This window comes from Lactuca virosa, chromosome 8 (assembly GCF_052849685.1).
Source record: "Lactuca virosa cultivar CGN04683 chromosome 8, Lactuca_virosa_CGN04683_v6, whole genome shotgun sequence".
In the NCBI taxonomy this organism is placed as follows: domain Eukaryota; kingdom Viridiplantae; phylum Streptophyta; class Magnoliopsida; order Asterales; family Asteraceae; genus Lactuca; species Lactuca virosa.
In genome coordinates, this window is record NC_136433.1 from 4,747,271 (window position 1) to 4,819,359 (window position 72,089).

The window sequence follows — 72,089 nt, forward strand, 5'->3', positions numbered from 1 at the left end:
AGGTGTAACATCCCATTTTTCCAGTAGTTTCAAATTCATCCCTCGGATTTTAATTAGGTCATTTTGGCCCTTGATTTAGAAGGAAGTGGCAAAAGGAGGCCCTAGTGGCAAAATGGTAAGTTTGGAAACTTAAGTAGTACGTCGGGCGTACATGTGGTACGCTAAGCGTACTAGGGCACGCCCTAGTACGCTGGGTGTATGCATGTGTATGCTGGGCATACGTGTGCCAGGATGAAACCCTAACTTTTAGGGTTTATAGAGTATTTAAGCACCTTATGGACCATTCCCTCCCATCTCTTTCAGCCTCCACACCTCCCCCAGCCGCCTTGAGAGAACCCTAGCCTCCTAGTGATCCTTCTTGAGCTTATAAGTGTGTTTTTGGTGCTTTCAAGAAGGAGCTTTTGCATCAAGGAGCCAAGGAGGGGAGATTGGCTTGTAGATCTTGGTTCATCATCTGTTTTGGGAGCTCCAGAAGGTAAAAAGCTTGGAACTTAATACTTGTATGAGATAGATCTAGTCATTTTAGCTTTATGGAAGCATTCTTCTCCCAAAAGTCCCAAAATGGTTCATGTTATGATTTGGACGAAATGAGTTGTCCTTTCAGACCTTAGAAGAGGTCCTAAGTGATAAAAATGGTGTCCCAATAGCTAGATTTGTCTCATGCATGAAGTAGGAAGGTCTTAATGGGTTAAGACCATGTGTTAAGAACTTTATGGACATCCAAAGTGATAAAGTTCGAGAATTTATAGTCCTATGGCACATTTGATCGATGGATCTGGAGTTTGGGCTTGAATGCTTAAGCTATTAAGCACTTATTAGGGTTTTGGTGAAACCCCGCGTACGCCAGCATAAATCCGGTACGCCCAGCGTACTGGGTCAACCACCCCGATGGTGGTCAACATCTGGACGAGTATGCCCCGCGTACCAGAGGAGTACGCCCCGCATACGTCCTCTGTTGGGCCTTTGGCAATTGGGCTTCGGGTTTTGGGTTGTTTTTGGACTAGTTGGATTTGGGCCTTTGCTGGACCTTATGAATATTATGTTTTGGGTCAAGTTTTGATAATGGATCTTGGAATTTGGCCCAATTAGGGAGTTGGGCCCAATTTGGTAAATTGGGCCAATAATGGGCTTTGCATAAGGACTTTCAAGGTTATGAACTTGGCATTAGGCCTTGTCCCAATAAAGAGAATGGACATGATGGATTGTGTGGATCCTTAGTCAAGATTGTTATGTTGTGTAATGACTTGGTATTTATTATGTGATAGTTCGGGATTTCCGGTGAGATAGCGATTCGGGAGTTTGATTCTTCAGTTCAGATCGACATTGCGAGGTGAGTTATCCTCACTGTACTCAAGGGTCTAAGGCACCAAGGCCGACCCTTTGTTTTGTTATTGGGATCATTACTGTTGTGATATGTTAGCTCGGTATCCTGGTACATAGGATGGTTATATGCTAGTATGATATGTTAGCTCGGTATCCTGGTAGATAGGATGGTTATATGCTGGTATGATCTGTTAGATCGGTATCCTGGTAGATACGATGGTTATATGCTAGTATGATCTGTTAGATCGGTACCCTGGTAGATCGGATGTGGTTATGCTTAGTGACCTATAGTTGGTATGACTGTCTGCATGCTAGTTGTTATGCCAGTTAGGTAGATCTGTAGGACTACCTGTAGTCATGGTTCTAAAAAACGCGCCATGGCGCGCCTCAAGGCGTGCCATGGCGCGAGGCGTGGTTTAGCCGTTACGAAAACGTCCAAGGCGGGTTTGTTAAGCGTGGCGCCCAAATAATGTGGCAAGGCGCGCCTTATCGCGATATGGCGCGAGTTTTTTTCAAGGCGCGAATATTTTTTGGTTTTTTTTTTGATTTTTTTTATCGGGCCTAAAATACTTGAGTTTTTGTTAACTTTTTATATTAAATACTAATATAACTCTTCTAAAAACTTGATATACTTGATAAAAATCAATAATTATATGATTTATCTCTTTTAATATATATAAAATAGTCACGACCTTGAAAAACTCCATGGCTCGCCAAGGCTTGTCATGGCTTAACTTTTACCTGGCCGCCAAGCCACGCCTCACGTTATTTAGAACCTTGCCTGTAGTATGATGTGGTTATCTGTATGCGCATTAGTTGTGTTGTATATCGACATATTATGTGGGATGGGTTGAGGTGAAACTGCTCCGTGCGGTAACCAACAAACACGGGAGCATTCCAGATAAGAGCTAAGGGAGACTCGTACTGTGGGCTCGATGGCAATCCAGATGTGAGATGTGGGCCCGGAAGGCAATCCAGACTCACACTGTGGGCCCAGGGGTAATCCAGTCTGTAAAGATGTAGACCTGGTACATGTTGATTATTTGTATATGTGTTACGATATGTTGGCATTCCAACTCGATGGTTGAGGGCCTGGGGTATTCCATCCCGATGGATGATTGGACCCATAGTATGCTGTTTGTTATTGTATGTTTACTTTTGTGTGTATGGGTATTTTGGGGTAACTCACTAAGCTTTCGGGCTTACAGTTTCAATTTATTGTTTCAAATTCAGCGGATGACCGCGGGAAGGCGAAGGCGTGACCGTACACTTCCTCGATTGATGAATACGATTTCTGGGAACTCTGATGTTTAAACTATTTTGAAAACAAATTGTAATAACTGAGTGGTTTTAAATGATTTAAAAAGTTTTAAATTTGCTCGAATTTTATGGGTGTTACACGGTTCCTGGGCCGGGTCCGGTTCGGGCCGGTTCCAGCCGGGTCAGTTCCTTTGCTCATCCATATTCAAGGATGCTTAAAAATGGATTAGGGTTAGCTATTGTCAAAGATGGAGGTGGAGGCTGAAGAATGAAGAGACATTAATGGGTTAAGGATGTTTAAATAGGATCCAAACCCTAAAAACTAGGGTTTGAGTCTATGCCACGTACGCCCAACATATGTGATCGAGTTCCGAATTTCATTTAAATGCCACATGGGACCAACTTTGCAAATAATTCTCTTGATAAGGGGTCAAAATGTTAATACTTGGGATTTGAGGTGTTACACTTGTAGTGACACTATGTACTAAACCAAATGACTAGCATATATCACCAAAATATAGGTGAAAGTCATTTCATTGTTGCAAGGAACATTATTAAATACTTATGAAGAACTAAATATTTGTTATTAGTTTATAGAGATTTTGATAAGAAGCTAAGCTAATAGTGTTACATCGATGTGAACTTCCCAACATATCAACGTGATTCTTGATCCAGTTAGGATATGTATTCATCATGAATGTAAGAGTGGTGGATTGGTATAGATCTAAGCATAACATGGTTGCATAGTCTCACTAGAGTCCTGCATTAGAGATAACTCAAGAAGCATTCTGGATCAAGAAGTTTATTGCTAAACTAAGGGAGTGACTAAGAGGGTTGTCACAATCTATGGAAACTTCAATATGTTCTTGGTGTTGTCGACATAAATTATGTCATTATTCTTAAAGTTTATACAAATAATAACCCGACAAATATATTTATGTCACACCCCGACCGACGGCGGAAACGTTGGGTTGCGATGTGACAATTAGATCACAGTAAACCACAAATATTGAATATTTAACATACTTAAATCAATATATTATAGACTTTTAAGTTTGGAAACGAAATTATGTAACGCCTGCAGATCCGGACTAGTCAATTTAGAGACGATGAACATCAAAAATGAGTTTTTGATTGAAGATTATTTAGAAGGATTAATCTTAACCAAGTTGTAGTATATGTTACAAGGGTTCTGTACATATAAAGAATGTCGAAATCCGAGTTATAACGAAGAAGTTATGGCCCGTCGAAGTTTTACGGCAAAACCGGCACGGTACTAGGAGACGTAAATAGTGAATTTACGGTAGAAGACTTTTTAGCCTTAGTGATCTAAATGATTTTTAGTATACGTTAAACCGAGAACATACAAAAAAAAGAACGCCCAAATCTGACTTTGTATGAGGAAGTTATGAATTTTATAAGATTTGGCATAGCAGTGCACGACCCGAAACTCGAATTTTAGTTCGAGCGGTTTTTGACCTACGCGACCTAAATGAGAGTTGAAGATCTCATTAATAGGAACTCAACGGTAAAAAGACAGATGAAAACGGAGTCCGTATGTAGAAGTTATGAATTTTACGCGGACATTTAACAGTATAATCTTCTCCTACTATTAAATTTAAGATCGGTCGAAAATTAGCCGACAGAGTCTAAATGAAAGTTTTAGATCTTGTTTTTACATACGCGTGGATATAAATAATGTCGAGAGTAGAGCTCGTATGTTAAAGATATGGACGAAACTTGGTCCCTACTCTTCGAGCGCGATAAATTTGATACAGTTTTGTAAATCTGAGATAGAATGAGAATTAGCTGACGACGTCTAAATGAAAGTGGTAGTACTCGTAAATACAAATGCGTGGATATAAAGAACGTCAAAAATGGAGTTCGTATGAACGAGTTACAAATTATAATAGCATATTTACGTATTAAAATAAAGTATAAATCATATATACGTACACATATATATACAAATGTATATATCATTAGAAAGGTATCGACGATGCGGTTATTATAAGACTAGTGTTGAGTACTTTCGACATTAGTTTAGTACAAATATTTTTAAATCTATTTAAAATAATATTATGAAGGGATGTTTAGTCGTTTATATAACTATAAGGTCATTAAGTAATTATGGATGGTAGTTTTTGTAAATTCAATTACTATAAATAAGAGGCTTGGGCTCTCATATTTCTTGCGTCATTCTCTTGATTCAAGAGTCTTTCTCTTCTTATCCCCTGAGCATTTCGGTCCCTCGTGATTCGACTTCTCTTTCTGTAGTTTTAGTATAGTAAGGTGAGCGCTGAAGCGCTGCACGAATCTTTCTTAGAAAGATTCAGCGACGAAGTTCTGCCCCTATAGAGCCCGACTCCTAGCTAAAACCCCTTATAAGTAAGTTATGCTTACCTATTTTAATATAGCTTATATTTAAAATTAGTATTGTTATTATGAACTTATAATAAATATTTGAGCTATTATTATGACTTATATAAGTGTCGTTATAATATCTTTTTAACTACTCGCGGTACGGGGAATCTGGTTTAAAGGGCCGCATAGGGTTGTTGGATTTCAGAAGTGCTATATGCCAAAATGGTCCTGCCCTCCGGTGTTTTATGTCTGGCCCCTGTCTGTACATAGTGGTTGGAAAATATTGTTTAAACGCTTATATAATAATAACAACAATAATAATAATAATAATAATAATAATAATAATAATAATAATAATAATAAGACTAATAATTAGTCACGGTAAATATTAGACTAAAATCTAGTGGTAATAATACTAGGTTTCGTCGAAGGAAATTATTTTAAAGTAAACGAAGCGCTGTCCAAGTACCGAGTCACCACATTATCAAGTGAGTGCATAGTTACTTTCATCTTACACATAGATATGAAGTATTTTATATAAACTACGTGCTATGTGTGCATATTACCTGTATACTTGCTATCTATGCTGGATGAACGATTTTATACAAGTTTTATATGATTTAAACTGTATATGTATTTATATCTACATAATCTGTTGGGTAAAACATGGGTAGATGAAATATGAGTTGGACGATAAGTTGGGAGGTAATATAGACCATGAGGTAAGGGTGAGAGGTGGGCGATGTGAGAAGCCTTTTTCCAAATGCTGACCCCATCATCTAGCAGAGTATGGATGACAACCACGGACTATTCTAGACAGTCCGGTGGAACACTAGCAGACTCGCAACCTGTAGGTGTTGTTAACGATGTGTTCACCGGTGTACTCTAAAAACCCATTGACCTATATTGCGAGTGGACTCTCGAAAATGATACTGTCAATAAACGAGATAACCCTGGCAGATGCGCCTAAAGAACTATACCGGCAGATGCGCCCCATAAAGAATGTCATAATTCTGGCAGATGCGCCTAAGTGATAATATTAGCAGTTGTGCTTGACAGATGTGTCATTAGCAACGATGGATTTCGTGCCTATTCCTTAGGATAATCCTTAGGAATGAATGAACGAGAAATAGCTGATTCTTAGGGTAGATCCTTAATAGTAAATAAGATAATGGGGATGGGTAATTGGGTTGATTGATTGTTTGATGATTAAACATAATAATTATATTATTGTGGGTTGAAAACCCTATGTACTCACCAGGTTTCCCAACCTGACCCACTCAGTTTATTTATAGCACAAGTGTTGATATGAAGTCACATTACACTGAGAGATTAAGGAGATATAAATCACTAGTGATAATGAATGTAAGTTCTGTTTATGCTTATGTTTTTGTATTGACGATGACATCCCAAATGTTTTAAAATGAATAAAAATATTTTTCTTCGGAAATGCCTTGATAACGCATTTATCATGTTTTACTGGGAACAAATTCCGCAACATTTTTATTAAAAGAGGTACTCTGATTTTTATAAAGCATAAACAAAATCGGTCTTTTCTGGCCGTGAAAATGGGGATGTCACAGTTGGTATCAGAGCATTAGTTTAAGCGAACTAGGAATAAGGATTTATTTCTAGACTTAAACTTAGAATGCTAAGCGATGATCGTGATGAGTGTGTCTAATATATTTTAGGAAGTACACCTAAATAGACACGGTCACTAGCTCATTTAGGGAAAATGTCTAAATTGCTTTTATGTGCTAAATGATTTGTGATGCTTTATGATGCTATCGTTTGATCGGATCTATGGTCTGTTGCCGACCGGATCTGGAAACTTTGTGTGTTCATATTTCTAAACGTTTAATTATGATATTAGAACTGACATGTAATTTTTCAAAGTAATAAGGAGGAATACGCGTCTAAAACTTCCTCTATCTTTATTCTCGTCTCGATACACCGAACGCCTGCCTTGGTGTATAGAATGTCATGATAAGGACTCATAGCAGACTGAGCAAATGGAGAAAATGAGAAGGCTTACGATAGTGAATGATACCTATCGGAAGATATCGTAAGAGTGATATTTTTGCCTTTAGAATGCATCTAATAAATAATATGTCTAGTACGGGAGAAGTACACTTTCGATTAGCAGAAAGAAAGATTTTTGGTATAATCCATGAAGTTATCCCATCGTATGACATTTCCACCACCAACCGAGTTGAAGCAGAATTAATGATTGAAGATACGCGTGGAAGAGGTCCTAGTAGAGTCTAGGGAAAATTCTATGATTGTTTGGACACATTTGTATGTGTTAAAATTGATTTTGTGATAATGACTTGGAGAACTGCGAGACAATACTTGGGACGAGTATGAGTAGGTATGAATGGTAGTAGAGGCCTATACTACCGGAAGCACATGACTCACGCTTGGATCGGGGAAAGTCACAAGGTTACCAAGGAGCTAGTAATTGATTTCGTTTTATTCAAGTATGTCGTTACCATCGGTTCGGTAATGACTAAGAAGATGGTTGTTATTTCGACCCTAGTGGTCATATCAAATTGAGTCCGACTACGCTGAGTATGTTATGTGGTTCAGAGAATCAAGTTCGATGTAGCATCTGACTTAAGACGGAAGATTGAAATAAAAAGCGATCAATAGAGGTATCGCGAAAAGTTGCTTGTAGCTAGAAATGCTACCTTTTAAGATGAGATTAGAACATGAACGAAAGTATAGTCTGTTCTGGAAGACTCTAAGAGACCTGAGTCTAAGCGCTGCAACATACGATGATAGGTCATTAGAATATGACACATCGTTCCATTGTAGTAAAAAAAACTTATCTTAAGTTCGTATCCAGTGAGGATCGAGATTGGGACTTGAAGGTCATAATTTGGAGTCTAACGTGAGATAGGGAGCAAATGCAAGATCGAGCACCGCCTGCAGTCGAGAAGTCCAAGATTTAGATACTCATTCGAAGGAACATGGAAGTTACGATTATTACCTAGGATAAAGAGATAACGTACGGATTCATTATACAGCCCTGTTTTGTTATTGATTCCGGGACGTAATCATCCTAAGGGGGAGATAATTGTAACGTCCGCAGATCCGGGCTAGTCAATTTAGAGACGATGAGCATCAAAAATCAGTTTTTGATAAAGATTATTTAGAAGGATTAATATTAACCAAGTTGTAGTATATATTACAAGGGTTCCGTACATATAAAGAATGCCGAAATCCGAGTTATAACGAAGAAGTTATGGCCCGTCGCAGTTTTACGGCAAAACCGGCACGGCACCAGGAGACGTAAATAGTGAATTTACGGTAGAAGACTTTTTAGCCTTAGTGATCTAAATGAAATTTTTAGTATGCGTTAAACCGAGAACATACAAAAAAAGAACGCTCAAATCTGACTTCGTATGAGGAAGTTATGAGTTTTATAAGATTTGGCATAGCAGTGCACGGCCCGAAACTCGAATTTTAGTTCAAGCGGTTTTTGGCCTACGCGACCTAAATGGGAGCTGAAGATCTCATTAATAGTAACTCAACGGTAAAAAGAAAGATGGAAACGGAGTCCGTATGTAGAAGTTATGAATTTTACGCAGACATTTAACAATATAATTTCCTCCTACTGTTAAATCTAAGATCGGTCGAGAATTAGCCGACAGAGTCTAAATGAAAGTTTTAGATCTTGTTTTTACCTATGTGTGGATATAAAGAATGTCGAGAGTATAGCTCGTATGTTAAAGATATGGACGAAACTTGGTCCCTACTCTTCGAGCGCGATAAATTTGATACAGTTTTGTAAATCTGAGATAGAATGAGAATTAGCTGACGACGTCTAAATGAAAGTTGTAGTACTCGTAAATACCAATGCGTGGATATAAAGAACGTCAAAAATGGAGTTCGTATGAACGAGTTACAAATTATAATAGCATATTTACGTATTAAAATAAAGTATAAATCATATATACGTACACACACACACACACACACACACATATATATATATATATATATATATATATATATATATATATATATATATATATATATATATATATATATATCATCAGAAATGTATCGACGATGCGGTTATTATAAGACTAGTATTGAGTACTTTCGACATTAGTTTAGTACAAATATCGTTAAATCTATTTAAAATAATATTATGAATGGGTGTTTAGTCGTTTATATAACTATAAGGTCATTAAGTAATTATGGATGGTAGTTTTTGTAAATTCAATTACTATAAATAAGAGGCTTGGGCTCTCATATTTCTTGCACCATTCTCTTGATTCAAGAGTCTTTCTCTTCTTATCCCCCGAGCATTTCGGTCCCTCGTGATTCGACTTCTCTTTCTGTAGTTTTAGTATAGTAAGGTGAGCGCTGAAGCGCTGCACGAATCTTTCTTAGAAAGATTCAGCGACGAAGTTCTGCCCCTGTAAAGCCCGACTCCTAGCTAAAACCCCCTTGTAAGTAAGTTATGCTTACCTATTTTAATATAACTTATATTTAAAATTAGTATTGTTATTATGAACTTATAATAAATATTTGAGCTATTATTATGACTTATATAAGTGTCGTTATAATATCTTTTTAACTACTCGCGGTACGGGGAATCTGGTTTAAAGGGCCGCATAGGGTTGTTGGATTTCAGAAGTGCTATATGCCAAAATGGTCCTGCCCTCCGGTGTTTTATGTCTGGCCCCTGTTTGTACATAGTGGTTGGAAAGTATTGTTTAAACGCTTATATAATAATAATAATAATAATAATAATAATAATAATAATAATAATAATAATAATAAGACTAATAATTAGTCACGGTAAATATTAGACTAAAATCTAGTGGTAATAATACTAGGTTTCGTCGAAGGAAATTATTTTAAAGTAAACGAAGCGCTGTCCAAGTACCGAGTCACCACATTATCAAGTGAGTGCATAGTTACTTTTATCTTACACATAGATATGAAATATTTTATATAAACTACGTGTTGTTATGTGTGCATATTACCTGTATATTTGCTATCTATGCTGGATGAACGATTTTATACATTTATATGATTTAAACTGTATATGTATTTATATCTACATAATATGTTGGGTAAAACATGGGTAGATGAAATATGAGTTTGACGATAAGTTGAGAGGTAATATAGACCATGAGGTAAGGGTGAGAGGTAGACGATGTGAGAAGCCTTTTTCCAAATGTTGGCCCCGTCATCTAGCAGAGTATGGATGACAACCACAGACTATTCTAGATAGTCCAGTGGAACACTAGCAGGCTCGCAACCTGTAGGTGTTGTTAACGATGTGTTCACCGGTGTACTTTAAAAACCCATTGACCTGTATTGCGAGTGGACTCTCGAAAATGATACTGTCAATAAACGAGATAACCCTGGCAGATGCACCTAAAGGACTATACCGGCAGATGCGCCCCATAAAGAATGTCACAATTCTGGCAGATGTGCCTAAGTGATAATATTAGCAGTTGTGCTTGACAGATGTGTCATTAGCAACGATGGATTTCGTGCCTATTCCTTAGGATAATCCTTAGGAATGAATGAACGAGAAATAGCTGATTCTTAGGGTAGATCCTTAATAGTAAATAAGATAATGGGGATGGGTAATTGGGTTGATTGATTGTTTGATGATTAAACATAATAATTATATTATTGTGGGTTGAAAACCCTATGTACTCACCAGGTTTCCCAACCTGACCCACTCAGTTTATTTATATCACAGGTGTTGATATGAAGTCACATTACACTGAAAGATTAAGGAGATATAAATCACTAGTGATAATGAATGTAAGTTCTGTTTATGCTTATGTTTCTGTATTGATGATGACATCCCAAATGTTTTAAAATGAATAAAAATACTTTTCTTCGGAAATGTCTTGATAACGTATTTATCATGTTTTACTGGGAATAAATTTCGCAACATTTTTATTAAAAGAGGTATTCTGATTTTTATAAAGCATAAACAAACTCGGTCTTTTCTGACCGTGAAAATGTGGATGTCACAAATTACATCATCATAATTCAAACACACAATGATTATATAAAACATGTCAAGTTTATCACAAAAGAGAGGAAATATAATTTCCTTAGAACTGATGTCCTACCACCGACTTCTTAGTTACATGAGAATACATATTTTTAAAAGTACGTCAACAAAAATTGTTGGTGAGTTCTATAGGTTTTTATTCTGTGAGTTTTATAAAAAGAAATTTTTATAAAACGTAAAATACTTGTACGGAAAAGTTTGTGCAAGAACATAACCAAAAATGTTACCGATATGATTTATGAGATACTCATACTTGTAATCCGCTACAAGTATTCATGTTAATTTACTTTTAATGAATAAGTAAACATCAACATATGTTCGTGAAGTGGAATATCAAAAGTTTATTTTATATAAATAAACACTAACAACCGTTTAATATTCTACATGTGAATCTTTATACTACATACAACCTTATCTTATTTTGTATTAGTATTTTTGTATGCGGCATTTTGTGAAACAATAACCGAGCTATATGACTAGAACCCGCCTTAGTGAAGCACAGTGAAAATAAGTTTGCTGCTTGTTGTCCTAACGATGTTTCATCGACATCGTGATAAAAAGCAAGAGAAAAACAAGAAGTTTTCGTCCGTTTTGTCTCGTCAAACGATGGTTGTAGCTAGCAACCACAAACAGGGATGTCAACACGTTTAGATCTAAACACACATTCTTCACCCACAAAGGATTAACGGTTATTAAAATATTGTTTTATTTTATCATCGTGGATTCCACGGGATATTAACCTAGTTAGATAAGATATATGTTACGTTCGGAAAAAAAAAAAAGATAAGATATATGTTAAAACTAATGATGACATCATTAAATATAATCAATGCCATATAGAAATATTTTGCCACATATGATATATTTTAATATTTATTTGTTTTGATAAGAAAACATAAATACACCCGTATTTTTTTTTGTACGAGTAAAAGTAACATATTTTAGCTAGAATATCACCATTATACTTTCATCGAGTCCATTGCCATAAAGGTGCTTAGGTTCATGGGGTTCACGTATTTGGAACCGTTGAATATTTCTTGCACAATGAGACGGCTTGCCCTTTCGGATGGGTGGTAACCGTCCCAGTACACATATGCGTTCCTGTTGGGACACAAGTTGGAAAACGCGGTGCACAAACCCAGCCCATTATACGGTCCTTGTCCACAACATGCTTTGTTGACCACCTCAAATCCTGCACATCAATACAAATCTTTATGTTGTTATATATTTTGGATGTTCGCTTACATAGTTTCATAGTCACTAGTATTTTGTACAATAATTGAATCACATTTAACCTCGTGGTTGGTGGTATCCAGTTAATACATTAAATGTAAGCGGTCCATAGGCCTCTTGTCTGGTTAAATATATGCTTATATAATAATGTTTTATTATTTTTTTTTCTTTTTCTGCAACAATTTGCATTTAAGATAAAATATATGTATATGTTTTATCCTATGACCAAAATATGTTGGATATTTAGGATCGTGTATTTAAACTTTTCTTAATTTGTAACTTCCACCCTATTAATATATCGCACTCTCAACAAAAAAAAAAAAAAAAAAAATTAGGATAGTTCAAAAAATCACTCTCCAATTCAAGAATCACTCTCTCCAATCCAAAAAACAAGATTTAGGATAGTTCAAAAAATCACTCTCCAATTCAAGAATCACTCTCTCCAATCCAAAAAACAAGATTTAGGATAGTTCAAAAAATCTTGCAATTTGCACAAAACAAGATTTATGACTGATCCAAAAAATCACAATCTCCATTCTCCAATTCAAGCAAACTAGAAAATACAGGATGGTTCTATGTTTTTGAGACAGAATTCACAGAAAAATTTTAGGGAAAAATATCATCTTTGAGTGAGAAACCGAAAACCTATAAATATAGGTTTGCTACCGTTGGTTTTAGTGGGAAAAGTGATGCATCAGTTGGTTTTGGCTGGAAAATTTACAAATTGATATACCCGTTAAATTTGGAAGTCATTTGGAGTTGGAGTGTTACCAGGGGTGATACCTCTTAAAACCCCACCATGGGCATTGTCCCCGGACTCCCCTTGAGATTACTAAACTAAAGTGTTCGATAACATTAAAATATAACTTTTTGGAACGATGTAATATAAATGTTTTGGCAACTACTCCTATTTTGAGATAGGAAGGAGTTTTAATAAATATGCAAAAGAATCCATGTATGAGGAAAATGAAATTACCAAAAGTTTTTGGTTTGTTGATGAAATCGAGGTATATATGATGTGCTTCAACAGAGATAAAGATATCCTTGCCCAATTTCTTATTCAGCAAACTGATCATTGCCGTGACCTGCGGGTTAAACAGGTTCGCAGCCTGTTGCAGCTCCTTTGCACATTCTCCTTTCTGGCTTCGCACCGCAATTATGGATGGTGCACAACCCAATGGTCCAGTCGCTGTCACTAGTACCTTTCGAGCTCCCAATTCGTAAAGCCTCTGAGAACATATTTTAATCCAAATTAATATTAATTAATCTCACTTTTTCGTACACTGATTTATAAAATGACATGGATTGGCGGAGAGTATTATATATTACCATTAAAATCTTTTGGTATTCTGTGACAAGTAATCGGACATAATCTGGGAGTTTATATTGAAGCGATCGGAATGAATTTGGCACCAGATAGTAGTTGTTCACAAAATCGTTGCCACCACATGTGATCAAAACGATAGCCTCATTAACAAGCTTTTTGGTTTTCTCTGTACCGATTAAAGCAGCTACTCGTTCTTGGTATCTTTCAAACAAAGCCAATTGGTAAGGCATCCGAATTATGTTCACCTATCAAGAATCTTAAAGTTACTTTACTATTAAACCAATAATGCGACATTGTTAGGACTTAGGCCTACTACAAGTTATATGAATATGATTGAATTACAATTAACCAACTTATTATAGCTAGCTATTTTAAAGATAGTTTTTAAAAGAACATCAAAGGAGAAAAGGGTTTCAGGTGCCCCTATATTTCAAAGTGATCTATAGATTTTGTCCTGAGCCTTTATATTTAGATGCTTTCCATCCTTGACTTTGAAAATAACAATATTAGAAAATCAAGTGAAGCAAAAAGTCAACTTACAAATTGGATTCCTGTATCATTAAGAAGTCCAATCCCTGCAGAAGCAAAGTTGGCACCGTTAAGCAACTTTTTGCCGGTGAGATTTGGATCCAAGTACGGTAATAGCGGATCCACCCCGATATGTTCTCCTGAGAAAATCACACGATATTATAATTAAAACTGGAACTTAATTGATGAAATCGGGAAAACTATAAATTGAAAGTCTGAAAGACAAAATTGAGGGACCACAGGTGGTATTACATTTGAAAAGTGATTATACAAAAATTTATATTTTATAGAATTGTTCATTATAATATTTTAATGTACAAATTATTGTTTATGAAAAAAAAAATGATGTATTCCATTACATTTATTTGTGTATGATTATATGTTCTATTAGAATAATGTAGTTTTCAATCATTTTTATTAAGTTGTAATATTTACCAAAGGGCTTCTAGCCCAGTAAAATCCGATATTGCCCTTCCTCCTTGAAGTCAAGAGTTCAAGTCCCAATATCGATATAAGTGAAATAATTTAGAAGTACTTTAGTATATTTTTCGTTAGTTGTAATATTTTTTCAAAAAAAACTAACAATAATAGTATTGTATTTTTTTAATCATTTTCTTATTTTAATATTATATTTTCAAGAATTTATCCAATTACAACAGTGGAAAATTATTTGTATTTTGATTGTATTGCAATAATTTATATTTCTTGAAAATTACAATGGTAAAATGGAAAAAAATAAATAGAATAATATAATAAATAAATCACCATACTTCTTTCATCTAAAGTATTAAAAGGTCGCAATTTAATTTTTTTTATATATAAATAGTGTTAAAAATGACTCGTAAAAATTCACAAGCTTTTAATAGCAAACAGGAAGTAACATTGGTAACATATAAACAAAGACTAAGTCTAAGTTTCTTTATATGTTGGTTTGCTCGTTCATAAAAATATTCAGAATATAATATAAACATAGATTAAAAACTAAAACAATTTAGAAGCAAATGTTAATTCAAAAAATACTACACATCTACAAAAAGCTTTTGAGATAAAATCAGAAACAAAAAACGAGGAACTAGTTAGAGGTGATCAACCTATAATATCAGGGATGTTTTTGCCATTAGAGAAACGGCCAGTTGGACGATGAGAGGGATAATCAATCCCATAAGGAGGTGAATCAGCCCGTGCAGATGTGATCAAGAAATTGTTGTTTCCATTATCTACCAACGAGTCACCAAATACAAAGAATGCCTTAGGAGCATCAACATCGGTGCTACTTGTGGTTGCAAAAACGACATAAGGGAAGACAAAAACAAGAATGGTAGCAAGTGTTATAAAAGACATCTGTATTATGTATTATCTTTTTGTGTATATCGTAAGTAGTAATACGAAGAGAATGAAGAAACAATAAAGAAGTGAAGGGGTTTATATACGTGAAGGGAAAAGTGTTTGACTTTGGGTAGTTTACTAAAAGTTGACGTGTGGGAAGGACACAAGTCATAAATTACTCCACACAAATAAAAGGGAAAAAAAATCTTTTTGAGTAAATTACAAGTTTGGTCCCTGTGGTTTTATAGTTCTTTTAATCAAGCCCATTTTTTTTTCCAATAGTAACGCTACCCCAAACAGTAGGAATGATTCGTGTAATTTACCCTTGGTAAAATGGTAAAACTTTGTTCCATACCTAGTTTTTACGGTGGCATAAATGCATATTTTGATTGATGTTTTTGGCTAAAATCACACTAGTGTAAAAATTATGAAAAACAAAAACATTCTTACATAAACAATTATTAATATTTTTAATCGATACATTGATTTGTTTGTTGTTGTTTTTTCCTTTTCGTTTTTTGTTTGATGAAGCCGTTCAGATCATACTACTTATATTTTTTACATTAATACATGTTATATGAGTATATTGTTATTTCAATGCCAACATCTCAAATACTTGACATAACAAATATGTTACGTCAAACGTTTTAAGTTAGTGGGTAGTAAAATATAAAATTCCTTCAGACTTGCTTTTGACTTTATGGTTGAGCATCATAGGCTTTTTGGTGGTTGAAGAAAAAACTCAACACATTTTCGTCACACAAATTAAATGTCATTCATTTCATTACTCAAACGGTCAAACCTATACTTTCTAGTGGTTGCAAGTTTTTGAATTGTCATTCGTCACTATGATCATTATGACTTTCAAATTTATTGAAATTTTTTGAACGTCCTTCAAACCTAAGACATTCCAAAATCGTGTCAAGTCTTTCTCGGTTGATATATATCGTCATTTTCACATTGAATATAATTGACATCGATTGGCCAGTTTGCAGTCAAGTTCATGTAAACTATTTTTTTTCTCTCTGGGACCCATTTTGATTTGACATTAAATTAGAAATAATGTTATGGTTACGAATATAATTGTTGGCGGTTATTGGATGAGGTAAAGTAATGACTTAGATAGAATTCAGTAATAGAGTCAAAATGAATGTTGGTCAAAGGTAGTAATTAGTGGATGAAATTATTTGTATAATAAATACGATTATTTTGATTAATAATAAATGATAATGATGGGTCTATATGACCAACTCATACGAAATCAAAGATGTCCAAAAGAAATCTCGAATTGGGTACTTGTAAATTTTAATATACTAAAAAACTTGGTTAAATGTTGGGGAAAAAAATACTATTATTACTAGTGGTGAGTATTTGAGAATTAAAATTTTGGAAAATAATTGTCTCATATTCGAATCTCATAGCTTACACATTAAGGAGGCAAGGAAAAAATGTTAGGAAAAAGAATAGTTTAACAGATTTCAGATTTTCCCAATTTGGAACACTAGTTTCGGCTCTTGTACAAATTTGAAATGGAAAGATGATTACATATTTGGATTCTATCCCCCTTATATCTTAAAGTTAGTTTATTGATCATCCAAAAAGAGACAATGACACTAGTACAAAACCTATTTTTTTGGGTTTAGTGGTAGCCTAAAACCACACCATTTAAAGTATTTGTTAGTGTACACATTTTGTATAAGCCCATGTATTTGTATATCTATAGGCCCAAGTGGCCCTATGTATCTTCTATATGTAGGTTATTGTATTCGTTTACCAAATCAATGAGAATGATATCATTATACATGGTATCAAAGACTCTCTCAAAAACCTCCTAAAATCTTTCCCCTTTCTTCCATACTCTAATCCTTACCATATTTGCTCCCGCCTTCTTCCCTGCCAAACCCTAATGGCTGGAGATGCTCTTCCACAACCGCCTACTCCTCCTGCAAAGGCTTATGCTGTCAACAACATTAAAACATATGTTTTATTAGTTCTTGATCTCAACACTTACAACTATGACCCGTGGAGTGATCTTTTCTCAGCCCACTGCATCGCCTTTGGCGTTCGTGATCACATTGACAAGACCTTCGATCCACCTGCAACACAACCCACTGATTCAGAATGGCAAGAACTTGATCAACTTGTGAAACTATGGTTGTTTGGCTCCATCTCCCAATCTCTCATCACTTCTGTCTACTCCATCAACGACACAACAAGGAAGATTTGATGTAATATTGAAGCCCTATTTCGCGAAAACAAAGATGCCACTGCTATGCAACTTGAAAGTGAGCTACGATCGATCACTATGGGGGAACTTTCGGTTCATGACTACTTCACCAAAATTAAGAAACTTATGGACTTGTTGGAAGGAATAGGTGAGAAGGTTAAAGTAAAGAACATTGTTATCCATGCCATCAACGGATTATCCAGCAAGTTTGAAACCACTATTGGGATTATTCGACATAGCAAACCTCTTCCAACTTTTAATGAAGTTAGGTATATGCTGCTAGTTGAAGAACAGAGGCTTCTTACTAATCGGGTTCCTTCTCCATCTCATGATAATCACTCTTCTTCTCCTCAGACTCTCCATACTTCCACCAACAATTCAAATCGGGAAGGATGGAATACCTACCAACGCAATTCCAATCGAGGAGGAGGGAACAATCGTTGCTGCCGACCTCCAACTGTCACCTCCATTCAGCCGTCTGTCGGCGCCGGACAGAACGTTGGTCACCAGTGCTACGGCTGGGTCTACATCCCGCCACCGTCGCATCTTCTGTCGCAACCTCAATCCTCGCCAATTCCTCCCTTCGTTGCTCATCAGGCTCTAACGCCTTTCTTCATTCATCAACATCAAGTCAACTCAAATTGGAGCAGGCCACCTTCTCATAACTCGGCTGGGCTCCTCGGTAACAGACCACCACATGCCCAATATTCACCCCACAGCAATCAACAAGTTCATATGCAGTCCAATAGCAATTTAGAGTAAAAGACATTAAAACACATCTATTGGTGCATTAGTTCAAAAATGCACCATTATTTAATCATGTGGAACCGCACCATTTAATATTCCCTCTAAAAAACTTTGTCCAAAATTTTCATTTCGTGCGAAACCCCTCCTAAATCTTCCTTCTTTGTTTTAATTTTTCATATAAAAACTTCGATTGCTTCAAACTAGATTTTTATTTCTTATTGGTGAGGGGTTCTGATCTTCAAAATGTGAAACCTCATGAAATTGTTCAATTAATGTTTCATGTAAAAACTTCAACTGCTTCAAACTAGATTTTTGTTTCTTACTAGCGACGGGTCTTTGATCTTCAAAATGTGAAACCTCGTGAGTTTGTGCAAGCCAGAAAACTTTACATCTCTTGCAGACACTTATGCCAAAGAAACTCGTGAAAGATTAAGGATGTGGTACATATATTCTTCTTCAACCATTTTTCCATAATCTCAATTTAAATCTTTATAAATCTTATAAAGGAGACGATTTAAATCAAAATGGTTCAAGAAAGCATCTATTTTAAACCATTACTTGGAGTCCCCACAATATTTCATCTTATGATATTTAATAGATTGATTAATTAAAATATTTTTTCTATAAAACTCCTAAAACTTTTCAACTTATTCTAATTAATTCATTAGTTAATCAAAATATTTTGTCTATATAAGAACATTATTTTCATGTTAGGTTACTTACAATTGTTTTTTTTTTTTTTGTTTTTTTTTTTGTTATCTAGAGTCCATGAAAATGAATGTAAACATTGAGGGAATTACATAGTAAAAGATGACTACAAGTGATTTAATATATTATATATGTAATTATGTATTTTATTTGTGTGTAACCTTCCACTACTAATATCCATACGGAATATTTTATTTTTCTTTAATATTTCCACTTCATTTTCCTTTATACTTTCTATAAAATTCACAAAAATCATTACGATCATACATTTAGAGCCAAAAGAAAATGATGATACATTTTTAATTAATTTGTTAAATTTTGTTTGACGTGAGATTGTGGTATATTTTTGTTGTATACATCATTTCAGCCTATAATTTTCAAGGTACATTAATAAATTTTGAATAAAAATAGAACTTCATTAACATCTTGTATTTTCTTTAGATTATGATAATCACCACCAATACAAAAATATGTTATGCTCATTTTCTAACATCTGAAATATTTTTGTGTCGATTATACTTCACTAGATCATAACATACTTTAACAAAAAGTGTTTATATGTAATAAAAAAGAAGTGATATGATTAATTAGCATAATGAATTAATTATCATAAATTGAAAAGTTGTAGGAGTTATGTAGTAAAAATATTTTAATTAACCAATCCATTAAATACAATAATATGAAAAGTTGTGGGGATTTTAAATGAATATGGTTAAAATTTTGAATAAATAAACAAATGAGTAGTTTTTAAAATTAATTGAGTTAAAAAAAATACTTAAAAATAATATTAAATCAAAACTTATATAGAAAATTTATATGTGTGCCACTTACTAATAGAGACAGACAAAATTATACGTTTGAATATAAATATTATAATATAACTTTTAAATGTTAAATCTTCTAATAAACATCTCTTTTATCATATATATATATATATATATATATATATATATATATATATATATATATATATATATATATATATAGGTTCATTTGTTTAAACTAATTATTGTGTTATTGTATGCATAAATGTGGGTCAATCATTTCAAAAGGGTAAATATGTAATCTTACATTTAATTAATTATGGTAAATATATAAATCAATTAATATCCCATTAATTTAGGAATATCAGTTTTAAAACCTAATTTCTAGTATATATCCTCACGTCCGCCTCTTCCCTCTTCTCTTGTATTCATTGTCGCCCCCAACCTTTTCCCTTTCATCTCCCTCTCGTACACCATCAATAACCATCGAGAAACCTTCATCGGATTTATCATCTTCTTCCTTTTAACACCACCGATTTCAGAATGGGGAAAAACTATTTACCCAATCGAGGTCTTTTAGATCCAGATTATTGCCCACCATAACTCTATGTTTTACCAAAAGAAACACCATTGCCATCTCCAGAATCAATTGCAAAAATCAACTGTAATTTGTCGGTCTGTTAATGATTTTTAATCATTGGGGATATCCACAAAAGCATATATTTCCTAAGTTGGAAAGAACAAGGATCTCAACTAAGTCTACTAGCGAAAGATTTTGGATCCCTGGATTGTTTGGCAATAGAGTTTCTAATCGATGGAAGCACCCTAAGTCTGATGGTCTTGGATAACCAAAAAAACGTACAAATATTCTATTACGCACCAAAAGTCTCCGAGAGCTGGAAAGGCCAGAAGCTTCTTTCTCGGGCAGAGTTTCAAGTCGGGGCCCACGTCACCAAATTTCTACGCTTACAGATGCTTCCAACCTCCAACTCCTCTCCATCCGATAAAACCAACCGTTTTGCACTTTTGTTTGGGACCTTGGATGGGAGCATTGGTTGTGTTGCGCCTCTTGATGAGCTGACTTTTAGGAGGCTTCAGTCTCTGCAGAAAAAACTAGTGGATGATGTTCCTCATGTTGCTGGTTTGAATCCCAGATCTTTTCGTCACTTTCCATTCCAATGGAAAGGCTCATCGCACTGGCCCTGATACCATTGTTGATGCTGAACTCCTCTGCCAGTAAGTTTCTTTTTTACCATGTTTTTCTATTTCGTTCAATTAACTGTTTTTTTTTTCAAGATTTTGTAGTTGTTGGACATGTTATATTATGCATTTTTGTATGTTTTGTTTGTGCAGTTATGATATGCTGCCTTTTGAACTTCAGCTTGAGATTGCAAACCTGATTGGGACAACACGTTCTCAGATCATTTCAAATTTAAATGACCTGGCTCTTGGTACTAGCTTCTTGTGATTATTATCATGTTTCACAGTTGACTTGGTTGCTTATAAGTCGACTGATTTAGTGTATGGATTGGAATTAAATTAATGATGTAGTGGGTCGTGTACTTGGGTTAGATGAGTTTGATGTAACATGCTTTCTGTATGAATTATGAAATGCTACAGGCTGATGAGAGCAAGATTACAGTAGTATCTTGATTGGCTTTTGTACGGTTGAATGTTTATTCCAATTCTATTGGAATGGAATCACGAATTCCAATTCTATTGGAATGGAATCATGAATTCTAATTCTGTTGGAATGGAGTGGATATTTTCTCACTGATTTATGCATGTTCTACGATTCTTGTTTATTGGTTTTGGTGCAATTCACAAGTCCACATATTTTTCCAAAGGAATTTAGTTTTTTATTTTTCATTTGCTAATGCATTATTGGAATCTAAACTAAAATTTGGTTTTGTTTACACAGAAGTTGATTCTTGAAGAACGGACCACAAACTTGAAAGTGATTCTAAGCAACATTATTCTTTTAGAATGTATTAGTGTCGTTGTTAGATTTTGATGTTTTCTTTCCCGTTTTGAAAGTTTTTTTAGTTTTATTCTTTAACAACAAATGTAATTCTTAACAATTGTTACCCGTATTCTATAAGAAATGATTTTTTGCTTTTATTCTTCAATTGATTGTTCAAGAATTTGTTATTCTACAAGAAGTTTTTAAAGTCATGATCAAGAAATCGGATTTTTAAAAGAATTATATTTTGTCAGAATGACCGAAATTAAAAGAATTATAATTTGTAAAATCGGATTTTTAAAATGAATAGAATCTATGATCCCTTAAAAAAATTCAATTTTCCTTTATTAAATCTATATTAATTGACTAAATTACCATTGTAATTAATTAAGATGATATTTTTCAATTATATTTAATTCAATAATATATATTTATCACTTTCTTAAAATAAGTAAATTTGATTGGCCCACATTTATGTATATAATAACACAATAATTACTTTGAATAGAATAACCTAAGCCTATATATATATATATATATATATATATATATATATATATATATATATATGTAATTTTGACAATATAATTTTCTTCATGCGCAACGCACGGGAGTTTGACTAGTTTTAATAATTATGTGTATTATCTTTAATTTGATAGGTTTTAGGAGGTGATGGGACCGTTGGTTGGGTCCATAGGTGCCTCGGTGAGCTTCACAAACAGGGTCACGATCTGGTTCCACAAACAACAATTATCCCTCTTGGCATAGGAAACAACTTGTCTAAGAGTTGTAGATGGGTAATGTTATCATGTTCTTAATGAACTCTTGATTTTTTTAAGCCTCTTTGATTTCTAGAAATGTGGTTTAACTTATTTACATGGTGGTTCATTTCCTTTCACATGTAAAAAGCCATAAAGAGGATTGGATACCCCACATACATTGAAGCAAACTAAATTGGTCTCTCTTGATAATGTTCGAAATCTAGTTGTGTGTGTCTGTGTCTCAATGTGTTATTTCACTACTAAAAAACAACCATTTAATGACATGCGAATAATGACACGCACTGATTTATGATACACATTTTTTGCGTATCCTAAAAATAATGTCAGTTTTCCAAAATATGAAGGATAGACGACATGCATTTGTGCGTGCCCTAAAATTAGTGTCAAACAAAAAAACACGGAGGGCACCTATCTTAAATGGGTGTCGTGTAGAGATGTCGCTTTTATAATTATTTCAAACGCGTGCCCTGACCATTGAACTAAATTCCAGAAAATCACAAGGACCATTCCAACTAGGGCTTTTTCAAGAACGAAACTCGCTAGCCTCTACAACGATCGACGATCTCAATCACCTCGCCTCGTCTTGCTAGCAACCTCTTTAGTTACTTCTCCTCCAAAAACACCTTCTCTTGTGACTACTTCAATGTCTTCTTATCCTTCAAAGAACCGCTTCACATCGGTATCAAGAACCATGCTTATTTCTAATTAAACTCCATTCAATCCATATAAACTCGAAGCAAACTTCAGTTCTAGTTTTCTATCTATTTCTTCGAAAAAAAGACAACCAAGAAAACTAAAAGGTTCATTTTAATTGATACCCATACACGCTATCATGGGTTTTTTTGCAAGATTTAGATATTGAAGGGGAATTGCATGAGAGTTTTTGCTACCAAGGAGTCTTCTACAATTATTTTAGCATAAGTATGTTTTTTTAAGATCGGAAAATATCCTTCAATATCATATAGAAACCTTTTTGCTACTAGTGAGTTATGTTATCTGCATTCGTTCTTATCATGGGTATGGAGCGAGACAGTGAAGATGAAGTTAATGATGTTACAGATACGGAAGACACTGAAGATGAAGTTGTTAATTGGTGCAGTTATAATCATTTTTTTGGTGTGGTTCTAAGAAATGTTTTGGTGCAATTTTCATCGTTTTTTGGTGCGGTTTTATACCCGCATCATTAAATGGGGATGTTTGTTATGTGATATTTGTTGTTTCTATTTCATACCTGCACCAATTAATCATTTTTGTTGTCTCATTAAATGCCTTATGCATTAGTTTGAATGAATGTGAAATTAACTACTAGATATTATGATGGATTAATGAATGTTTTGAGGAGTTGAATGATTATTTGAATCACCCACATTGTCGAGAGAATGAAAAGAAATTGGCTTTATATGTAGAAACATTTCATCGACTTGTAAGCTCTAGCACCAGTGCTTTCTTTCTCTTTCTCTCTCTCTCTCTCTCATATATATATATATATATATATATATATATATATATATATATATATATATAGAGAGAGAGAGAGAGAGACAGAGAGAGAGAGGTAGGTTCAAGTATTCTAACTAAATATTGTGTGGATGTAGGATTGATTGTGGACGAATCAAAATCTAAAGAAATTTAAATAATTAAATAAATACATAAGGGTATTTAAGTAATTTGATAAATAACTACCATAAATAATCTCCTATAATTATGGTAATCATTGACTTGACTTAGGTTTTATCCCTCACACACGTACAAAATACGCTTGATCCACCAAATTCATTGATTTCATCTAGGCGGCTCTCTCTTATCCTCTTCATCGATCATCCATATTCACCGGTGCATTCTTCTACTACCTCTCGATTTTTCCCGTTCCAATGAAAGTTTTGCGAGATCCGAACTAGATGGAAAAAAGGACAACAACGATGGGGATATTATCGGTACTGTTCACGACAGAAGGACGGAAGCGGCGATAGGGAAATTAGATGACGACCAGAAGTATATGGATTCTAACAAATTTAAAAAGTTGTTCTTGTTTCATAAAAAAAACAATCGCACAATTAAGGCTATCAAAGGTAAGACATCTTTTTCATCTTATTTGGACTTTCAACCATCTTCTAGAAGTAATGAGAAATTTAGGATTTACTGTGAAATTATGGAAAACAAAATGAGTACTTTTTAAATTTGAGATACATTTTATTAACAATAATATCGAGTGGGATAAATAGAAAAATCATGTTTCCTTTGGCACTAACAATTCGTCATGTTCTATATTTCGTGTTCTAAAATTTGTTTCCCCGTTGGTTGTGAAGTCGATGAAGTTTGTTGAATAGTGCCAAGAACCGACGTTTCTTCTAATGGATTAGCAGTATATTCTTTCAGAATGGATTAGCAACAATATTCTCTCAAAATGTATTAGTGTTTTACTTAGATTTCAATGTTTTAATTTGATTTTTAACCATTCTCAATTTTATTCATTTATAAATAAATGTAATTGTAAACCATTATTAGTCGTATTCTTTAAGAATGAATATAATTAATGATTATAAAATATTAAAATTTGTTTCATATGAAATTTGTATTCATTAAAATTTATTAATTTTGATAATATATGTTTATAGTATTCTTTCAGAATAGAATGTTTTTTTCAAAATAATAATGAACACATTCTTTTAGAATGTTCGAATTAATATAATTATTATCAAGAAAAACCATATTGTTAAAGTTAATAAAAAGAATTATTCCATAAAATCTGCAATTTTTTTAAATTTATGTTAATTGACTAAAATACCCTTACAATGAAATTAGATGATAGTTTTTAATTATCTTTAATTCAATAATATGTATTAATCACTTTCTTAAAATAAATAAAATGATTTGTTCACAATCAACCCTATCTCCACACAATAGATAACTAGAATACAATAACCTAAGCTATATATATATATATATATATATATATATATATATATATATATATATATATATATATATATATATATATATATATATATATATATATAACAAGTATTGTGTGGACGTATGAATGATTTTGAACCAACGGATGAAATAATGAAATGATGTGATTTAAGTTGTATGATATTACAATGGGAGTGCATGCATAATATAATCACACTAATATATTTTTAAGAATATTTTAGTCAATTTAACTTGATTTAAAAAAATCTGAATTTTAGGAGATAGTTAATTCTTTTAATTTAATATATATATATATATATATATATATATATATATATATATATATATATATATATATATGGAGAGAGAGAGAGAGAGAGAGAAATAACAAAAGATTATCTTGAAGAACAACATATTCTGACGCAATGCATATTCTGATAGAATACATATTCTAATAGAATGAACGTTTTGAATAATATACACACTACTAGAAAACAACCCTTTAATGACATGCGAACAATGACACACACTGATTTACGATACATATTTTTTGCGTGTCCTAAAAATAATGTCAGTTTCCAAAATTTGAAGGATAGAGAACACGCATTTGTGCGTGCCCTAAAATTATTGTCCAACAAAAAAATTTACAAACTCAGAGGGCACCTATCTTAAACGGGTGTCATCTAGAGATGTCGTTTTATAATTATTTTAAACGCGCATCGGCCATTAAAGTAGCAGTACTAATTTCCAAAAAACTGCAGGGAACATTATAGCTAGGGCTTTTTTCATGAATGAAACGCTCTCGCTGCTCTCCGGCCTCTATAACCATCGGCGATCTCACCTCACCTCGCCTCACCTTTCTTGCAACCTCTTTGGTCACTTATCCTATGGCTATCTTAGGGGAATTTCTCCTCCGGTGACCTCATGCTCACTTCTCCTCGTCGGCGACCTCGGGCTCACTTGACCTTCGTCGGAGACTACGACGATTTCTCAAATTTACAAGCCCTAGCTCGACAAGGTATTTTTGGTTCTTCTCTATTCCTAATGTTTTCATTCTTCTAAACTCACTCCATAATTTTTGAAAAATAAAACATCCCGAAGCTTACTAGTTCTTCTCGAATAACCATGGTCTTCAATTTCATTATTGGGTGCGAAAAATAGAAATGATACGGTGCTTGTGTTTTCCAGTTTTTTCACATAAATAAATGGAAACTTGTTTGCTTTGCTTCTACAGAATATGATGATAAAAATTAGATATTGGTTGTTAGTTAGTAAAGTTTTCATCCACACCTATAATACTATTATATCAGATACAACAATAAGTAAAACCTAACAATCACCTTCTTCAATGTTTTTTCTCCCAATCAGGTCTCTATAAACTCATCTCCCCTATTTGTAAACTCGATTGAATAGAATCAATACCACGTAAAACAAATTTTGGGGTTTCTAGGGTATAATCATAATTTGGCAGCTCGGTCCTTTATGAATTTTGGGTTTATGTTCAGGAAGTTTTAAGGAGAAGGTGAGATGATAAAAGCGTAGGGCTTCTCGTCACCTTTCTGGAGATATAAAGTTCGTCAGAAACCGACTTAGAACGAAGGAGTTAGGGTCGAATGAAGCTTTAGGGTTTTGGAGGGCCATTTAGTACGCGGGGCATATTACATGTGTACATGGGGCGTACTGAGTAACTTGGTCGTGGGCGGTCCATGAGTACGTTGGGCGTACTAAGGGGTACGCGAGGCGTACTCCCTTCAGCACCAAACCCTAATTTCAGTGTTTTACCCCTATATAAGCAACATTATATCCTTCCTTTTGTCATTAGGACAACCTCCATCCCTTTTATCATACATTGAAACCCTAGAGTTCCTTGAGTGAGTTTTGGAGCTTGGAAGAGGATTTATGGTGGTTTGTGTAAGATAAGAAGAAGGTTGAAGACTCAATCCTTGGAGAGGAGCTTAGAGATCCAGTGTTAGCATCTTCATTTTGAGACTTTAGAAGGATAAAGTCCCTATCTTGTCTACTCATTGTATAGATCTTCTTTTGGGCTTGTTTATGGCCATTTTAGTCCCTCTTGGTTGGTCCTTGTAAGCTAAGGTTGTTTCAGAAGCTTAATCCAGTACATCTAGACATTTTAATGGTCCCTTATATATAAAGGTGCAAGCTTTATGGAGTATTTGGACTCATGCATGTGTTAAGACCCTTTATTAAGCTCTTTTGAGCTCTAAAGCCCCATTAAGCCAAGCATGCAAGTAAAGTTGCCAACTTTACATGTTATGTCATTTGGGCTATTGGGTGTGGTTGAGTGTTAGTAATGAGCGATTTCAAGGACGAAATCTAATTAAAGTGGGGGAGAGTTGCAACACTCAGTTTCGAATCCTTTTGGGACCGTGGCCCGATTAAGCCAAGCATGCAAGTAAAGTTGCCAACTTTACGTGTTATGTCATCCATAAGAATTAGATTTAGGAGTTTGGAGCAAGGGCTTAAGTGATTAAGTGCTTTATAGAGTAAGATGGGGTTTAAGGGAGTACGGTGGGCGTACCCACCTGGTACGTTGCGCGTACTGGCCCCAAATGGTGTACGTTGGGCGTACCAGCTGAGTACGTGGGGCGTACTCGCCTTGTTTGGGATTTCTTGAAATGTTGACCTTTTAACCTTTGACCATTTACCAGAAGTTTGACCAGGGATGACCATTGGATATTTTAGGCCTTCTAGGATATTGGGCCTTCTCGGGATAGGCCCATGATGGGTTTGGGCTAAATTTGGATATTTGGGCCTTATTGGGCCTTTTGGTGTCATTTAAGGTATTTTTGGGATTTTTGTAATTTGGATTGGACCTTGGCCTTGGGCCAAGTTATAGGAAGGGTAAAAAGGTCTTTTACCCTAATTTGGATTCTTAGTTTGTATCAGGACCCGATTACTGATTGGATGTTATTTTGGTATTTGTTAGCACGGGGATTTTGTGGATCTGCAGTCAGAGTGTTATATGTGGGTTTCAACTATCTTAGGTGAATCTTCTAACCATATCCATGGGTCGAAGGCACCGATGCTGACCCATTACTTGTTATGTGGTATGCTAGTTGTATTTGTGATACTTGCTTGGAAGACCCCAAGGGTAGTGTGTGGCATTTGTATGAAAGACCATGGGGGTAGCCCATGACACTTGGATGTCATGACATGGGGGTAGCCCATGTCATTCCAAGGAAAGACCATGGAGGTAGCCCATGGCACTTGGATGTCAGACCATGGGGGGTAGCCCGTGACATTCCAGGTAAAGACCATGGGTGCAGCCCATGGCACTTGGATGTCAGGCCATGGGGTAGCCCATGACATTCCGAAAAAAAGACCATGGGGGTAGCCCATGGAAAATGTATGTATTGGTATGTGATATTTTGGGGAACTCATTAATCTTTGTGCTTACATTTGTTGTCTATGGTTTTAGGTACTTCCGGTTCGAAAAGGAAGGGCCAGGCTTGATCGCGGCGCATACACCCATATTTTCCGCAACCTTGAGATTTTGGGATTGTACTCTGATAACTGTTTTATAATAAAATTCCTTTAAAGTGTTTCAGTAATAAATAAATGGATGTTTTGGTTGTTTTAAAAATGAAATTTTCACCTTCATATTTTGGGATGTTACAAGTCGGTATCAGAGCCTTGGTTTGAGGGATTCGGGCATACTCTCGGGTGTGCCTGAACTCAAACTGAGGATTTGGTAAATTTTTCATAAAATAAATACTTTATTATAGGATTTTATAATCAAAGAAAAGGGGTGTGATGCGTGTAATCGGCCGAGCTCAAGTAAGTGGTTCCCAGAATACCCATACATTTTATAGTGTTATATGATTTGATGATGAGAATTGCATGTTAGACTAGGGCTAAGGATCTGCTCATGATCTTATTCTAGGAGAGATGCCTTTATATGCCTGATTGTTTGAGATTTTAGAATTGCATGCTAGTGCGTTTTCTAGATGGTTGGATAGAATGGCTCGATTAGTGATATGTTGATTAGATTTTCCGTTGTCCGAATGATGCTTGCTTTGTGCTTTGTGGGACTCCTAGAGATGTGGATTAGTTATTAAGCGAATATGTTAAGTCACATGTTGCACGGGTCAAATAATCTCAGAGTGATGGATTTGGCCCTATTGTGCAGCTCTTGTTTGAGTCCAACTGTTCTAGGGTTGAGTCTTTAACTCGAACGATTATCTGATCTCTGTTGCATGTGACTATATTCATGAGGTAGTTAGTTGACATTGGTGGAAATCTTTCAACAGCTGAGGGCAAGGTGAGGTCGGGAAACTAGGAGAGCCTAGGAAGTGTTTCTATGGGATTAGTTATGTTGTTTAGCGATTATTTGGAGTATCAGTAGAGAGGGTGACCTAGAGGATTTGGGATGATTCTTGAGGAAAGTATGGATAGGTGTGGAAGGTAGTATTAGGCACGTATTACTGAAAGCACAGGATCCATACTCGAATTGGGGAGAGTCTTGGAGAATTTAGGAAGCTTATGGGATGAGGATTCTCGAGTATGTTCTGATTATTTGCATGTTGTATTTCAGTTTGGTGATGAGCACTCATGAAGGAGGTTTTGGTTCTGGTTCCGGCTCAGGTGCAGGTACTGAGCCAATTAGCGACTAGATGCGGGAGTTCATCTCGTCGGATATTACCCATGACATTTTGGAGCAGACTCATGTGATCTTGGATACGTCAAGGAGGGGATTCTGGAGACTTTGGATGAACGCTTGGGCGCGTTCCGTGCTAAGGTTATGGCTACCATTGGAGCTCGCACTCTTTCTTTCCGTGAGTTTCGTGCCTGTGGAGCTCCCACGTTCTCTGGGGAGAAGGACCCCATTGCCAGCAGGAGATGGTTAGTAGATATGGCTAACGCGTTCAGGACGAGTTTCTGTCCCAACGGGTCGAAGGTCATATTTGCTTCCTGCCTTTTGAAGGACAGGGCGCGGGACTGGTGGGAGGAGGTAGGACGTGAGGTGGGTGATGATATTGTTGATGAGATGTCGTGGGATGACTTTTCGACCTGGTTCCGAGCTAAGTTTGCACCGGTGATTAAGGTGCAGCAGTTGGCACAAGAGTTTTAGGATCTCCGCCAGACTATTGAGACTGTGGCAGAGATCACTGCTAATTTTCGGGAGAGGGCATTATTGGTTCCGCAGTATGCTTCAAATGAGGAAATGAAGAAGGTAAGGTGTCATGATATGCCGAGGGATGACATAAGAGAGATTTCGTGAGTGTATCAGGGTGTAAGACCCTGAATGATATGATTTCTAGAGCCCGAGAGCAGGAGATCGATTTGGAGCACCTCGGCAAGAGGGGGCCAGATCAGGTGCAGGCAGTGGAGGGTCCCGGGAAGAGACCCAAGACTTCAGATCATCGATTGAGGGGCCAGCAGGACCGGGGGCAGTGCAGCACGTGCGGGAACCTGCACGATGGGGTTTGTCGTTTTAGGGGTATGGGCTGCTACAAGTGTGGCAGGGTTGGTCATGTCAACAGGGATTGTCCTCAGGGGGAAATCCAGTTATGTTTTCACTGCAACCAATTGGGCCACAAGAAGGCCGACTGTCCGATGATGAGGGGAGGAGTAGTGAGTGCACCTACTCCGGTTACTTTGAGGATCACTATTGGTCGCGAGGGTAGGACGGGAGCCCCAACAAGGATGAGCCGAGCATTGCAGTGTCAGACGCCGGGGGGGGGGGGGGGCAAGGACTCCAGCACGTGATATTGCGGGTATGTTATCTTTTTCTTTCTCTTTGGTTATTATCAGTATTCATTTTGTTTGGGATTTTGTATCGGTTTGGGTAGGCGTTATCTTTGATTTAATTCTCTGCTATTGTTTGGGTAGTATCATCAAGAATTATTATATGCCATTTGCATGCCATGAATCAATAGCAGTTCAGTTATGGTTCATATATTGTTGAACAAGTCCCGGTGTGTTCGGTTGTTTTTCCGGTTCTTTGTTTGGGATCAACTTTGGGGTATTATTGGAAGGTCTATGGTCAGAATCAGCGGGCTAGTTCTCCAGTAAGTCAGGGTTAAGTGGTTTTAGCATTTTAGCTGGTGGGATCAGGAGTCGCCTGTGGAAAAACTTTTAGGTTCAATCACTACCGTTGCTAGGGAAGAAGCGGTAGCAAGAAGATAGCGGTGGCAGTTGCATGAGCTTGGTTGTCCACTGGGAGTGCTAAGGGAATTTATTGATAGGGTTTCGGTCTTTGTCACCAGCATAAAGGACTTCGAGATTTGGGTGATGTATCATTGAAAGCGTCTGGAGTTGTCGGATTCGCCGAGAGTTCGAGGATGAATTTCGAGAGTTGTGCGGGCATTGGGATGCGCTAGTGATAGAACACTAGTTATGGTAAATGTAGGTTGTCTGCAGTTCAACCATAAGGAGGAAAGATGGGTTGGGAATCCATTAGACTTTGTGGGCTAGGAGAACTTCGTCGAGTCCAAGGGGGGAGAACCGTTCTGGTTCTCGGAAGCTGAATCAGGCGGGAGACTAGGTTGAGTTTTGATAGCTTCATTTTATTTACTTCTTTTTATAGTTTATTTTAGCATATTTCATTCACAATTTAGATAATTTCCATGCATATTTTCCTTTTTGTTATTTTATGACCACTTTCGGGTTCTTTCGAGTTTTGTGAGCTTAATTACAGATTTTAAGGAGACTAGCGGAGCGGGATCTTTTGGAAAGCAATTGGACTTGGAGGACAACGAGGATTTTAGGCTTGATGGCTATAGAGGTGATGCATGGAGTGGGATTGTCAATTATTTGAAGGGTTGGAAGAATTAAACTTTAAATTTGAAAGCCACGGGAGAATTCTTGAGTGTGCAAGATCGATGTTTAGGAATTTGCGGAAGTTTTGAGTGATGTGGAGAGACAAATTGGGCTCAAATTGAAGAAATATTGAAGAGAAATGGGCTAGAAGCAGATTGGATTCGAACTGGGCCAATGGATTAGCTGTGGGGGCCCAAGACTTGAAGAAGCCCAAAAATTTCCGTCGAAGTCACGCGGCCCGAGTAAGATTCCCCGCGGCCCGCGTGGATTCCTGACAAGGGAAATTTCGGGATTTTACTTAGAGCTCTATATTGGGAAGGTTAGTGTGCCTCTTTAGCATAATCTTGGAGTTCCGATTTTGATACTTTCTCTCTGGAGTTTGGAGCATTTTTGAAGGCCAAGAACCCTCAAGAACTTCACTATTTCATCTCTTAATTCTTGCTAAATGTTTGGTACAATCTTAACTAACTTTGTTTCCTTGAGTTTAGTCATGCTTGGCTAAACTAATTTTGGTTGACTTTTGTTGAATCCTTTGAACTTTTGTTGAATATTGAAGAATCCATGAATTTGTGTTTGAATCTTTATGAAAATGTTTTGTGTTTTAACATCTTATCATTACTTGCATGTTTTTATTCATGAGTTTAAATGTGTTTGTGGTGATTAGTTGGCTAATTTCTTGATTAAGTAAAGGATCTTCAAATTAGCAAGCAACAAGTGATTCTTGTGTTAGTTTTACTTCACACAATCATAAAAACATTTTCTCCAACATGGTGGTGAAAGCATTTGACCCCTCTTGGATTTGGTGACTTTTTTGGTTCTTAATGCTAGTTGACTTTCACTAATTACATGCTTAATGGAATTAGTGACTTTAACTAAGGAAATTGTTATGAGCTTCTCTAACCATTTCAACAATTAAGAAAAGTCTAGGTAATCTCAAGCTCCTTGGATTACTATAGCCAAATTAAGGGTTTAAAACAAGTATTGCACCATTTGATTCTAATGATATGTTCATCAAAAGTCAAAGTGAGGAACCTTAAGTCAACCATCCTTCTCTTATTGATTTTACATCAAACTCTTATTTTTGTTGAAATTGTCTATTTAAATCTTAGTTAATTCTAGTTTGTTTCAAGTATTTCAAAATATCAAAACCCCCATTTTTATTTTATTGTCATTTTAGAAGTACTGTTGCAAAAAGATTTTCCATAGAGTTATAAATTGAACCAATCTCCGTGGATCGACCCCTTTACCACTATACACTATTTTAGTGTAAAAGATTTAGGGTTATTTATTTTTGTTGGCCTCGACAACCACCAAATTTTGGCGCCATTGCCGGGGATTGGTTTATATTTAATCAGTTTGTTTCTCTATGCCTAGATCTCATTGTGCAGGTAGTCTAGTTTAAAACTAAAAAAAAATTGAAAAAAAAAATTATGGTTCAGAAATGAACACTCCTTGCATTGAAGATAAACTTTCTGAGCTAGCTCAGTTAGTTATGATGATTGAAAGTGACCAAAGTGTGCATCCCTCGCCTCTTCTTTGCGATAATTGCGCCCAAAATGGACATCATTCCGATATGTGTCCATATTCACAAGGAGAATGGGAAGAAGTGCAAGAGAAGGGAAGCTACTACTGGTCAAACCAATGGATTTATGATCAACCTCAACATGATCAATGGTGGGACAACAACCAAGCTTGGGGATACAACCAATACCAAAGCCCATATCAAGCTTGGAGAAATGATAAACACCAACCAACTCCACAATTCCAACATCCATATCCTCCACCTCCTCAACAACCTGAAATTCCAAGCATGTCCTTAGAGGACATTGTGAAGAGCATTGCCACATCTACCCAAATTTTCCAAGAAACAACCCAAGCTAGCCTCAAAAGCTTAGAGAAACAAATAACACAAATTTCTCAAATAATAAGTATAATGGAAGCTCAAGACAAACTACTGTCTGAAGAGAGCCCATGGCATAGCACATGTGCCATTCCTTTGAAAGATGAGAAAAGTTTTGATGGCCCAAGAGTGTTATGTGGAGAAGAGGAAGAAGGAATAGAAATGGAAGAGGCTGTCAAGGAGGAAGAAGAAATTGAGAAAGATGTCAATGAAACTATAGAGGACGTGTTGGGGGTTAACGAAAGAGAGTTTGAGCCACCCACTACCATTGATAAACTAACTCCAGTGGTAGACAAACCACAAGAGCCGAAAACGATAAATCTGTCGAACCCTTTAAATGATACATATCCCGAGAAGGAAGACACCCAACCGGTCACCAACTCGACCGCTATGTCGAATATGGAAGAGTTGGTCACCTTACTAAACAAGTACAAGAAAGAATATGGTTGGATTCTTTCTATTATCAAAGGTCTAAGTCCGGTATGGTTTTTCCGTAAAAAGAAAGTCAAATACAAGAAAAGAGTCCCAATGGAGATGTGGAAATTAAAAAATGTTGACACGGGGAAAGTTTTCAAGGTTAATGGACATTGGTTGAAGCCATTATATGAAGGTTTTGATTCAAATGTCCAAGATGTCGTCCATTTGGACGCCCCAAAGTGTTAAAGTGAAGTTTGGAGGCGTCTCGCCGAAGACGTTAAAGAAGGGCATTTTTGGGAAGCATTGTGCTTTCGTCTTTTATAAAGCGAATAAAATGATTTTGAAAATGTTCATTTTTGAAAAATTTCAAGCTTTATTCTCACCTTTCGTCCAAACTTTTGTTGTGTTTTTGAAACATGGGATTTTGCGGGAATCATTTTGGCCAAAAATCAAGTTTTTAGAAAAATTTTAAATTTTGAAGTGCAGGAAGTCACGCGGCCCGCGTGAAATTCTACGCGGCCCGCGTAAGGTCTTGTGCGGCTTATGTGCGGCCCATTCCTTGCCCGCGTAGAAGAATCACCTCCAACCCTGTTCAGCACACGCGGCCAGCGTGCGGGTTCCACGCGGCCCGCGTAAGACTTTGTGCGGCCATCGTGCGGGTTCCATGCGGCCCGCGCAGATTTCCGATTCTTTGCCATTTTCAAGCTTCAGGTCCCGCGGCCTCCGTGTGACCAGCCTGCGGCCCGCGTGAAAGGTCAGAAGAATCAGTGGGATTTCGAGAAAACTAGACGCGGCCCGCGCCTTACCCGCGCTCCGTACAAAAACTCAATTTCCCGGAGATCTACCGGTCAGAATCCCGCGAGACCACCGCCATTCTTCACCATTTTTCCTCCTCTACAAACCCCTATGCTCTACCCGACCCTCCGATTTAGGTTATTTCCGCCCTTTCCTTAAGCATTGAGGACAATGCTTGTTCTTAAGCTTGGGGTGGGGCATTTCCCTTTTCTTTTACTTTTTCATGCATTTTTTTTTGTTAGGTTGCATTTCATTTTAGTTTTAAGCTAATTTGCATTCATTTTTCTTTTATTTTTTATAAAATTCCAAAAAGATTTTATTTTCTTCTTTTCTACTTTCTATTTTTGCATAACATTTAGCTTAGGGCATTAGCATTCATGCATTTTTGTTGTCTGTTTATTCTCACCCCCCTTGGATGCCATGGAACAGGTTCATAGTTATTGTATCATTATTGGTCCAGGATCTTGTTGCTATCTCACCCATCGAACCGGGACCACTAGCTGCAGTTTGGGTTTTCATACTTGGGATCAGATGCTGGAAGCTTAAAGGGGTAAGTGATCATGGCCAGGTAGTTTTCATGAAGAATTATGCATGCAATACTAACAACTGTAGGATATACTATAGCAATGGATGTTCTTAGCCTTGCGGTCACTACCGCTGAGAGGATCACACTTGATCATGTTTGAACCGTTAAGATGAAGCACTGGTGCTTGTCCCCGAGTAGAATCCATATCCGGTCTCTTTACATCACCATATCTTTTTGCGATTTTCTTAGGATCTTAGAGAGTCTTTTAGTCCGCATATGGACATTTTCATTATTTTTGAAAAATTGCAAGTTTGAAAAGGAGCTTACATTACATCTTTATGCTCCACACATGGTCATTTTCACATTTAGACCATTCGGATTATATTATTACCCTCTCGGTTCCACTTACATACTCTTGGGAACCAAATTTTGAGTCAAAAAGTTTTCTTTAAAAAAAAAAAAAAAAGAGAAAAAGAATAGCATGCGAATTTCCAGCTGCAATAATCGTAGATAGGTGACCGGTTCAATTATTGAACAAATTTTCCTACATTTTGGTCACCCGGCGTTTGATATTCATTTATTTAGGATTGTCTTATTGTATATAGATCGAGTTGTTGTTTTTTTCGCAAATTGATGATGTTAGAGAGACTGTTGAGTCGAATACTACAGGAGGTTTGGGCCAACACTAAGTGAACCGATTCCTACAACGGTGCCCGAGCGATTAAACCCAATTACACATGAGAGTAGCCGGCAGACGTGAGATCAGAGTGTACACTTAAAAGAAGAGCTCCATACGAGCTCATCCAGCTGCTTTCTCCCTACTACAGATGTTCTTCATTGTATGTATGTTCCATTGGGCTGCGACTGCTCATCCCTCCTTACTCACCTAAAGGAGTTGTCCTGACTGTGGTTTATGGTCCCATTGTCATCGGATGAAAAATTCGTGAGGTAATAGCAAGATCAATTCTGACCATGTTGACTAACGGTGATCAGGTTCTGTGGTTCTATCTATTCTTTTTATTTTTCATAAGATAGTTCATCCCGAGTTCATTTTAGTCTTGTCTTACTTGAGGACAAGTAAGGTTTAAGCTTGGGGTGATTTGATAGCTTCATTTTATTTACTTCTTTTTATAGTTTATTTTAGCATATTTCATTCACAATTTAGATAATTTCCATGCATATTTTCCTTTTTGTTATTTTATGACCACTTTCGGGTTCTTTCGAGTTTTGTGAGCTTAATTACAGATTTTAAGGAGACTAGCGGAGCGGGATCTTTTGGAAAGCAATTGGACTTGGAGGACAACGAGGATTTTAGGCTTGATGGCTATAGAGGTGATGCATGGAGTGGAATTGTCAATTATTTGAAGGGTTGGAAGAATTAAACTTTAAATTTGAAAGCCACGGGAGAATTCTTGAGTGTGCAAGATCGATGTTTAGGAATTTGCGGAAGTTTTGAGTGATGTGGAGAGACAAATTGGGCTCAAATTGAAGAAATATTGAAGAGAAATGGGCTAGAAGCAGATTGGATTCGAACTGGGCCAATGGATTAGCTGTGGGGGCCCAAGACTTGAAGAAGCCCAAAAATTTCCGTCGAAGTCACGCGGCCCGCGTAAGATTCCCCGCGGCCCGCGTGGATTCCTGACAAGGGCAATTTGGGGATTTTACTTAGAGCTCTATATTGGGAAGGTTGGTGTGCCTCTTTAGCATAATCTTGGAGGTCCGATTTTGATACTTTCTCTCTAGAGTTTGGAGCATTTTTGAAGGCCAAGAACCCTCAAGAACTTCACTATTTCATCTCTTAATTCTTGCTAAATGTTTGGTACAATCTTAACTAACTTTGTTTCCTTGAGTTTAGTCATGCTTGGCTAAACTAATTTTGGTTGACTTTTGTTGAATCCTTTGAACTTTTGTTGAATATTGAAGAATCCATGAATTTGTGTTTGAATCTTTATGAAAATGTTTTGTGTTTTAACATCTTATCATTACTTGCATGTTTTTATTCATGAGTTTAAATGTGTTTGTGGTGATTAGTTGGCTAATTTCTTGATTAAGTAAAGGATCTTCAAATTAGCAAGCAACAAGTGATTCTTGTGTTAGTTTTACTTCACACAATCATAAAAACATTTTCTCCAACATGGTGGTGAAAGCATTTGACCCCTCTTGGATTTGGTGACTTTTTTGGTTCTTAATGCTAGTTGACTTTCACTAATTACATGCTTAATGGAATTAGTGACTTTAACTAAGGAAATTGTTATGAGCTTCTCTAACCATTTCAACAATTAAGAAAAGTCTAGGTAATCTCAAGCTCCTTGGATTACTATAGCCAAATTAAGGGTTTAAAACAAGTATTGCACCATTTGATTCTAATGATATGTTCATCAAAAGTCAAAGTGAGGAACCTTAAGTCAACCATCCTTCTCTTATTGATTTTACATCAAACTCTTATTTTTGTTGAAATTGTCTATTTAAATCTTAGTTAATTCTAGTTTGTTTCAAGTATTTCAAAATATCAAAACCCCCATTTTTATTTTATTGTCATTTTAGAAGTACTGTTGCAAAAAGATTTTCCATAGAGTTATAAATTGAACCAATCTCCGTGGATCGACCCCTTTACCACTATACACTATTTTAGTGTAAAAGATTTAGGGTTATTTATTTTTGTTGGCCTCGACAACCACCAAGTTTCCTATCCCTATCGAGAGGGGAGGCAGCTCAAGTGGTCGCCTGGATTGAGGAATGTGTGAGTTGGGAGTTTAGGAAACTTCCAACAGTTAGTTGGCAGATAGTGTTAGGTGATGTAAGACTGTGGGGTGGCCCGTAGCATTCACCGGTTTTTTTACAATGGTGAGGGCGTGGCAAATCCACGATTTGCTTTATGGATTTCTCCAGATGGTTTAGACCTGTGTAGGTCAGTTTGTAAGATTGTAGGAAGGCTACAACATTCATGGAATTAAGGAAATGGTGGATCGTTTGCGGCCGGTTGTGATATAAGACTACAGCTGGTCATGTAGCAGTCACTTTTGGTATTGGATTTGGTGGCGTCAGGTTTGACGTTGGGTTCTGATTGGTTGGATCAGAAAGGTTGTTAGAGCCATAGTGGCGAGATATCTAGAGAAACTATTCTTAGATGGGGCTTTCGTTCGGAAGTCGCATGGTGCGATTGTGTAAGGCTTTTTGCCTAGCAACCGGGTGAAAATTCGGTGAATCGGTTATTTGTTAGGTAAGTGGGGCCAGGGAGGTCTCGGTTGCTTTTGTGAAGCATCTAGGGGGCATCAAGATGAGTTGATGCGGTATTAGTGATTGGGAATTCATGTGGGGAGTCGCTTGTTATCCGGTGAATATGTTATGTCACTTGCAACTTGGATTAAATAATCTCAGAGTAATCGATTCGACCCTGCTGCGCAGCTCTCGTCTGAGTCTAACCATTGCAAGGATGAGCCTTCTACTCGAAGGATTATCTGAGCCATCTGTCAAGTATAAGTGTTCCACAGCTTTGAATGGCCAGTGATTTTGTCTTCGGTAGAAGCAGCAAGATAAGCAGGGGTTGGAAGCGTTTTGTTTAGTCTGGGATGCAAGGTGGAATTGATATGTCAATATTTCATAGCGAGTTCTCTGTCAGGGAGACAGACTGGGTTTCAGAATTGCGGGTTTTGGTATAGGTGGTTATGTGTATTCCTCAAGGGTTAATTTCAGAAATATGATGATATGTCCATTGCAAGAAAGTGAGGGCCTTGCTAAGGCTTGGTTTGGTAGCAAGTTTGGGATGTTGATGTATGTGTAATCTATTCCTTTAGCCATATCGGAGGGTGGATGGGTCGTTTGGGCTATTGGGTGTGGCTGAGTGTTAGTAATGAGCGATTTCAAGGACGAAATCTAATTTAAGTAGGGGAGAGTTGCAACACTCGGTTTCGAATCCTTTCATTATTTGGGATCGTAGCCCCGATTATTGGTTATCATAAGGCTTATGGTATTGGGGAAAGAGGGAATTGGCCCTTTTGGGATGTGGGTGATATAGGCTAAGAGATCTGATTGTTCGTTTGTGTTTCGGATCCCAAGGGTATAATCGTAATTTGGCAGCTTGGTCCTTTATGAATTTTGGGTTTCTGTTCGGGAAGTTTTAAGGCGAAGGTGAGTTGATAAAAGTGTAAGGCCTCTCGTCACCTTTCCGTAGATATAAAGTTCGTCAGAAACGGACATAGAACGAAGGAGTTAGGGTCGAATGAAGCTTTAGGGTTTTGGAGGGCCATCTAGCATGCAGGGCGTACTAGATGTGTACGTGGGGCGTACCGAGTAACTTGGTTGCGAGTGGTCCATGATTACGTCGGGCGTACTAAGGGGTATGCGGGGCGTACTCCCTTCAGCACCAAACCCTAATTTCGGGGTTTTACCCCTATATAAGCAACATTATATTCTTCCTCTTGTCATTTTAGGACAACCTCCATCCCTTTTATCATACATTGAAACCCTAGAGTTCCTTGAGTGATTTTTGGAGCTAGGAAGAGGATTTATGGTGGTTTGTGTAAGACAAGAAGAAGGTTGAAGACTCAATCCTTGGAGAGGAGCTTAGAGATCCAGTGTTAGCATCTTCATTTTGAGACTTTAGAGGGATAAAGTCCCTATCTTGTCTATTCATTGTATAGATCTTTTTTTGGGCTTTATTATGGCCATTTTAGTCCCTCTTGGTTGGTCCTTGTGAGCTAAGGTTGTTTCAGAAGTTTAATCCAGTACATCTAGACATTTTAATCGTCCCTTATATATAAAGGTGCAAGCTTTATGGAGTATTTGGACTCATGCATGTGTTAAGACCCTTTATTAAGCTCTTTTGAGCTGTAAAGCCCCCATCAACCCATATGCATGCAAGTAAAGTTGTCAACTTTACGTGTTAAGTCATCCATAGGAATTAGATTTAGGACTTTGGAGCAAGGGCTTAAGTGATTAAGTGCTTAATGGAGTAAGATGGGGTTCAAGGGAGTACGTTGGGCGTACCCACCTGGTACGTTGCACGTACTGGCCCCAAATGGTGTACGTTGGGCGTACCAGCTGAGTACGTGGGGCGTACTCGACCTGTTTGGGATTTCTTGAAATGTTGACCTTTTGACCTTTGACCATTGACCAGAAGTTTGACCAGGGATGACCATTGGATATTTTGGGCCTTCTAGGATATTGGGCCTTCTCGGGATAGGCCCATGATGGGTTTGGGCTAAATTTGGATATTTGGGCCTTATTGGGCCTTTTGGTGTCATTTAAGGGATTTTTGGGCTTTTGGTAATTTGGATTGGGCCTTGTCCTTGGGCCAAGTTATAGGAAGGGTAAAAAGGTCTTTTACCCTAATTTGGATTCTTAGTCTGTGTCAGGACCCGATTACTGATTGGATGTTATTTTGGTATTTGTTAGCGTGGGGATTTTGTGGATCTGCAGTCAGAGTGTTATATGTGGGTTTCAACTATCTTAGGTGAATCTTCTAACCATATCCATGGGTCGAAGGAACCAATGTCGGCCCATTACTTGTTATGTGGTATGTTATTTGTCTTTGTGATACTTGCTTGGAAGACCCCATGGGTAGCATGTGGCATTTGTATGAAAGACCATGAGGGTAGCCCATGACACTTGGATGTCAGACCATGGGGGTAGCCCATGGCATTCCAAGGAAAGACCATGGGGGTAGCCCATGGCACTTGGATGTCAGACCATGGGGGTAGCCCTTGGCATTCCAGGTAAAGACCATGGGGGTAGCCCATGGCACTTGGATGTCAGACCATGGGGTAGCCCATGACATTCCGAAGATAAGACCATGGGGGTAGCCCATGGAAAATGTATGTATTGTTATGTGATATTTTGGGGAACCCATTAAGCTTTGTGCTTACATTTGTTGTCTATGGTTTCAGGTACTTCCGGTTTGAAAGGGAAGGGTCAGGCTTGACCGCAACGCATACACCCATATTTTCCGCAACCTTGAGATTTTGGAATTGTACTCTGATAACTGTTTTTATAATAAAATACCTTTAAAGTGTTTCAGTAATTGATAAATGGATGTTTTGGTTGTTTTAAAAATGAAATTTTCACCTTCATATTTTGGGATGTTTTGGTTGTTTTAACCCCAAAATCAATTCTGATTAATTTCTGGCTAACAATTAATTAAACATAATGATTTCTAATTAATATATTAATCCATTAACATATTAATAAATCATTTATATATATATTAATTTATTAATCTTATAAATTAATATCTCTCCTTTCATAATTTCCTTGTCCAGTTGCTAGGTTGAGGGCAACCCAAAAGGACTGTGCTGCTATCAATTCAAGTACATACCAATTATAGTTATGGGCTTAGACACCTAATCCAACAGTCTCCCACTTGGATAAGTCTGTAACTATAATTGCTAGTATGCCTTCTAAATTTGACCAGCAAATTGTAGCTTCCAAAAAGCTGCTGCCGAACTCTGACCCAGTCAGTTACGTGTCCTAAGATAAGTGATCATATAACCCTTCGTTCTGCTTGATATCCCCAGACAAAAGACATGGAATGTAATCAATCTGTTTGTCCAGAATCTATGTTTCCCGATTCCTGATTTGTGATGATGTAGGACTTCTAATCGAACACATCAATTTAGTCCTGGCTGGGCCCAGCACATAAGTCAACACCAAATCATCGAGGGGCCCACATATATCGCTTTTCCTGTTAGGGCAAAAGGAACGAATAAACGTTGACTCATATGCTTGTATCTTTTACTCATCAAATTATGCATGACAATACGTTTTATAACACCAAGTTACTGATGCGTTTTCGTATCACCAATGCACAACCGACTTGTAAATTACAACTCATATATCTTCGTTTCAAGATTATAAGATATTATCGTCTCAGTATTACTCGTGATGAATTCCATGAAGTAATACTCTGAGCGAGGGTTTATCCAATACTCAAATCTCAATTTCTGAGTACTCATGAACATTGCAGCAATTCTATTGCCATGTCTATCCTTAGACAATCTGCAATCCAATTCATGACAGTCTTAATTCACTACTTACTTCCAAGAGTACGAGCGACTGTGGAGTTTGAATAATCTCATTATTCAGGAAGTAAAACATGCAAAAATGAAACACAATAATAAACAATCGACAAAAGGTAGTAGCCAAACTTATAAATAATACTTTATTATTTAATCACCAAAAGTCAATTACATTTACTTTGTTACAAGTTTCAAAAACTAATCTAACTACTAAAACTAATATCATCTTTCAGTCCTATGCTCCGAGCATGCTGAATATGCTTAGCTCTACTCAGACCCTTTGTGAGAGGATCTGCTGGGTTATCTTCAGATGACACCCTCTTTACTATAAGATGGCCTTCTTCTACTCTATGTCTGATGAAATGGTACTTTCTGTCGATATGTCTGGTCTTACCATGATCTCTTGGTTCCTTTGTCAAGGCAACCGCTCCTTCATTATCGCAGAACAGTTCCATAGGCTCCTGGATGGTTGGAACAACTCCGAGATCCCCGATGAAGTTCCTCAACCAAGCTGCTTCTTTCGACGCTTCACTTGCTGCTATGTACTCTGATTCACAAGTAGAATCAGCCACCGTATTTTGCTTGGAACTCTTCCAAGTAACTGCTCCTCCATTCAGTAAAAACACCCAGCCTGACTGAGAACGGAAGTTATCTCTATCCGTCTGAAAGCTGGCATCACTGTAACCATCTACTCTCAAAGTATCACTGCCACCAAGCACAAGGACCCAGTCCTTTGTCCTTCGCAAATACTTGAGTATATTCTTAACTGCTACCCAATGAGCTCTACCTGGGTTTCCCTGATAGCGACTGACCATGCTCAAAGCAAATGCCACATCAGGGCGAGTACATGTCATAGCGTACATGATCGATCCGACAGCGGAAGCATAAGGTACACGACTCATGTCATCTATTTCAACATCTGTACTCGGGCATTGAGTCTTACTCAATTTGGTATTGCTCTGGATAGGTAGCTCTCCCTTCTTGGAGTTTTCCATACTAAACCTCTTTAGTACCTTATCCAAGTATGTGCTCTGACTAAGTCCAATTAGTCTCTTCTTTCTATCTCTCAATATTCTAATCCCAAGAATATAGGCAGCTTCTCCAAGGTCTTTCATGGCAAAACACTTTCCAAGCCAAGACTTAACTTCTTTCAAGGTTGGAACATCGTTACCAATGAGTAATATGTCATCGACATATAACACCAGAAAAGTTACTATACTCCCACTAGCCTTGATATACACACAAAACTCATCTTCACTTCTAGAGAAACCAAACTCTTTGACTTTCTCATGGAAGCAAAGATTCCAACTGCGAGATGCTTGTTTCAATCCATAAATGGATTTCTCAAGCTTGCACACTCTATTGGGGAACTTTGCATCAACAAAACCCTCTGGCTGACTCATGTAAACATCTTCAGCCAACTTCTCATTAAGGAAAGCAGTTTTGACATCCATCTGCCAGATTTCATAATCATGGAAGGCAGCTATGGCGAGCAATATCCTAATAGATTTAATCTTAGCTACTGGTGAGAAGGTCTCATCATAGTCAACCCCTGGGGTTTGAGTGAAACCTTTTGCAACCAGTCGAGCTTTGAATGTGTGCACATTCCCATCCATGTCTGTCTTCTTCTTGAAGATCCATTTGCACCCAACTGTCTTGCGACCTGGTGCACTATCAACCAAATTCCAAACTTGGTTGTCATACATGGACTTAATCTCGCTGTCCATTGCCTCTTTCCACTTGGAAGCCTCTGGGCCTGCCATTGCTTCCTTATAAGTGACTGGTTCATCTAAGTTTACCAGTGTTCTGTCACTTATGAATGTGTCACCATCTGAAGTAATATGAAAACCATACAACTCAGGTGGCACACTCACCCTAGTGGATCTTCTAAGAGGTAATGAGTTATCAATTGGTTCAACAGGAACTGTTTCCTCTGGTTGAATGCTAGTGTCATCTAAGGTTCCTTCATTGGCTGACTCTTGAATTTCTTCAAGGTCAATAGTGCTCCCACTGTCCTCTTTGAATATGAGCTCTCTTTCAAGAAAGACTCCTCTTCGTGCTACAAAGACCACGTTCTCACAAGGCCTGTAGAACAAATATCCAAAAGACTGCTTTGGGTAACCAATGAAAACACATTTCTCACTTCTAGCTGCTAGCTTGTCGTGAGTCTCTCGTCTTACGAAAGCTTCACAACCCCAGACTTTAATATGTGCTAACAAGGGAACTTTCCCTGTCCACATTTCGTGAGGTGTTTTGGCAACCTTCTTTGTAGGGACAAGATTGAGGATGTGGGCGGCTGTCTCTAAGGCATACCCCCAGAAGTGAATAGGAAGCGAAGCCCGACTCATCATAGAACGAACCATGTCTAACAAGGTTCGATTGCGCCTCTCAGCTACACCATTTAACTGTGGTGTCCTAGGAGGAGTCAATTGTGAGACTATCCCACATTCTTTCAGATAGTCGTTGAACTCGATACTAAGATACTCCCCGCCTCTATCGGATCTAAGTATCTTTATCTTTCTGCCCAATTGATTTTCGACTTCATGCTTAAACTCTTTGAACTTTTCAAAAGTTTCTGACTTATGCTTGATCAAGTAGATATATCCATATCTGCTATAATCGTCAGTGAAAGTCACATAGAATCGATTAGCATCTCTTGTAGTTGATCTGAAGGGCCCACACACATCTGTGTGTATGAGATCCAACAGACCTTCACCTCTTTCACAAGACCCTGTGAATGGTGATTTTGTCATCTTTCCCAAAAGACAAGATTCACACATATCATCTGACTTTAGGTCAAATGATTCCAACACTCCATCCTTTTGGAGTTGGGCTATGCGTTTCTTGTTAATGTGTCCAAGACGACAATGCCACAAGCATGCCTTGTCTACACTATTAGACAAGTCAATATTAAGTACACTATTTCCTAGGCTATCAACACAAGTCACTATTTCATACACACCATTACAAGGCAAAGCTTCAAACATAAAAACACCATTCTTATAAACAGAAATTGAACCATTCAAATCATTAAAAGAATATGTAAAACCTTGTCTGAACAATGCATGAAATGAAATAATGTTTCTCGTCATCTCAGACGAATAGCAACAATTTATTAAATCTAATCTAACATCATTACTAAGCAGAAGCTGATAAACTCCGATCTTGGTTACTGGTGAAGACTTTCTGTTTCCCATGATCAGGTTTATCCTTCCTCGCTCTATCTCCTCACTTTCCTTTAGACCCTGCAAATCAGAACAGATATGAAAACCACATCCTGTATCAAGGACCCATGAACGAGAAGATAATGAGTTATTAGCAGAAATAGTGTAAATACCTGCCGAAGATGGCTTCACTTTGCCATCCTTGATATCTTGCAGATATTGTGGGCAAGATCTCTTCCAATGCCCCTTTTGGTTGCAGTAAAAGCAAACTGCCTCTTTTGGATCAGAAACATGGGGAGTGGAACCATTGGGCTTAGCCTTTGGGCCATTACTAGATGACCCAGCTTGAGCCTTGCTCTTCCAGTTTTGCTTGGGAGGACCTTTCCTCTTTTTCCCCTTTCCCTGTCCAATAGCCAAAACAGGGGCACTCGTAGGTGTGGAGGGTATACTTTTACCCTTCATCCCTGCCTCAGCTGTCTGCAACAAGTTGTGCAATTGGGCCAAGGTCTGCTCAGTATTATTCAAATGGTAAGTTAGAATAAACTGACCATAACATTCAGGAAGTGAGTTCAAGACCATGTCAATGGCCAATTCCTCATCAAAGTGAATATTGAGCTTGACCAAACGCTCTATGTAGCGTTGCATTCTTTGCACATGTGACACTACCGACTCCTCATCCTTCATCTTGCAAGCCATGAGTGACTTGACTACTTCGAACTTTTCTTGACGAGCTCGCTTATGGTACTTTTCCATAAGGTCCTTGTTCATCTCGAAGGGCCAGTAGTCCTCATAGTACCTCTGCAGTTCTGGGGACATAGTTGCCACCATGATGCATGCCACTTTGGTAGCGTCATCGTAATGTTTCTTGTAGGCAGCAAGATCTTCAGGAGTAGCTTCATTCTCATCAAGCTCTTTGAGCTCCTTTTCAAGAACATATTCTTTGTTCTCGAAACGAAGAGCCATCTTGATGTTGCGCATCCAATCGTTATAGTTTGAGCCATCCATAACGACTTTGGAGCAGATATTGAGCAAAGAGAAGTTCTGGTTGGAGGAGGATGAAGCAGAAGTGTTTCCAGGAGTAGACATCTGAAAAGAAAGAAAGTTTTAGTTAGATTTCAAGATACCTTAATAGAATAACCCAAAGATATAATATCAAGGTTAGGATCCAACTATGAAGATTCACAACTTAGAAATGGGATGCCGAGATCCAAGTGCAAATTTCATAAAGGTAGGTGAATGACGATTCACCAATTCCACCATTAGACGAAACAAACGAAGTGAAATTCCTAATTCTTTTGAGATACATTGAAACTATTCAATGGCATGTTTTAATCTCAGATTATGCTCTTCTATTTGTGACTGGGATGCCGAGGATCACAAACAAGATGTGAATAACCATGCAAATGTGCTTGGTAACCTCATTGTCTTTATCATTAACTATTGATGTGCTGGTAAACCACACACGCTCCATCAAAATGACAATTATGAGATACCCATTACTACTCTTTATTAGTGCCTTTTAGTGTGCTGGTTAACCACACACGCTCCACTAACGACCAATAAAGCATAATGTGCAATTTCATGGATTAGCATACTTTTCACATTTTTCCTAAAGTAACTAGAGTTGGGATTTTGAAAATAATGTTCTAGTACTTTCTTTAATATCATTATACTTTTAATGAGAAGTAGTTGTCCTATCAAATCCGTTCTGCTAACGACCCTCCACTAATCAAGGAAGCGGTGGGTGAGAGTGGACACCCATTCAACTACCATTTTATAGGCAGTTTCCTTATACCCCCCTTATAGATTAGCTTCGTGAATGAGGCATACTAGCGATTTGACTGACCATGCTCTTATACATATATAATATTAAACTTTTAATTATAATATATATATAAGGTGTGTTTTAAAACATTTTAAAACTTCAAGGGTTTATAAATTTCGAAATTTAAGCTATTAAATTTAAATTTAAATAAACCAATTAACTAGATTTAATATTTATCTTTTAATTAACTATTAATCAAATTATTAAATCTTGTAAGGATTATCTAATTAAATTAATCCATTAATTTAATCCTAATCCTTATCCCTCTAAATTTCGAAAAATAGGGTAAGGATAATTATCCAATTAATCTAATTAAGCAACAATTATCCAAAACAAGAAACCCTAAAACTTCTAAGCAAATTTCGAAATTTACAAGGGAGGAGGCTAGGGTTTTCAAAACCCTAACCCTAATTTCGATTAGGGTTCTTTGGAGGCTAGGGTTTTCGAAAAAACCCTTTGATCCAAAACCCTAGAAATCGAAAATTTTGGCCTTTAGGGTTTAATAGCTATAAACCCTAATTTGCAATTCAACAATTGTAGCAATTCATTTTAAAACAACAATGGCTCTGATACCACTGATGGGTTTTAGGTACAACAAATAAACTAGAAACAATTCCTAAGTTCACATGCAACCTACTTTGGATCTATGTTTTAACTATTGAACATACAACTTTGAATTGCAAAACAAGAACCCTAGAGGAGAGAGGCTAATTTCAAAATTAACAAACTAGGGTTTAGGGTTTACATACCTTTCAATTGTTATAGCAAACAATTGATAATCCCTTGATCTTGATCTTGATCTTCTTGGAAGCTTTAGCACCACAAGTGTAATGCCTCTAATGGAATCACACCCAAACTAGCAAGAAGGAAAGTAGAAGAGAGAGAGAGGGAGTATGCAAAATCTCGGCCTTAGGGTTTCTTCAAAAGAAAGAGTGACCAAAAACATGAACCAGGAGGCTCCTTATATAGCTGAGGGATTTAGGGTTTAAGGGAAACCCTAGTTATCCTTTGCTTAGGGCCTAAGCAAACCCAAGGGCCTTATCCAAGCCCCTATGGACGAAATTATTAGGGTTTCCCCTAAAGATTTCGTCCACCCTCTTCCAAGGGGGTTCTAGAGCCTTCCACTCAACTATTAGATAATTGCAAACTAGTCCCTGCACCTTATAATTAATTCTTTTAACCCCAAAATCAATTCTGATTAATTTCTGGCTAACAATTAATTAAACATAATGATTTCTAATTAATATATTAATCCATTAACATATTAATAAATCATTTATATATATATTAATTTATTAATCTTATAAATTAATATCTCTCCTTTCATAATTTCCTTGTCCAGTTGCTAGGTTGAGGGCAACCCAAAAGGACTGTGCTGCTATCAATTCAAGTACATACCAATTATAGTTATGGGCTTAGACACCTAATCCAACAGTTTTGCATGGCTTCAACTGGACTTCTAGAAATTAGAATAGAAGGGTTTAGCAAAAGAGAGAGGGAGAGAGAGAGAGAGAGAGAGAGAGAGAGAGAAAGAGAGAGGGGAATAGTTTTTTGAGGAACGAAGATACTTTGAATGGCAAATAAAGTTGTTCAAGCCTTCAAGTGGGAGATTATTGGGGTATGAAGTCTTTTCTAACATGAATCACTTAGAATTAACATGGAGCACTTGGGATTTACATGGAGGAATTAGATTTGGAATGGAGAATCAGAAATCTACAATGGAGCACTTGGAGTTGGAGTTGAGCATCAGGAAGGAGAATGAAGAATCAGTGATGCATTATTGTATGGATGAACCACCTATAGCACAAGGTGTGTCGTCCATGCACAATGTGTGCCACCTTAGTGCTTGATGCGCCACTCTTGTGTTCATTGTTGTGTCCCAGGAATGTTGAAATGTTGTTGATGAACAACTGAAGTAGGATGCGTCATTCGGGAAGAGGATGTGTCACTCATGATGAGGGTGTGTCATTATGGAGCATGATATGCCACCAAGGTTCATGGTGTGCCATCATGGCTCCTAATGTGTGCCACTAAGGTGCCAAGTTCACTAGGATGCTCAAGATTGTCCAAATTTTGTTCAGAAGAATGGAGATGCTCATGGAGGGTGTTCCACATGGCTGATGCGCCATCTTGATGACAGGTGCACCATCATGATGCGTCATTATGGTCCATGGTGCTCCATCATGTACTTGGTTGATGCTAGTGAGGTTGAAGGTTATAGAAGCGCCTGCATGACATTCAGTGATTGGTTGGATATTAGGGTAACGCCTTTATAGGCTAATTATGGATGGGTTTGGCCCATAAGAATTAGGTTTTCCTATGCTTGCCTATAAATAGGTCCATATCCTCATCATTATAAATTGCTAGATTTATGTGAGAGCTCAAAAAGTGAGATACAATTTTGAGTGTCGTAATAGTTCTAGAAAGCTAATAAAATCCTCTCTCCCTAGTTCGCCCATGGACGTAAGTCACCTTGACCGAATCACATTAAATATTGTGCTCAGTTTTTATTTAAGTTTTTCAGAAGTTTTATTTCCATAAGTTTTACCTAAGTTTGTTTGATATTTGTCTAAAGTTGTTAACTTGTTTTGTTGTCATCCCAACATATTTGTGGCTAGAGACTAGATGTGGGTATCTTGTCCGAATTGATTATAAATCCATACTTGATTGATGACTTGGTAAGACATGTGGAAGATAAGGTGGATAACCTATTGACCCATGTTCAATGACTGGCACCACTCAGCCCTTATGGCCATGGAGGTTCGCCTGCAGTGACTTCAAGGCATGATGCAAAGCCTCATGTTTGCAGCGCGGGATTAGTCGGTACGCGAAAACTGGCTCGGAAACCCTTTAAAAAAAAAAGACATTGAAAATGATTATTACTATGCTTGTCGGTCCAAAAGAGTAATCTTAATCTAAATCTTGATTTCAAAGTAGTGGACACCACCGTCCAAAAAATGTGCCAATGGATAAATTTTTTATGTTGATGTTGATTAGTTTAATCTATTGTGAAACTATATTCAGATAATATTAAATTTGATTCATAATGTTAGTTATTATAAGAACTTACATCTTTTTAACATTTTTTTTATCACCACCCAACTAAAAAACATGAAATTTTTATTCATTTTGATAGAGATTCTAAGCGTTGTAAGTCATTTCATGATACATGCTACACTATTCAGAAACCGAGTACCAACTTATCAAACTCAAAATCAATAACATTTAAAATCTTGCATAAATAACATAACAAATGAAATAGATTCTTGGTACAAGAGTTTGAATTCATTTAAAAATCGGCGGTGTCGTTACACCTTTTCTGAAGCGTCCAAAGTCATGATGGTGCTGAGGTTCATGGGTGATATGTAATCGGTAGTGCCCACCAGAATGTTTTGTACGATGAGTCTATTCGCTTTCTCTGATGGGTGGAAAGGATCCCAAAATGCATATATTTCCCTATTGGGACACAAATTTGATAATGGTGTGCAAAGTCCGATTCCATTGTATGGTCCTTGCCCACAACATGCTATCTTCGCTGTAACAAATCCTACAAAGACATACATAAAAAGGGTGATTAACTTTTTAACAAAATATGCGCTAGACCTAGCAAAGTATATATCGTGTGTCGGGTCGGGTTAAAACATTTAAACGGGTTGAGACTTGAGAAAGCTTGACTGTAACCTGAAAATATTTTGTCGTGTCAACCCGTTCAAATTTGTGGCGAGTTCATGTTAGGCTTTGGGTTTATGCCTTTTAACGTGTCATGTCGTGTCGTGTCGTGCAATGTTTCAACACTCAACATAATGACAGTGTAATAGTTTGGGAGGTGGAATTGAAAAAGTGAATAACCAGAAAGAGTAGTATTTAGGAGACAGAAGAACAAAATGTATAATAAGTTTAGAGGGCAAAGTGGTAGGAGAGGAGATGGGGAGGCAGATGGGCGAGGTCACGAGGAGGAGAAAGTGGCCGAGTGAAACTGTGGAATGTGAGAGGAAATAAAAACTGAAAATGAAGTCTTGGTTAAGGGCGACGAATTTGTTATACATTACTAAACGATCAAATCCAAAGTTTTTTTATATCTATTTTGGTTTGGGTAAATCTAATTTACCTAATTACATATAAATAAACAATATAAATATACCGATCATTTTCAAGTCAGAAGTTTTGAACCCTGCCTTAATCGTTCAGTTTTCCGTGGTCGTGATAACAGATTATTGAACGGGTTAAACTCTCCTACTCAAACTCATTATTTTGTTTGGAGTTCATGTCGTGTGAGCTTGTACGTAGTTGCCATATTACTTTTTTGTATCACTTGTGATTAGCATTTTCTTACTTCTCAATTATTTATTCAAATATTGGTCACGCATACAAATCATAGTGTTTTAATTTTTCTGTGTGAGCATTAGTCCGCTGATGATTTAGGAGACATACCATATCTTCCGGGGTCAGAGATGAAATCGATGCTGGATTGACGAATATTGACACCAATAAACGTAGTACTCCTGACCTCTCGGTTGAGATCGTCTAGCATTTCTTGGAGTTGCGGGTTAAACAATCCTGCTGCTCTTTGCAACTCAGCCGAACATTCTCCATTCCTGCTGTGTTGGGCTAGTTCCGCTGGCACACAACCTATTGGGCCCGTGCCCGTCACCAAAACCCTACGTAATCCCAATTCGTAAAGCCTCTGCATTCAAAAATAGATCGGTTAGTGGTGAAAATTTCAACATTTGGTTTGCAAGTTCTTTGATTTATCAAGAGAAAAAGCCAGACAACGTCTTGACATAATACGTCACTGAGCATGATGCAATTCAATCACGTCGAATCATGGCACCACAAATTTCTCGTGCGATGTGATTTTACTTATGTTTGGTGGCCTCCTTAACTACAACGACCGAAATAGGCCACCAGAAGGACTCAACTCGTGAATTTTGATATAATGTACCCTCTTGGTCTGTAATAACTTCATATTAAATGCGTTTGGTACACTGAAAAACCTACTTCAATTCTATCTTTAGTAATAAAAATGCTGTCAGAAAGATGCATCTACCTCCTTTCTTTAGAAATAAATAAATTTCTGTACACCCCTTATATGCTTTTATGTTATATAATAATCAGTTGAATCGTCGAGTGTAGCAAAATAACATAGTTCTCATATATGTTCTTCGACATGCTTCAAATTAAGGGCTCATGCTCATGCATGTATCATATACTAAAAAACAATAAAGGTGCACTGAAAAGTAACTTTACCATTAGAATTTTCCGGTACTCGGAGATGACATATACGACATAATTGGGAAGTGCAAACTGCCGAGATCTTGCAGAAAAAGGGACCAAATAGTAGTTGTTCACAAAGTCATTGCCTCCCAAAGTCACGAGTGTTAAAGATTGGCTTATAAGCTTTTCAGTCTCTTGAGGACCAATTATATCACTCACCCTTCGCTTGTATTGTTCCAAGTTTGCCATTTGCATTGGCATCCTTATGATGTTTGCCTGCACCACATATATTATATCATATGAACCACAAATTCCGTAATGCATTCCAATAAAATATTCGTCTTAAAGGTTGCACGAAAGCCAGATTTAGATATTTTAAAATATTGAGGATACTCTGTGTGTGTGAGTGTCTTTGATTTATGCTTTAAGAGACTGGGAAAACGTGGGCTTCCTATCAACATGAGAATTGAATGCAACTAAATCATAATGTTCAGGTGCAAGGAAATAATATGGAGGTCTAAAACCAAGGACCTGTTTTATATATTATTACATCTTCACTTTAGAAAAAGAAACCAACTTTAAGTACTTTGAATGTGAAGGTTGTTACAAGACTGATGGTTTTCCCTTAAATTTAAAGGTGTCATTTTGTCAGACGTCCGCTTTATCCCGCCCATACATTGGCAGACAATACACAGATCTGAACTCTGAATTTATACGGCACGTGAAAAAATAGCTAGATGCCCTTGAATGAAGAGTGAAGAGTGTAATTAACTTACAAACTGGGCTCCGGTATCGTTGAGTACTCCAACTCCAGCAGAAGCAAAATTTGCTCCAACAAGTAACTTTTGACCTGTGAGCATAGGACTCAAGTATGGCAATGTTGATTCTGCACCTATGGCTTCACCTGGTGATAATCAGATCTAATAAATAATTAGAAAAAAATAACAAAACAAAAAAAACATAGAAAGTTGTTTGAATATATTTTTGCTCTACATATAACTATTACACAAAACGAGATAGCATTGACGCGCGGAATTGTAACAGACAATGTTTTAGGCCAGGTACGCTCACTTATAAAAATATTAGAACGACAATGTTTTATGTACTGCTCATGCCTGATGCCTGAAAACGTTAATTCAGTTGTTATATATATATATATATATATATATATATATATATATATATATATATATATATATATATATATATATATATATAGGTAAAATAAAATGCAACATATTTTTTCAAAAATTTATAGGTAAGAGACTAACAAAATGTCAGACCACGGATACATGAACTTAACTGATAAGGTCAGGGATGTTCAGTCCGTTGGAGAAACGGCCAGTGGGGCGTCGAGTGGGATAATCGATCCCGTAAGGCCTATTGTCTGCACGAGCTGTTGTAGCCAAGTAGTTGTTGTTCCCATTATCAACCAATGAGTCGCCGAACACAAAGAATGTTCGAGCATGGGCTTGAAGAGCAACGTTTTTCAACATTAGCAAAGCTAAAAACAAGAACATTGCTTGTAATTTTAAGGTTGCCATTCTAGCGCCACAAGATTTGGCTATGTAAGTAGGTGTAAGATATGCACATATACAAAGACTATGGCTGCTTTTATAATGCTGCTGAAAGCAAGAGTTCAATGATGTCTTTTAATACACAGCGGGAAGTATGGTGATATGACAGTAGACTAGGTCAAATATGTGGCCAATCCCAACTACACAAGATCGTAGTAGTTTTGGTGCATTTAATTACTCAGTAACTTTCTTTTCATTGTATACATTTTGTACAGGAATCACTGTTTTGGCTGAAATCTGCTAGTATTTTGTTTCCTTTTAATTAGATGTTGAAATATGTGATTGTTCCAAGAGAGGTAGACATGGTTCAGTTTGCTGCATATATATATATATATATATATATATATATATATATATATATATATATATATATATATATATATATATATATATATATATATGTATATATATATATAGAGAGAGAGAGAGAGAGAGAGAGAGAGCTAGGTTCAAATGTGGATGGACAACTATTGTGTGGTTGTAGGAACCAATCAGAATTTGAGAAAAAATAAATCATCAATTAAGTTAATAAAGGATAGTTTAGTCATTTTATGTATACAATTAATTAGAATCCCTAAAATAATGGGTCAATTCCCCTAAATCCGGTTCCATCTAATTAACCCTATATTTCTCTAAACCCATCGCTCACAATTCTTCCATTTATTCCTCCTGTTCGTTGCCTATAGTAACAGGAATCGCGCCCCTCATCACCTTCATCAACACCATCGCAGCAGCATCGATTTCACTACAAGCACTTCATTTCTATACAACGATTCCAATTTATATGATCTGGGGGAAGGGGTGAATTGCGGGGAATCATCTAACATGTGCACGCTTCCAAGATCTACTGGTAAGCTCTATATTTTTCCTAAATCCAAATTTCTATTCAAATTCAATGAAGGTATTTGGAGATGATACTTCTAAGAATTGAGGAAATCAAAGGTTTTGATTTTAGGGTTTTTTGGTTCTACACTGATAAAAGGCGAATTAGTTTCTTTTTTATCACCACCCGAGTCTAGAGGGAGACAAGACATTTTTGCTTATCCGCCTGCAAATAGAAGAGGCAGAGAGGGGATCGTCATCTCTGGTGCATGCTTCTCCATCGTCGAGCCATCATCGTTACCCAACCCCAATGCCAAATCAAGAATCGACCCTCCAGGGCTCGTTTGATAAACATGATTCAAGTGTTTTCTTGATAATCGTGAAGCGGTGTCTGGACTAGTCAATCGATTCGGGTTAGTAAAATTCCATTTGATTAAATTATGTTCATAATTGTTGTACTTTATTTATTTTGTGTTTTATGTTTCATTTTTATTTTGTGTTTCAATTGAGAATGAAATCAGTGCATTCTATCAGATTACATGTTTCTAGGTGCATCATAAGAAATAAAAAAAGACAAAGAAGAAGGATATTTTGATACTCTTGATGAATAAAGAAGATAAACAACAAAAGATTATGGCTTTTGGAGTTACTCCCACTTGCAGCTTCATGGATCCAGAGCAAAAAAAAAATTAGAATTTGATTTTATGAAAGACATTCTCATAGAATGTCATTCTCACAAATTGTATTCTCATTCATTCTTAAAGAATTACTGGAGAACGTTTTTAAGATTTTCTTTTTGATGTAATACTTTTTACATGAATTCATGATTATTCTTAGAAGAATGATATTTTTTCCTTTATTGTCATTGTATTCTGCTAGAATATGCATATTACATTCTGTTAGAATAGTTATTCTTATGTTATGTTTATACATGTATGTTCATTCTTTAATGCTGGTTCTTAAAGTTATGTATGTTCATTCTTGTAAGACTATTTATACCAGATTATTGTATATGTATTCTGTCAGAATATGGTTTCTTATTGTATTTTTATTCTTTAAGTTAGGTAAGTTCATTCTTGTAAGAATGCATAATCAGAGAAAGTTTTGTATAGTTCTTTATCAGCTTTTAACTCCATAATATGGAAAATCAAATTCAAATCCCGAATTTATTGAAATCAGATGTGATTGTTTGGTTAGTAGCAGGAATATCTCACATGCCATATTTGATTGTTAACCAAATTGACATAATTACCCTTAAAACCGTTTTAAGCTTATTAATTAAATAGGATAATCACTTTTTAAATTACCAAAAATGAATGGACCACAAAGGATCCCTACATCCACACAATAGTTACAATCCACATTATAACTTAGCCCTATATATATATATATATATATATATATATATATATATATATATATATATATATATATGTATTTAGCAAACAAATGAAATAAATCATTAGATGATTCAAAATATATCATATAAATTAAATTGGTTGATAAGTTAGATATATATATATATATATATATATATATATATATATATATATATATATATATATATAGAGAGAGAGAGAGAGAGAGAGATAAGATCGGGTGAGGACTCATTTTAAAGTGAGGACTCGTGACGACACCTTAAAAAAATTGAAAAAAAATCTAAAAAAATACAAATCATAAAATCGAGCATAGATCTATGTCCGGGAGAAAAAAAATAGAAAAAAAAATTGGATCATTAAAATTAATCATGGATCATAATAATGCAAAATTAAAAATTAAAATTGAATCATGGATCAATTTTAATGATGCAAAAAAAAAATTCCAATTTTTTTTTCTCCCGGACATAGATCTATGCTCGATTTTATGATTTGTATTTTTTTTTCTTTTTAAATTCAATTTTTTTAAGGTGTCCTCACGAGTCCTCACTTTAAAATTAGTCTTCACAGGAACCAGACCCTATATATATATATATATATATATATATATATATATATATATATATATATATATATAGGTTCAAATGTGGATTGACATCTATTGTGTGGACGTGTGGACAGTGCTATTCTGTGAGAATGACAAAGAAAATATGTTGTTTGATAATGTGAATACGTTCAATATTACATAACTATTGTCATTATCACACATTCTCACTAATTAAATCGTCTATAAGGTTATTATAGACTTTTTTTATTCTCATTCTGTCAGAATATTGTCAGGATGTTTAGTCGTATTCTGTAAGAATGAAAATGAGCGAAAAACGATGCGTGAGAATAAAAATGAATAAGAATTAGTGAGAATGCATGGAAATGACAATAATTATGTGAGGTTGAACGTATTCACATTACTAAACAACTTATTATTTTAGTAATTCTCATAAAATAGCATTGTACATACGTCCGCACAATAGTTGTCCATCCACATTATAACCTATATATATATATATATATATATATATATATATATATATATATATATATGTATATTTTAAGTCTCCATCTCAGCTTGGAAAGAAAAAGACCAAAAAGAAAGACTCCATATATATCATATAAATTAAATTGGTTGATAAGTTAGATTGTAATCAAGAAGAATTTTTTTATAAATGAGTGAGCTTATATTAGATTAAATTAGGTTTTTCTGGAAATGTAGAAAGTATATTAATGAACTTGCAAAATGCTATGAATTCAAAAAAACGGATGTAATCTTCAAGAGGGGCACAACCAACTAGCCTAAACTAAATCTGAACCAAAACATTTACGTATAATAATCCATAGGCAACTAAGAATTTGGATTTCTCTTACAATCGCAGAACTAGAGGCAGTATGTCCTCATCTGTAGCATACTGTGGGATCAACAATGATCGTTCCCGAAACTTGGTGGTGATCTCCGCCACAGTCTCAGTGGTCTGCTGGAGGTCATGAAACTCCCTCACTAGTTGTTGCACCTCGATAGGTGGTGCAAACTCCAAGTCAAATCGCCTAACAAACTCGGCCCATGTCATATCAGCCACACCGACTGCTCCAACCTGGCTCGTCACCTCTCCCCACCAATCCCGGGCCCGATCCCTCAGCATACATGAAAAAAATCCCACCTTCGCCGCATCAGGGCATGAACTCGTGCGCTGGGCGTTCTCTATGTCCGCCACCCAACGTCGGCTACAATGGGGTCCCTGACCCCGAAAAACTTCGGCGCCGCGCACGCCTTGAACTCCCGGAACGAGGGAGTTCGGGCCCCGACCTAGCCCGCAGCAATCTCGGCTCTGAATGCCCTGAGCCTCTCCTCCATGATCTCCATCATACCCTCCTTGACCGTCCCAAAGATAACTGGGGTAGCGTCAAGGATTCCCCTCGTAACCTCGGCTACGATGAGCTCACGCAGCCTCTCGTCAATGGGCTCGGTAGTGTCACCCGACCCTGATCCCGGTCCTGATCCCCCTGCTCCAAAATCGTGTTACCATCATACTGAACTGCAATGTCATAAATCATAATGATCTGGATATCCAAATAGGGGATCCTCCCACACTGGTCCTCCTTAGAGCTTCCAGATCTAATATCAATTCGGGTACAAGTCATGTGCTTTTAGTAGTACGGGCCCAATACTACCTTCCACACGTACTTGTACCTTCCCCAAGGCTATACCTGGTAACTCTAATTCGTCCCAAAACAAACCATGTCTTATAGGCTATCGCATCGCTCAAATCCTAGACTATCCTAAGATTTTCTCTACCCACATGAAACCAATCATAACAAGTTGCCTTTATGCATGCAAATTATACACAGAAAAGGATCAAATAGACTTTCGAATAATAGATTCTACCCTAGGACCACAACCATACAAGGAACAGGAAATAATGCCAAATCAATCATTCTAAGGCTATAAGCTCCTAACCGTATACAATTTTAAAAGCATATACATAGCAAGATTCATACTCAAATATAGTATAACATGGCTAACATATTGGGGAACTACTTACTTGGCTCGGCCGATCACGCGTGTTGCACTCTCTTCTTTTCCATTCTTAAAAAGTTTTTAACTTTTATTTATTTGAAAACAATTTTACCATTTCCTTAGTTTGAGTCCTGACACACCCGAGAGTGTGCCCGAATCCCTCAAACCAAGGCTCTGATACCAACTTGTAACGACCCAATTTTCAAAAGAAAATTTTCATTTTTAATTAGCCAAAATATTTTCCACAAACCATGAAATCCCAAATACAATTGTTTTCAAATTCGTAACAATAACAATTTTATTTCAAATCATCAGAGTGTCCCATAAAACGCTTGAGAGAGAGTGCACGTCGCGCCATCAAGCCTTGCCCTTGCCCTTGGGCTCAGATATACCTGAAACTAATCCACAAACTGTAAGCTAATGCTTAGTGAGTTCCCCAGAGCATACCCCACACACAATCCACATAACACATATCATATTAGCTATAAAGCTACATATGCTACATAAGCCATGCATAAAACATATAGGGATGTCGTGGGCTCATCCCCAAGGTCTTACTCCAGGATGCCATGGGCTCCCCACATTGTCTTACACCTAAGTGTCATGGGCTCTCCCATGGTCTTTAATAGGAAAGCCATGGGCGCTCCACATGGTCTTACATCCGAGTGCCATGGGCTCTCCCATGGTCTTTTAGTAGGAAAGCCATGGGCTCTCCATATGGTCTTACATCCAGGTGTCATGGGCTCTTCCATGGTCTTCCGTACAAGCATACCACATATACTACTAGCATACTTCCTAGCTCATACCAACTAACATGCCACATAATACAACTTCAGTTAGGATACCACATATCATAAAATGGGTCGGCCTTGGTGCCTTAGACTCATTCGTATGGTGAGGAGACTCACCTCTCGCGAATGCTGAACTGACAAGATAAAATCCAATAAGTCCCAACACATAGCTCCAACTCAACTTCCTATAAGCATCATGAGATTAACTTATCAAAATCTCGAAATACCATAAATACCTTTAAAGTCAACTCTGGTCAACCCTGGTCAAAGTCAAGGTCAACAGTCCATGTTGACCCCAACTCGTCGAGTGCATCTAGCGACTCGTCGAGTTCCTACAGAGTCCAGGAAAACCCGGACAAACCCTAGCCAACTCGCCGAGTTGTTTCATCAACTCGACGAGTTCACTTGATATCCAGTAGACGAGGGAACCCGATCCAACTCGTCGAGTTCCCAAGGCAACTCGTCGAGTCCCCCTCTCTGTTTGCTTATTCCGATGATATGACGAATGCAGGGACTCTAGGGCTTAGATCTGAAACCCTAAGGTGTGTAGAAGGATAAGTTTTCCAACTTTACCCTCTAGAACCACTCCGAATGCTCTAAGGCCCTTATCAAAGGTTGGAAAGCTCAAAAGCTTAGCCATGTGGTCCAAGACTCTAGGGATCTGGAATCCCTCCTTTCCAGAAAAGTTTCTAGTCCTCAAAACGTTCCAATGATGGAGGCTTTATGGACATGCATGTCCAATGCATGTCTTGAAGTCAAAATGGCCAAAAAGGGGAAATATGCTCTAAAAGTCCTTGCTTGGCATCCTTGCTTGACAAAAAGCTAGATCTAGCCCACCTTGGGACCATTTTTCCCTGGAGATTCATAAAGTTGCAAACTTTATGAAACCCATGCATGCAATCAACAAGAATGATAGGAAATGAAGAGTAAACTCAAGATCTAGCCATATTCTAAGATAAAAATCGAGTCTTGAAGACTTACAACAGTCCACAAGATGGTCAAGCTCATGAGTGAGGGCTTGGTTTGCTGGATCTTCTCCTTCTTCTCACTATCTTCTTCTTCTCAAGCTCCACAAGTCACTCTAGCTCACAATATGAGAGAGAATGGGGATTAGGGTTTAGCACAGACGTTCTTAGGGTTTGGAGGCTGATGAAAGGTCAGTCTCAAGGTTCTTAAGGAGATTATATAGGGTGCAAACCCTAAAATTAGGGTTTTTCCTTTACAACACCTACTCGTCGAGTTGGGCCTTCCAACTTGTCGAGTAGGTCTTACATCCTGCGTCCTCGGAATACTCTCTACTCGACGATTTGGAGCTCCCCAAATCGTCGAGTGCCAGCTCAAAACCCTAAAACCTAGAAAATTAAATAATACCTAGAACATGTGTTGCACCTATATAAGGAGTGTCAACCTTTGTAATCAGTATGCCCTTTTGAATAGAATCTCACCTATCAGTATTTTTGTTCATTCTACCTCTTTTACAAATATTATCATTGTTTATGTTCTTCATTATTATCTAATATTGTACTTTGTTATTATCACTTCAAGGCTTGACTGCTTTTTATCCATACTTGACTAGAAAATATTATTTGAGGAATGATTGGAAGCTGCTTAAATCAAGGAAAAACGAACATTTTGCGTGAAAAAACCACAAATTCGATCGTGCTTCCTTAGAAATTCAACCGTGTGAAGTCTTCGAGGATTGTTTACCATATTTTGAAGTGTAAAGAAGGAAAACAACAAATCCGATCGTGTTTTTATAGGAAGCACGATCGTGTTAGGTGGTCGAGGTTTCAGAAATTCCCGAAAATCAGTTAAATGTTAGATACGATCAAAATCAGATAAATTTGATTATGTTTTTCATAAACACGGTCGTGTTTTCCTCTTTCTTGCTTCGAAAGTCACTGGCTTGCGTATAAATTCAACCTTTCTGATCAGTTTGAACGCGAGATGTTCCCACACGACGAAAACGACTTCTGAAGGTGATTTTCTGCACTTTTCATCAATTTCTAAACATCTGAAGGTTGCGATTCATCTTATGCATTTAGTTTAGTAAGATTTAGCTATTTAATGTCTCTTTTTACTATTTTAGGTTCGTTTTTAACCATGTCTGGCAAAATCCTAGATTTCAGTTCAGCATAGATCAGTACTTTTCATGTAATCAATCATTAGACTTGGTTTTCATTGTGTATTTCTATTTAGTAGTTTCAGTTTTGTGCTTAATGAATGTTGATTTTGATTCTTGTTAGTCTGATCATCTAGCTAGGGTTTAATCATTCTATTTAATCAGTTGTTGAAATCCGTAATTGTTTTAACAATCTAGTAATAAGTGACAAGTAATAAATCAGTTCTACGTTTGGATTTGACTTTATTATAAACTGAAATTTCATATCTTTACGCTTCCGAGTTTGTGAGAAGTATTGGATATTGTTGAGAATTTTACACAGATCTTAAGGCAACTTTTCTGAATTTAATTAAGAGCTTGTTTAATTATATCAGTAAAAGGTTAGGGTTAACTGATGAGCTTGTTTTAATTAATTAACTATGTAAAAGAGAATTTACTAGAGCATGTTAGTTTTTCTCAGTACTAGCTTAAATAGAACACATTTTGAATAACAAGGTCAAGATTGATTGCATAATAAGGAAAGTCGCAACAGAACTAAATTCATTTTTATTTACTGAATTTTCTTTAGTTATTTTCACTGCTAGTTTAGTTTGAATTAATAATAAAAAAAATCCCACTTTTTATATTTTATGTTTTATGACTGGTATGTGCCTTACGCAATGAGGCATTGATCATTATGTTGTGTTCTTGAGGATTCGACCATGCTTCTTTGTGCTATACTTTTAGTGCAACAAAGCGGTGAATATATTTTTTTATTTAAGACGTCTGCGGCAACATGTTAACCAACGGTCAACAGTTACCATGTCGTGGCCAACCCCTGGCCACGTCATGGCAGCTAAACAACAAAACATTTGAGGAAAAACCCATTACAACCTCGTGGCTAGCCTTGTGTCATGTCATGGGCACGTCTTGACAAATCAAATGCATCTTGCCTAGCCACCACGTCGTGGCAACTATACATAATCAACTTAATGGATTAAGCCCTTAATCTATTAAGTTCCAAATTCATGCTTTCCAGAGAGCTTCCTAACACTCTTAAGCACCATAAAATCTTTTCTTTTTAGACATGCATGTCCAATGCATGTCATTCATTCATCAAGGTCAAAATGGGAGAAATGGGGTCACAATCCCAAGAATGGACTCAAATCATAATAACACTTTATATATGGAACATCTAACCATATTTGGGACCCTAAAGGTCCATAAAAATCCAACCTTTATGGACATGCATGACATGACCCATGCATGTCCTCCACTCAAACTAGGTCAAAAGAAAGAAAATAACCTAAATCTCATGCATGACATTCAAAACACCAACACCTCTTAGATCCAGAAGATATAACACTCAAGGGACCTTGATGAACCATAAAGTTGCTATGTTTATCTCACCCAATCATCCAAACCTCGACCATGAACCAAAATAAGCTACATAACTTAGATCTACACAGAATGAATAAAAAAGATAGAAACTTGAGGACTTACAAAGATTCCAAAAGATGCACAAAGAATGGAGATGAGTTGCCAGCTAGATTCTAGATTCTTTCACTGAAAACTCATTCTTCCTTCCAAAATCATAAAGACACCAAAATAAGCTCAAAAACTTGTAAGGAGGCTAGGGTTTTATCAAGAACACTTTGAAGGTCTCTTTAAAAAAAAGAAAAAGAAAAAGAAAAAGAAAAAAAACCACTTTGAAGGTGATGGAGGCTAAGGGTGGAGGAAACCCTAACCATCGCTTCCTTTAAATATGGCTCAAGGTCCGAAAATCTAGGGTTTTGCATTTAACTATCACCACGCCGTGGTCATTACATGTTTACGTCGTGTCAACTTAAAAGATACATAATTACATAATGGCTGCCACGCCGTGGTGATCCTCGTCACCACGGCGTGATCACCTAGAATTCACAAAATTAGAATTTAAAATTAATACCTAAGAAAAGAGGGAATAAGCTAACCCCAAGCCACTCCGACAATTATAAAAAGAGAAATAAATCTTTGAGCAATCGGAGATAAATATGCACTTTTTACTCCAAAAGTCACTCTCCACTTAGATTTCCATGCTCAAAATACCCAGGGTTTGATTCGCTCCTTCCCTCCTGTTTGGCTGTTTGTAGGCAGAGCTACTGCATTCCCATTCTGAACTCAGCTCCCTACCCTCTGCCTTAATCAAATTATCCAACTTCCCCAACTTCTTGTTTCTTTGATGCGCCTTTTTTCGAACAAACCCTTTTGTAGTGTTCCTATCAACGCTCTCCGATCTGCTTTCTTTAATAACAGAAACTATACACCATCCAACAAGAATCACAATCCCAATTTCAAACTTGTTACACAGTCATCAATGACGACAATCCTAAACCCCAACGATGAAGGCGTGGCCAAGCGTTTCTGGGTTAGGTTTAATAAAGAATCGATTCTTTCTATCTACACTCCTTTTGTAGTTTCGTTAGCCTCTGGTAATCTCAAGCTTGATACTTTTCGCCATTACATCGCTCAAGATGTTCATTTTCTTAAATGCTTTGCCCAAGCGTAAGTTTTTCTCTTCAGAATTTTGTACTTCTGGATTTCGCCAATTTAGGTTTTTGATAATATGGATTTATGTGTGCTTTCTTTTAGATATGAATTAGCCGAGGAGTATGCAGATGATGATGATGCTAAAGTTTCTATCAGTGAATTGAGACAGAGTGTTCTTGAAGAGCTTGAAATGCATGGTTCTTTTTGCCAAGTAAGATTCTCTTGTATTTTATTATGTATAGCATATTAGCATTGCCTTGTTCATATGGATTTTTCTTAATGCATTGATATCTTTCTGTGAGTTTTTAATCAATATCTCAGTTCAGTAATTTTGAAATTTTATCACAGAGAAATGTGAATGCACTAGACATTTTTCTTTTGTTGCTTTAGGCTATGTAGATCAAGATTTCTGACCAGGGTATGCATTAGTATAATAGAGTTTGATCATGGGATGCACGTGAAAACAGTTTTTGTCATATAATGTGAAAACACTTTTTTACTTTTTTTTTTTTTTTAATATCGATGCACTGCAAAACAGATTTTTTTTGGCTATGCACATTCATACCCAATAGATCATGTTGATCCGTTCCTACTTCCTGTGCATCATGAGGCATTATCTTAGGTTATGTATCTTGATGTTGTCTTTTTTTTTTTTCTGCATTTTCCATGTATCTCACTATGGAAGGATAAATTCAAATGCAAGAAACTTTATCTTAGGCTACGTATCTAGATGTTTGTTTTTTTTCCTGCACCTGTATTATATCTGCCTATGGAAGACTTGAAGTGTATAGCTTGTACTATGTTACCTTGTATAGAAGTATGTGTTTCATGTGTGAGTGTGACACATTACAATCTTGATGTGTGTTAATTTTTTTCTTGCATTTATATCGTATTTGCCTATGGACTGTAGTAAGGTCTAGGGGTGAAAACTTTGGGACTAGGCATGAAGTGTTAAGGAAATGAGGCTTTTCCCATTAAGTCCTAACTTTTTACAAATGTGCCCTCTTTTATTTTATTTTAGTTAAATTTATCACACTGATATACAAAAAACATCCAGGAATGGGGTTTTGATGTGTCTAAAGAAACAATGCCAAACTCTGCAACACTGAAGTACACTGAGTTCTTGTTGGCAACAGCCTCTGGGAAGATTGAAGGCGCAAATCTCACCACCCCTTTTGAAAAAACAAAAGTTGCTGCATACACCATAAGTTCAATGGTCCCTTGCATGAAGCTTTATGCTTTTCTTGGAAAGGAACTTCAGTTTCTGGTTGATATTCATCACCCATACAAGAAGTGGATCCATAATTATTCATCTGAAGCTTTTCAGGTATTTCTTTTTCTTTTTCTGTTGTGGCACTTCATACGGTTTGTTTCATTGATGTTTTTCTTGAAAATTTAGGCAGCAGCTTGCCAGACTGAGGAGTTGCTGGACAAGTTAAGTGTTTCTTTGACTGGTGAAGAGCTTGATATCATGCAAAAACTTTATCATCAAGCAATGAAACTTGAGATGGAGTTCTTTTTAGCCCAACCTCTTGATCAGCAAACTGTAGTTCCGTTATTACAGGGGCATAATCGTAAATATCATCGTGTTACGGTTTTCTCTGATTTTGATCTGACATGCACTGTAGTTGATTCATGTGCTATTTTGGCTAAGATTGCTATGGATACAGCACCAAAGTCGGATCAAACCCAACGAGAAAGTGAAAATGAAATTATCAGGATGCCCTTAGCTGAATTGAGAAAAACATGGGAAAGATTATCGAGGGAGTACATGGAAGAATATGAACAGTGCAAGGAAAGTATGCTGGTCGATCAAAAAGGTGAAGCATTCTATATCTTGTTAAACATAAACAATGGATTAATTACTGTTTTCGTTTATAGTCAACAACTTTTGTGCCTTATCATATAAGAAACGGTTGTATTTGTCTTTGAAGTGGGAGATTTTGACTATGAGGGGCTAAAGAAGGCACTCAAACAACTATCAGATTTTGAGATAAGGGCAAATACAAGAGTGACTGAATCTGAAGTGCTCAAGGGTTTGAATCTTGAAGATATTAAACATGCTGGTGAATGTCTTATACTCCAAGATGATTGCATGGATTTCTTTCAAAACATCACAAAGAACGAAAATTTAAATGTGGATGTTCATATCCTGTCGTTTTGCTGGTGTGGCGATCTTATTAGATCTGCTTTCTCATCAAAAGGTATCAACAATCTGCAACTACATGCAAATGAGTTCATCTACAAAGGGATTTTATCCACTGGTGAAATCATGAAAAACATGGAGTCCCCTATTGACAAGCTTCAAGCTTTTTCCGACATTCTGAAAGAACATGACCAATGTGACAAAAAGAATCTAAGCATCTACATTGGAGACTCGGTTGGTGACTTACTTTGCTTGCTAGAAGCAGACATAGGCATTGTCATTGGGTCAAATTCGTCTCTTAGAAAAATTGGGACCCATTTTGGTGTTTCTTTTGTGCCTTTGTTCTCTGGTTTAGTCATGAAGCAGAGAGAGCATGTTGAGGGGAGGTTTTTCAGTTGGAAGGGGGTATCAGGTGTTGTGTATACAGTTTCTAGTTGGGCTGAAATACATTCTTTCATTGTTTATTGAAGTTCTACTTTACTTGGTAGTTTTAGAACAGGGAGAGGCATCTCCATGTATAATGTAACAAAGATGAAATTTATTTTCTTGCAATATGAATATATGGTGTGTGTACATGTATGTGAATTTAAATGGAAATCTGTTGACATTCATTAATAATATGTGTATTCTATTGACTATGAGGATGTGACCTATCAAATATTTAAAATTTGGATTGAATCTACGAGACTACGAATTTGAAAAAAAAAAAAAAAAAAAAAAGGGAACATTTCTGTAATTTACTGTAATTTTAATATTTATGTTGCCGATATTGTATAGTCAAGAACATCACTCTCAGTTGCAATCGCCGTCACCACCGTGACTTTCCGATGACCCTACTTATCTTGTATCCAGTGGTATAGACAAAAGTAAAGGTGACACTTTTCATAATAAGTCATTATTTTCTATTTATTCAAATAATTTTAATTATATTATTTCAGATTTTTTTTTTGATTTTTTTTTTAAAATCGAAATACCGTGATTTATTTCATTCCTAAGGAAGCTACACCTTCACATGGCATTCTTCACTTGTTCCATCAATTATTATCTTCCTCTTTTCAATTATTATCATTGTCATTTGGAATTTTTAGTAGCGATCGTTTTAAGTCAATATCTTAATTAATCGTACAAATTGTATTTAAACCTAGGTTGATTCTACCTACAATGACCTCACTTCAATTTTTATATCAACTATTTTTTATAATATATATATATAGAGAGAAAAAAAAATTCAATAGAGAAACGTTATTAATAAAAGAACCAACGAACCAATCCAAAGCGTCGAAATTTAAAGCGATCAACGGCAAAATAATTGGTTGTATACTTTTAAAATGGACGCACATGCACCGGATTATAACAAAACTTACTTCATTTTTTTTCGTTTTAAAATTTTTTTAGGCCATGTTTTTTATTGAAAAAAAAAACGAATATACCGTTGTTCACGATTTTTCGTCCTTTTTCCATAGAAATTCATGATAATATATAAAAAACGAACTTTTTTTTTCGAAAAAAATTCCCTTCATTTTCTTTGGTTAAAAGTTAAGGTCTATTTTTTTTATAGAAAAAAAATTAATAAATATATCAAAATTCATACTTTTTGGTACTTTTTAAACATAGATTCATATTCATGTTAAAAAAAACGATATTTCAGTTCAAATTCACATTGTGAACCTGTTCAGATTCATATTGTAAACCTGTTCAGATTCACATTGTGAACCTTCTCAGATTCATAGTGTGCATAATAATAAGTCAGATTACAATGTGAATATGAACTGATCGAACTTTTTCACATTGTGAATGTTAAAAATTGAAATATTTACAGTTTAGATTCACAGTGTGAATCTACACTGATCAAGTTTTTTTTAGTCGGGTTTGATGTTTATTAATAGAGTACAAAAAATTAATTTTTTTTTTTGATAAAAATAAACTTAAATACTGAAAAAACTAACAAAATGAAGTGAGTTTTTTTTTCGAAAAAAAAAATTCGTTTTTTATATATCAACATAGATCTCTATGGAAAGAGGACGAAAAATCGAGAACAATGGTATATTCGGTTTTTTTTTTCGATAAAAAATGTGGCCTAAAAAAAATTTTAAACGAAAAAAAATGTGGGTTTTTTGGTAAAGAGGTTAATTTTTTGGTATAATCTGGTGTGTGTGCGTCCAATGTACAAGTGTACATCTATTACTTGGCCGTTGATCATTATAATTTCCGACGCTTACGAGTGGTTCCTTGTTTTCTTGTTAATTATAGTTCTCTATTGAACCTATATATATATATATATATATATATATATATATATATATATATATATATATATATATATATATATATATATATTAAATTTGTTAAAATTAAAATTCTTGTTAAAATTTAAAATTTATAGGATTGTATACATAAAAACCATTATATTTTGTTCAGTTTTATAATTTAATCACTATATGGTATTTTGGTCAATAAAGCCACTTTTTAAATAAATTTCTAGTACGGCCATCATGACTCCGTATTTCCGATTTACTAGATGTTAAAAAATTCACGACTTCTCATTAACCTAGATGAAATCATATATATCTTAGGACATCATCTAACTTTCTGAAATAGGTTATTATTTACCTAAATGGTAGCAAAACAACTTCTTATTTATTTACCTATGTAGTTTGACTAGTTTCCTTTCATCCTAGTTTATCTATGTAAATTCTATGCCCCCATATTGTATTCAAGGAGACTTGCATCGCTAATGAAATTGGTGAAAATAAGAACACTATAGTTATAAAGGAAGGAAGAAAACATGTCTTCCTTGCAACTAATTTTGTTAAAGTCATTCATACCCTTAAAAGCCACATACCAAGGAAGGAGGTTTTAAGAGTTGGCAAAATTCATTTATAGTTGTGATTTTTCTTTTGTTGATTGGTGTCATACACGTTGACAAATGTAACACCCTCAATTTGGTCTAAAGTTATTGTCCAATATAGTAAAAGTAAGAAAAATAACAAAATAAAATAAAAGGATTTCTAACCAGCTTCCCGGTGAAGCAAATCCTCTTAAGACCGAAAAAGTCGGGACGACTAGAAAAATGGGTCATCGAGCTAGGGGAGCACGACATATATTACTGCCCACGCATCGACATCAAAGCTCAAGCTTTAGCAAAATACCTAGTAGAAAACCCCGATACACTTAAAGGGGTACCGATGGTCGTGTCGATAGACCCCTCGGACCCTGAAGCGAGTAAAGATGTGTGGGAGCTACATACCGACGGCGCTGCAAGTAAGGAAGGATTCGGCGCAGCTTTGATCCTTAAAAACCTCGGTGGCGACGAAATCACATATGCTCTGAGATTCGACTTTCATGTCTCCAACAACGAGGTCGAATACAAAGCACTTCTCGCGGGCCTTCGCCTAGCACGAGAGGTTGGAGAAAAACACCTCTCAACTTTTAGCGACTCTTTGCTCATCACCAACCAGGTCAATGGCACTTATGAAGCCAAAGACCAGAGGATGCAAAGATACATGGACGCAACGCGAAAGTTAACACATTCGTTTAAAAGCTTTAAGATCAAGCAGATTCCCCTGGAGAAAAACACGAGGGCCAACGCTCTCAGCAAGTTGGCCTCGACATCTTTTGATCACTTGACCAAGAAAGTACTAGTAGAGGTTCTCACGGAGAGAATTATTGACAATAAACAAATCGATACCATCGCAGCGCCCCCCGACTGGACCAATCCCAATCTAGACTACCTCCTGCATGGGGTCCTCCCAGATGATCCTGCGGCAACCAGAAAACTCAAATTCAAAGCCCTGCAGTTCGTTATATGGGAGAAACAATTGTACAAGAGAGGGTATCAAGCACCGTGGCTCAGATGCATTGCCCATGTGGAGGGACAATCGCTCTTGGAGGAAAGTCATGCATGCGAAGCTGGGGCGCACGAAGGCGCACAGGCACTCACAGGAAAATACTTCGCCTAGGAGTATACTGGCCTGACATATATATAAGGATGCAACCGAACTCACAAAGAAATGCCCGGAGTACCAAGCTTTCACCCCCTTCCAAAACCTGTCTGCCATGCCACTAACCAACATCAGCAACCCCTATCCTTTTCATCAATGGGGCATAGATATCGTAGGACCGTTCCCGGTTCCCTCGGGAGGATCCAAGTTCTTGCTAGTTGTTGTTGATTACTTCACTAAATGGATAGAAGTCGAACCACTAGCCTCAATCACAGACATACAAATGATAAAGTTCATGTGGAAGAACATCCTCATGCGATTCGGCACCCCAGAGTCCTAATCAGTGAAAATGGTACTCAATTTGAGGGCAGTCCTTTCAAGGAATGGTGTGAGGAAAAGCAAATCCATCGTCGGTTCACCTTAGTAGCCCACCCTCAGGCCAATGACCGGACTGAGGTATCAAACAAGATCATTATCAACGGTCTTAAGAAGTGCTTGATGAAATCCAAAGCGGTCTAGGTCGAGGAACTGTCGACAATACTCTGGTCATATTGCATGACCTCAAGGTCTAGTACCGGATAAACACCTTTCAGCTTGATGTATGGCACAGAAGAGGTGCTCCCACTCGAAATCTTAAGCACATCATTACTAGTGACGAGGTTCGATGCAAATACCAATGAGGCTGAACAACTTCAGGACTTGGACGTACTCGACGAAAAGCGCGAAGCCGCCCAACTCCGTCAAGCGGCCTAAAAGGCCTGCACCGAAAATTACTACAATGGGCATGTGGGAGTAAAAAACTTCAAGGTGGGAGAATGGGTATTGCGGAAGAATGAGTCCAGTCACACACAGCCCCAAGGCAAGCTACGCGTTGTTTGGGAAGGACAATATAAGATTGTGGACGCACACCAGAACGGAGCCTATGTCCTGGAAGCACAGAACGGCAGGTCAATCCCCCGCACCTGGAATGCGCATAACCTGCGCCACTTCTACTCATAGAGCGAGGAGAGAGATAAGATACACTCAGGAGAAGGGTAGCATGATCAAAATCCGAACATATAATCACACCCCAACGAC

The 72,089-nt window shown here is 36.8% G+C and overlaps 5 protein-coding genes and 1 pseudogene across 5 annotated transcripts; 4 read left to right on the plus strand and 2 right to left on the minus strand.

Moving 5' to 3' along the window:
- Positions 1–11,842: 11,842 nt before the first annotated feature.
- On the minus strand, positions 11,843–15,469 carry LOC145132207 (GDSL esterase/lipase LTL1-like). The gene is made up of 5 exons (XM_079066920.1): positions 15,185–15,469; positions 14,106–14,233; positions 13,568–13,810; positions 13,215–13,467; positions 11,843–12,197 (listed from the first exon to the last, which is right to left on the minus strand). The coding sequence occupies exons 1-5, from the start codon at positions 15,432–15,434 to the stop codon at positions 11,965–11,967; spliced, it is 1,107 nt and encodes a 368-aa protein (XP_078923046.1). The 5' UTR covers positions 15,435–15,469; the 3' UTR covers positions 11,843–11,964.
- Positions 15,470–17,724: 2,255 nt separating this feature from the next.
- Positions 17,725–18,408, plus strand: LOC145130034 (uncharacterized). The gene has a single exon (XM_079064889.1). The coding sequence runs from the start codon at positions 17,725–17,727 to the stop codon at positions 18,406–18,408; it is 684 nt and encodes a 227-aa protein (XP_078921015.1).
- A 2,291-nt stretch (positions 18,409–20,699) lies between these two features.
- On the plus strand, positions 20,700–21,071 carry LOC145130036 (putative cleavage and polyadenylation specificity factor subunit 1 pseudogene; annotated as a pseudogene).
- A 29,978-nt stretch (positions 21,072–51,049) lies between these two features.
- LOC145132455 (GDSL esterase/lipase At5g33370-like) lies at positions 51,050–54,774 on the minus strand. The gene is made up of 5 exons (XM_079067236.1): positions 54,464–54,774; positions 53,937–54,064; positions 53,194–53,436; positions 52,378–52,630; positions 51,050–51,493 (listed from the first exon to the last, which is right to left on the minus strand). Exons 1-5 carry the CDS (start codon positions 54,702–54,704, stop codon positions 51,255–51,257), a joined length of 1,104 nt encoding a protein of 367 aa, XP_078923362.1. The 5' UTR covers positions 54,705–54,774; the 3' UTR covers positions 51,050–51,254.
- A 9,659-nt stretch (positions 54,775–64,433) lies between these two features.
- On the plus strand, positions 64,434–67,662 carry LOC145134399 (bifunctional TH2 protein, mitochondrial-like). Its single transcript, XM_079069249.1, has 5 exons — positions 64,434–64,940; positions 65,028–65,136; positions 65,983–66,252; positions 66,325–66,745; positions 66,860–67,662. Exons 1-5 carry the CDS (start codon positions 64,618–64,620, stop codon positions 67,537–67,539), a joined length of 1,803 nt encoding a protein of 600 aa, XP_078925375.1. The 5' UTR covers positions 64,434–64,617; the 3' UTR covers positions 67,540–67,662.
- A 2,594-nt stretch (positions 67,663–70,256) lies between these two features.
- LOC145130037 (uncharacterized) lies at positions 70,257–71,030 on the plus strand. The gene has a single exon (XM_079064890.1). It carries the CDS (start codon positions 70,257–70,259, stop codon positions 71,028–71,030), a length of 774 nt encoding a protein of 257 aa, XP_078921016.1.
- The last annotated feature ends 1,059 nt before the right edge of the window (positions 71,031–72,089 follow it).

Bases quoted from the DNA above. Each gene is read 5' to 3' on its own strand.
- LOC145132207 (XM_079066920.1), bottom strand. From the start codon at position 15,434: ATGTCTTTTATAACACTTGCTACCATTCTTGTTTTTGTCTTCCCTTAT. The intron at 14,234-15,184 runs GTTGATCACCTC...TGATTTTCTCAG, and splicing joins AAACATCCCTGATATTATAG to GAGAACATATCGGGGTGGAT. The intron at 13,811-14,105 runs GTAAGTTGACTT...GATTCTTGATAG, and splicing joins ATGATACAGGAATCCAATTT to GTGAACATAATTCGGATGCC.
- LOC145130034 (XM_079064889.1), top strand. From the start codon at position 17,725: ATGGGGGAACTTTCGGTTCATGACTACTTCACCAAAATTAAGAAACTT.
- LOC145132455 (XM_079067236.1), bottom strand. From the start codon at position 54,704: ATGGCAACCTTAAAATTACAAGCAATGTTCTTGTTTTTAGCTTTGCTA. The intron at 53,437-53,936 runs GTAAGTTAATTA...TATGTGGTGCAG, and splicing joins ACGATACCGGAGCCCAGTTT to GCAAACATCATAAGGATGCC. The intron at 51,494-52,377 runs GTATGTCTCCTA...ATGTCTTTGTAG, and splicing joins CTCTGACCCCGGAAGATATG to GATTTGTTACAGCGAAGATA.
- LOC145134399 (XM_079069249.1), top strand. From the start codon at position 64,618: ATGCGCCTTTTTTCGAACAAACCCTTTTGTAGTGTTCCTATCAACGCT. The intron at 66,253-66,324 runs GTATTTCTTTTT...TTGAAAATTTAG, and splicing joins ATTCATCTGAAGCTTTTCAG to GCAGCAGCTTGCCAGACTGA. The intron at 66,746-66,859 runs GTGAAGCATTCT...TTGTCTTTGAAG, and splicing joins TATGCTGGTCGATCAAAAAG to TGGGAGATTTTGACTATGAG.
- LOC145130037 (XM_079064890.1), top strand. From the start codon at position 70,257: ATGGTCGTGTCGATAGACCCCTCGGACCCTGAAGCGAGTAAAGATGTG.